Source organism: Octopus sinensis, linkage group LG26, assembly GCF_006345805.1.
Source record: "Octopus sinensis linkage group LG26, ASM634580v1, whole genome shotgun sequence".
Taxonomy (NCBI): Eukaryota; Metazoa; Mollusca; class Cephalopoda; order Octopoda; family Octopodidae; genus Octopus; species Octopus sinensis.
This window is the reverse complement of record NC_043022.1, coordinates 21098533-21170621: the sequence shown is the minus strand read 5'-3', so window position 1 is coordinate 21170621 and position 72089 is coordinate 21098533. Positions and strand designations below refer to the sequence as shown.

At 39.5% G+C, this 72089-nt stretch overlaps 1 protein-coding gene across 1 annotated transcript; it reads left to right on the top strand.

The window, feature by feature from the left end:
• Positions 1-17834: 17834 nt before the first annotated feature.
• Positions 17835-70364, top strand: LOC115224743 (ribosomal protein S6 kinase-related protein). The gene is made up of 15 exons (XM_029795634.2): positions 17835-17979; positions 34665-34865; positions 37462-37545; positions 39360-39428; positions 41115-41187; positions 44054-44161; positions 45619-45659; positions 47230-47257; positions 48532-48621; positions 50590-50678; positions 52221-52331; positions 55713-55814; positions 58203-58301; positions 60691-60765; positions 69560-70364. The coding sequence occupies exons 1-14, from the start codon at positions 17920-17922 to the stop codon at positions 60745-60747; spliced, it is 1212 nt and encodes a 403-aa protein (XP_029651494.1). The 5' UTR covers positions 17835-17919; the 3' UTR covers positions 60748-60765; positions 69560-70364.
• The last annotated feature ends 1725 nt before the right edge of the window (positions 70365-72089 follow it).

Sequence of the window (72089 nt, the reverse complement as noted above, 5' to 3'; positions counted from 1 at the left end):
ACAGGTCTTCACAAGTAGAGTTTTGTGTACCTGCAAGACAAAAATTCTCTGAGAGGGGAGGGGGCATTAGAGGAGAGGATCTCGTGTCAGATGATGAAAGGTTGTAGTGGTATGTGTGTATACATGCATATGAACATGATAAAGGGAGATGAACAGATAGTTGTTAGTTCAGTTCATGCTTTATATTTCAATAGCATGGCAATTTCTTTGAAGAGGAGCGGGCGTGACAGTCCTTATCAGGAAGAGCTTGGACTTACAGGAGCTAGAAGGTAGGCTGGTCGTCCTGGATGTGACCCACGTGAGTAAACAGTCCTTTAAGTTGGTAGCTGTCTATGCTCCTAACGAGCGTGGTCAATCAGGTTTTTTTCGAGACCTGGAGCACTTTCTAGTGACGTCAAAAACGGTAGTTCTTGTAGGGGGACTTTAACACTATCCTCGATGCGCGAGTAGATATGTTGGCTCAACTGATAGGAAGGGGAATCCTAGCCTCAAGAGTCTACTAGCCAGCTTTAATCTAGTTGACCGTTACAGACTGGATGAGCCGAGCGTTCCACAGTGGACGGGGAGTAACAACGACAGCTCACGCAGATCATACATAGATAGGTTATTCGTTAGGGAAAGTGATATAAAAATAATTTTAGTCGTCCACAGTTTTGTATTGCGCCTTACACGGATCACAAACGTGTGACGTGTGAGGTATATTTAGATAAATGTCATAGACAGGGACCTGGGTACTGGAAAATGAACAAGTCCATTTTGACGTGTGAAGCCTTTCGGACACGGATTAAGGAGTTAGTACAGAGGGCATTATGTGGCACCATCATTAATAATAGATGGTGACACGCCCTCAAAAGCTGTTCGGGGAGAGCGGTTCGCTTGAGCGTGGGGAGGCCTTAAAGGACTTCCTAGCGGGTGAGCCACGACTCTCGGCAGAGTGCTGTGAAGGACCAATCACTCCCATGGAGGTAAATGAGGTGTTGGCTGGATGGTCTGCCCTATGAGTTTTATCGTTGTACGCCGGACTTGTTTGGGGATATACTGACCTGCATGTATACAAACTGGCAACAGAATGGGAGAATTCCCAGTTCTGTGAGCCGGGGAGTGGTGACGCTGAGCCGAGCAAAGGGGATAGTATTATCAATTACAGGCCCATAACTCTACTTAATGTAGAGTTAAAGATTTTGGCCAAGGTGTTAGCGTAAAGGTTGATGGCTGTCGTGGAGAAACTTGTAGGGAAGGCACAGACATGCGCCATCCCAGGTAGGTCGATCCAGGATAATCACCTTAGGCTCAGGAAATTATCTGGCAAAGGTGGGGCCATGGTCCATTTAGACCAAAGTAAAGCGCTTGATAAGGTAGACCATCGGTACCTGGCGGCGGTCCTCGAAGTGGCTGGTCTTGGCCCAGGCTTTCATGGGTGGATCTCTGCTATGTACAGCAGACATCAACTCCACAGTCCAGATAAACGGTTACCTGTCTGAGGCGTTTTCAAACAAGTGCTCAGTTCATCAAGGGTGTCTCTTGTCTCTGCTTCTGTACGTGTTGGCTCTTGAGCCATTGCTGCGGAAGTAGGAGAAGTTGGGAGGCAACCCTAATGAAATCGGATGCGGTAAGTCTGTTTCTGCTTATGTGGTTGACGTCACCTTCATCATGTCCAACGAAGCACAGCAACCTTGTTAGTAACCTTCAAATTTGGTAAAAGCTATGGCTGAAAATAGATTTTTACTCCTATGCGCGGATGCCTCGGGAAAAAAAATAAGTTGACAAAACCCAGGTGGGGTGTTGATGAATGTCCTCCTAAAATTGGAATGACATGTGTGCTAATTTGTGGACTTGTATAAGTTACAATCACGTACACACACACACACACATCATGCCTTTTATAGCTACAGATATTTATCATATACTAGCAGTATCGCTCGGGTTTGTTTCGACCCTTTAGAATTGGAATTTTTGAAAAGTAAAAATGTTGCATTATGTAGTTTGTTATTCTCTTTAAGTTAACATTTTTCTGGTTGAAATACACCGAAAAATGGTGACACAGCAGTCAAAAAATCGTAAAAATAGGGATTTTCATAGAAAAAAGCACCTTTTTGATGTAAATAATTTTTGGTGTTAACATGGTCCGATTTGAATTTTTTCTTCTACGGAAGGAAGAGCAAGCCTTCTTCTATCATACTCTCAATTTTGGTCAAGTTGCGCTGCAGGGTCTCGGAGGAGATAGTGTTAGTTGAAGGCTACCAAACCTGCCATACACAGACAACTTCGGCTTTATATATATATATACATATATAAATATAAATGGGCAACACACATACACACACGTACGTACGTACACCTAATGCATGTTTTGTGCAAGCATACATGTTCATAAACAGAAATAAATGGAAAAAAAATTTTGGTAAATTTGTAGATCAACACTCGCACGATTTTCACTAAGAAAAAAAAATCGTTTTTTTTCGTGGAATCAACTACTCTGGCCTCCTAATATGCTACAAAACCCTCTTTGTGGTCCGTGAAACGGAGTGGGGTGTGGTGGAAGCCTCGGAAATTGTACCCATTTATATTGTGTAATTCACTGACAAACTGTTACCTCCCTCTTTGTTGTTAAATAAATGGATTGTCAACAAAACGCTTTTTTACTCGGCGTAAAATAAAAACAAAACTCTTTCGCACCCAAAGTAATGTGTGAGGGAGAGAGGCGGGGAGAAAGATGAACGATTTAAAATAAATATATTGTAATTGTTGTGTGAGAAAGTATATATACTCTGATTATAAAATATAGTGTCTTTCAAACACATCCTAAATTTGAAGACTATATCTCGTATTTAAGAAAAAACAAAACATTTTACATTTTATTTTTTATGAACGCTGTGACTTACTCTCACCCCCTCTCTCTCTCTCTCTCACTTTGTCTTTACCTTTTTTTTTTTTGTTAGACGCTCTCAAACCATCTCCCACACTTCCTTACACATACTTTTTCTTTACTATTTTTGTTAGACGTTGCGAAACGCTCTCTCTCCCTCACACACACATACATCAACACACAACTTCTCTCTCTCTCCCTCACACACACACTTTCGCTTGGCTATGGCTAGAAGGGACTTAACTCATGTTAGCAAACTTCAAAATAGATAAAAGCTATGGCCGAAAATAGATTTTCACCGCTATCCGCGGGTGCCTCGGGAAAAACATAAGTTGACAAAACCCAGGTAGGATGTTGACGAACGTCCTCCTAAAATTGGAGCGACATGCGTGCTAATTTGTGGATGTGCATAAATTATAATCACGTACACACACACACACATCATGCCTTTTATAGATACAGATATATATATATATATAATATATATATATATATATATAATTTTTAAATAGATCATTGGGCGCTGTCGATTGCAGACACTCGTTAGCTGATGTCGCTGTCAGGCAGAACTGCATCTGTGACGTCACCGACACGTGCGCTGTGTGTGCACATCTTTCTACATTGGCTTAGAGAAGTGATGCTACCGATGCTGGTAACTGGGAGTTATAACAATTTGTCTGAGTGCTAAAGTTGCAGCAGGAGGTGGTGGTGGTGGTGGTGGTGGTGGGGAGAAGGTATGGGGGTGGGGGTGGATGAAGAAGAAGAAGGAGAAAGAGAAGTTGGCAAAGTATAAGAGATGACGGTGGTGGCGGCGGCGACGATGCAAACGATGAAAGAGCAAGAACAAAGATGCAGTTGGTGGTGGGGATGATAATGTAGTGGTGGTAGTGGTGGTGGTTGATGTGGGTGTGGGGGTTATGGTGGTAGTGGTAATAGCAGTGGTAGTAGTATTAGTAGTAGCAGCAGCAGTGGTAATGGTGGTAGTTGTGTTGGTGGTTGTGGTGGTGGTGGTGGTAATAATAATAGTAGTAGGGTGGATGATAGCAGTAGTAGTGGTGGTGGTTGTTGATGTGGGTGTGATGGTGGTGGTAGTAGTCATCATCGTCGTATTATTATTATTATCATTATTATTATTAGTAGTAGTAGTAGTAGTAGTAGTAGTATAAGCAGCAGCAGCAGCAGTAGAAGTTAGTAATAATTACGTGTAGAAGGGGAGAACCAAACAGAATAAATATTCTTGTTTTTTTTTTATTATATATATATATTTTTATTCTTTTGGTCGTTTCAGTTATAGTACCACGGCCATACTGGGGCACCGCTTTCACGTGTTTTAATTCAATCACGTCAACCCGTGTCCGGTATCCATTATATCGGTATCTACTTATCGGAAAGCTAAGTCGCCTTTTGACGTGAAGCACACACTCTCTCACACATACACGCACGCACACACACACACACACACACACACACACACAGATACACACAAATTTCACTGAAAAGGATTAGGTTAGCCTCACAAGGTGCCATGGCGTAGGATCGAACCAGGAAACGCGCATATGCGAAGAAAACTTTTTCGCTTACCGCATTTTAATGGCACAAGAGACGAATCCTGCGGGCGTACTGGAGCACCTTCTTACATCTTTTTACTGGTTTTAGGTATTAGTCTGCGGCCATACTGGAGCACCTTCTTAAAGAATTTTTAGTCGAATGAATTGACCCTAATACCTTTTTTCTTTTTATTTTTTTTTCAAACGGTACTTATTCTGTTGGTATCTTTTGCCGAACTGCTAATGTTATGGGGACGTAAACACACCAACACCGATTGTCAAACGGTGATGGAAAACAAACACAAAAACACAAGCACACACACCTATGAAGTGGAATTGAACCAGAAAACACACACACACAAACACGCATATATACACACACAAACGAAGGGCTTCTTTCAGTTTCCATCTACCAAATCCACTGACAGGGTTTTGCCTTAAAGGGTTTTGGTCGAAAAAATTGTCCCCGGGACTTATTCTTTGAAAGCTTAGTACTTATTCTATCGATCTCTTTTGCCAAACCGCTAGTTGACGGGGATGTAAACACACCAAGATCAGTTGTCAGGCGATGGTGGGGTGGACAAACACATACACAAAAACACACACACATATGACGGGCTTCTTTCAGTTTCTGTCTACCAAATCCACTCACAACGCTTTGGTCAGCCCAAGGCTATAGTAGAAGATATTTGGCCAAGGTGCCATGCAGTGGGACTGAACCTGCAAACATGTGGTTGGGAAGCAAGCCGCTTGTCTTCACAGGCAACTCGCCTTGCAGAGGTAACTGCTGGGGCTCATGAGGGCGCTTGGCTGTTCCAGCGCATCAGCCTCGCCATCACCCGTGCAACGCTGCAAGCGTACTGGCGTGTCTCAATAGCCAGCTGAAGGCGTCGAGCTGGCAGAAACGTTAGCACGCCGGGCGAAATGCTTAGCGGTATTTCGACTGCCGTTACGTTCTGGGTTCAAATTCCGCCGAGGTCGACTTTGCCTTTCATCTTTTCGGGGTCGATAAATTAACTACCAGTTACGCACTGGGGTCAATCTAATCGACTTGATCGGTTTGTCTGTCCTTGTTTGTCCCCTCTATGTTTAGCCCCTTGTGGGTAGTAAAGAAATGGGTATTTCACCTGTCGCAACGCTGTGAGTTCAAATTCCGCCGAGGTCGACTTTGCCTTTCATCCTTTCTGGGTCGATTAAATAAGTACCAGTTACGCACTGGGGTCGATATAATCGACTTAATCCGTTTGTCTGTCCTTGTTTGTCCCCTCTGTGTTTAGCCCCTTGCGGTCGATAAAGAATTAGATATAGCCATCGGTGAGGTTTCCCGGCGCCGCCAACTTTTCAACCCAAGGTGCTGAATGTTTTTTTTTTTTTGTTACTCTCTTTTACTTGTTTCAGTCATTTGACTGCGGCCATGCTGGAGTACCGCCTTTAGTCGAGCAAATCGACCCCGGAACTTATTCTTTGTAAGCCCAGTACTTATTCTATCGGTCTCTTTTGCCGATCCGCTAAGTAACAGGGACGTAAACACACCAGCATCGGTTGTCAAGCAATGCTAGGGAGACAAACACAGACACACAAACACACACACATACACACATAAATATCTATATACATATATACGACGGGCTTCTTTCAGTTTCCGTCTACCAAATCCACTCACAAGGCTTTGGTCGGCCCAAGGCTATAGTAGAAGACACTTGCCCAAGATTCCACGCAGTGGGACTGAACCCGGAACCATGTGGTTGGTTAGCAAGCTACTTACCACACAGCCACTGTTGTCTCTTTTTTTCTTATTTTTTCTTTTTAATATTTTTAATTGTGTTCCCTGTTTTGTCCAGTTTTCTAGCTTGATTTTAGAAAACGGTAAACACTGTGAAGGCAATAAAAGTGTTTACTACGCCTGTGCATATTCAGGAAAATAAAACTTTTAGTCCGTTAAAGCATACTAGCACTATGACCCGGCAACGCCTGGTCATAGTGCTAGTGCATGCATACATCATCATCATCATCATTGTTCGACCGTGGTCGAGACAATAGAATTTACCATGCTACGCCAGACTTCACGGTCCATCATAGCATTACGGAGGTCCTGCTGTTGGATGCCTGTATCCCTGGAGATTACATCAGGGTAGGAGAGTGTGCGCCATCTGGTATCGCGAGCAGATGGCTTCCAGAGGAGAAGAGTAGAAATTGCCTCGTTTTCAGCTCTACAACAATGTCCAGCAAACTGGACTCTCCTACCTTTCACAAGAGATGACACAGGTGGTAGTTCCCATATATTTGCATTTTGGTTGGATGGCGCTTCCACGAGAGTATTGTCCAAATCTCCGACCTATCACATACAGCTAGCTGGCATTCAATTGGCGTATCAAGTTTCGGGCATTTTGATCGGGTTTTGGATAGAAAATTCACAAAAAAGTCACTTCTATTGATTTTTTAATGATTTTGCAGGGTGACTGGGGAAATGTAAAGATGTGCATGACCACCTTTGGACGGTTTTGAATGACCATAGAAAGTGCGAGCTCTCTAACTGAAAAATTGTGGATTTGTATAAAGGACACACACGCAGACATTTTGCCATTTATATATAGAGAGATAATATAGGCCCCACTTGGCATGTAGGACCGAGGGCGACATTTCGAGACATTTTTTGTTCTTGGTTTTGAAAAAAACCAAGCGCCTTGTATCGATTTAAGTTTTTGGCACAACTTTGCCTTTCATCCTTTAGAGATCGATAAAATAAGTACCAGCTGAACATTGTGATCGATGTAAACGACTTAATAACTTTTAGGAAAATGTATATCTTTCAATGAAATTTTACAGAAACACCTTTCAAACCGCATAGATTACGATTATAAAGAAATTTGTGGAAAAAATTAATTGTTATCGCCATATTAATATGGCAATCTTATAGACATAAGACTAAAGCTGTCGTTGATTAGCTCCATGAGGCCATCGCCTTAAGCTAGCTATTTGATACACAAACTGTATCCATTATAACCTTCGAACAAGGGAGGTCAGCCGCTTCACACTGCCAGTCAGACAGCTACAGACGCGTTTCAGGGTATTTGTGTATCAAATAGCTAGCTTAAGGCGATGGCCTCATGGAGCTAATCAACGACAGCTTTAGTCTTATGTCTATAAGATTGCCATATTAATATGGCGATAACAATTAATTTCCAGTAACGCTGCCGTAATCTCTTTTAGAGAGACTTAGTAATTTTAATATTTCTATTATTGTGGAAAAAATGTTTTCCTGAAAGTTATGAGGGAAAAAATCAGATCGTGTGAATTTTCCGAAAGTCCTCTCACCCCCACCCCGTTCGTTTGCGCAAATTTTTGTTTCCATATCCATTTTCTACAAGTTTTTGTAAGCCTATTAGACTGTTTTATTTCTTTCGTTTTGGTGACCGAGCGTTAAATTAGATCCTGAAAGTTATGAGGGGCAAAAATGGATTGTGTGAAATATCCGAGAGTCTTCCCCCACTTCGGAAAACATTTCCCCCACATATTTCTTTATAATCGTAATGTATGCTGTCTGAAAGATATTTCTGTAAAATTTCGAGTAAAGACATCCATTTTCATGAAAGTTATGACAGCAAATAGAGACTCGGACATTGCTCAGAAAATAATTTTCGTTTTTCATCTCGTATATAGAACGCACTTGGGATTTTGACCTTTAAATTTGGGGGGGGGGGAATGCGGATTATACTCGAGGATTTACGGTATCTGGTTTTCTTCAGCTGATGCGAAATGTCAAGTCCTATCCCCACCAGAACAACCACAATAATTAAAGTTTAATCACAATAATTAAACAATAAAATCAAAAACGGCCGTTTGACACGAGTTATTTCCCTTAGACCGTAACAAGATTTGATTTCTCGCTTCAAATGTCAGAGTTTTTGACTCTTTTACTTGTTTCAGTCATTTGACTGTGGCCATGCTGGAGCAACGCCTTTAGTCGAGCAAATCGACCTCAGGACTTATTCTTTGTAAGCCTAGTACTTACTCTATCGGTCTTCTTTTGCCGATTTGTTTTAATTCTTTCCATCCGTTATTTAAATTAATTCGACGAATATTTTAATTATAATGTTTTATGAGGGAGAGGGGGTAATTTGTGAGCTTATTCTTCTTCTACAACTTTTTGTTTATCGTTTTTGAAATTTGAATAAGTTTTACCCCTTTTCAGATATAATAATAATAGAGTAAATGGGGGGGGGGGAATAAAACGAACGAATTTATCTGACAACCTACGACTGCAAAAAATTTTGGTGAATTTTATACGAGTTATTTCCCTTTAACTATAAACTTATTCGGTTGGCTTCGTAAATTATTGCGCGCGCAAACACACATACACACACTAAGCTCTGTATACAATAATTTCTTTCGTAATTTTTCATATATGTATATACGTATGCTCACGCAAATATATTTGTAGAAACACACACACACATACATATATATATTTGTACATAAATACACACACACACACGCACATATATACCTGCACTTGTGAAAGGTAGGGGAGTCCACTTTGCTGGACATTGTTGTAGAGCTGAAAAAGAGGTAATTTCTACTCTTCTCCTCTGGAAGCCATCTACTCGCAATACCAGAGGGCGCACACCCTCCTACCCTGATGTAATCTCCAGGGATACAGGCATCCAGCAACAGGACCTCCGTAATGCCATGATGGACCGTGAAGTCTGGCATAGCATGGTAAATTCCATTGTCTCAACCACGGTCGAACAATGATGATAATGATACCTGGACTTACACACACTCACACACACACACACACGCACGCACGCATATATACACATACACATACAATGGCGGCGAGCTGGCAGAATCGTTAGCACGCCGGGCGAAATGCTTAGCGGTATTTCGTCTGCGTTACGTTGTGAGTTCAAATTCCGCCGAGGTCGACTTTGCCTTTCATCCTTTCGGGGTCGATAAATTAAGTACCAGTTACGCACTGGGGTCGATGTAATCGACTTAATCCCTTTGTCTGTCCTTGTTTGTCCCCTCTATGTTTAGCCCCTTGTGGGTAATAAAGAAATAGGTATTTCGTCTGCGTTACGTTGTGAGTTCAAATTCCGCCGAGGTCGACTTTGCCTTTCATCCTTTCGGGGTCGATAAATTAAGTACCAGTTACGCACTGGGGTCGATGTAATCGACATAATACCTATGTCTGTCCTTGTTTGTCCCCTCTATGTTTAGCCCCTTGTGGGTAATAAAGAAATAGGTATTTCGTCTGCGTTACGTTGTGAGTTCAAATTCCGCCGAGGTCGACTTTGCCTTTCATCCTTTCGGGGTCGATAAATTAAGTACCAGTTACGCACTGGGGTCGATGTAATCGACATAATACCTATGTCTGTCCTTGTTTGTCCCCTCTATGTTTAGCCCCTTGTGGGTAATAAAGAAATAGGTATTTCGTCTGCGTTACGTTGTGAGTTCAAATTCCGCCGAGGTCGACTTTGCCTTTCATCCTTTCGGGGTCGATAAATTAAGTACCAGTTACGCACTGGGGTCGATGTAATCGACTTAATCCCTTTGTCTGTCCTTGTTTGTCCCCTCTATGTTTAGCCCCTTGTGGGTAATAAAGAAATAGGTATTTCGTCTGCGTTACGTTGTGAGTTCAAATTCCGCCGAGGTCGACTTTGCCTTTCATCCTTTCGGGGTCGATAAATTAAGTACCAGTTACGCACTGGGGTCGATGTAATCGACTTAATCCCTTTGTCTGTCCTTGTTTGTCCCCTTCATGTTTAGCCCCTTGTGGGTAATAAAGATATATATATACACATACACGCTTACATCCAAACACATCCACTCACACTTAGTTTCTCACACACATATTCACTCAGATACTCTGACGTTTCTTACGATAAACAGTAATATATATAATCTACACACATAACGTAAACACATCACCATCGGTTATCAAGCGATGTTCGGGGGGACAAATACAGACACACACACACATATATATATATATATTACTCTTTACTCTTAACTCTTTTACTTGTTTCAGTCATTTGACTGCGGCCATGCTGGAGCACCGCCTTTAATCGAGAAACTCGACCCCGGGACTTATTCTTTGTAAGCCCAGTACTTATTCTATCGGTCTTTTTTGCCGAACCGCTAAATGACGGGGACGTAAACACACCAGCATCGGTTGTCAAGCAATGTTAGAGGGACAAACACAGACACACACACGCATATATATACATATATACGACGGGCTTCTTTCAGTTTCCGTCTACCAAATCTACTCAAAAGGATTTTGTCGGCCCGAGGCTATAGTAGAAGACACTTGCCCAAGGTGGCACGCAGTGGGAATGAACCTGGAACCATGTGGTTCATAAGCAAGCTACTTACCACACAGCCAGCTCACCGCCTTTAATATTGCTGTGAAGTTTTGGCACAAGGCCAGCACTTTCCGGGAAAGGGGCGGGTGGTGGATTGCGACGACCCCAGTTTTGCAACTGCTACTTATTTTATCGATTCCGAAAAGAGATGAAAGGCAAAGTCGACCTCGGCGGAATTTGAACTCAGAACATAAAGACGGGCGATAAATAAATTTAATCGAGAAAGCTAAAACCTCAATATCCAAAGACTGTAGTCTTTCGGTATTGGTACACATCATTCATGCACACAACCGTCGCTCCTGGCATAGATAAAAAAAGGTCTAGGCTGGAAAAGAGGGTGAACGACGAAGTCTCCTCACACCGACGTTGTGCAAACCAGTGATTTCCAAAGTGGGCGGCATTGACCCCTGGGGGCAGTGGAAAGTTCTAAGGGGGTTCGAAGAAAAGGTGGGCGATAATGAGGAAGCAATTCATATAAAAATTGGGGCGATAATGGGGTAGTGATTCATGTAAACAACAAAATAATGGGTTCGTTAGGTTAAGTTCTATTTGTAAAATAGGGTTGCTTTGAATTTGCTTCATAAAGAAGTCTGGGATCTTTTCGGTTTGACCGGCAGTTTTTTCTAGCGGTGTCATGTGAAATCGTCACCCATAATTATGACCCTAGTATCGATCTATTGCATTTCAATCTGTTTTAGGGTTAGGGTTAGGGTTATCTTTTTTTCTTCAGAAATGTAAATAAATCCAATCTGTTTCTTAAACGAGGGACATATTCATACGGCACAGAATGTTTTTTTTACCTCAATGGACGTAATTGATTAGTTGAAATTGCAGAAGTTGAAGAAAAAAACAACAAATATCTTACAAACTATAGAATTTTCTCAATAAAGCCAAGAGAAAAAGATGTTTTATAAAAACATTCTACCAGTATACGAAGTTTAAAATTTTTTAGTTACGTAGAAATTATGTTAAAAACTGCCGTTCAAACCGAAAAGATCCGAGGTCTGTGTTTGTGAAGGTTAGTTGGGATGGGGGCGTTAGGAATGGGGCCCGGATGTCACAGGGGCGACAGCCTGAAAAGGTTTACCCCAAAGATTTGTACCATGAAAGAAACATGTACCCAGGTATTAGTATATAGTGAGAGGCGGTATGAATGAATTCAAAGCTGACTATCACGATGCGTGAAGGAGGCGTAACTTCGGTATAAGTACCGGTGTAAGTACCAGATACATTTCAAGAAAGTGTTTTGTTTTTTTATATATATATGGGGGGTTAGGGTTAGGAGTGGGAGAAAAGGGTTTCTGTTATCTTCAGAAATGTAAACAAAGTCACGTGTATACTTATACCGAAGGATCGCCGTGAAGGAAATAAGAAGGGAAAGAAAAGTCAAAGAGAGAAGGGGGGGGGGAAATGGAAAGGAGTCAAGGTCAGTACAGCGTCTGAAGGTTAAGGCCAAGTCGTACCGTAAATTCAGCAGAGGGGAGGAGAAAGAAAAGGAGGAAAGAAATGAATCAAGACAGAGAGAGAGAGATAAAGAGGAGGGAAAGAGGTAAATAAACAAGTAAAGAAATGAAATGAAAAATAAAGAAAGAAAAAGGTAGAAAGAGAGAGAGAGAGAGAGAGAGAGAGAAATGAAGAAAGAAAACAAAGAGAAAAAAAGCAAAGAAGCAAACGTAAAGAGACGAGAGAAATAAGGAATGAAAAACAACAAAAACAAAAACAGAAATGAATAAAGACAGAAAGAAAGAAAGAAGTAAATGAACAATGCGGGAAAGAGAAAGAGAAAGAGGCGAAGATGTAAATAAAGAGAGAAGAGAGAGAGAGAGAGAAATGAAAAGGAGGAGAAAAGCGAATGAAAACAGGAAAGAAAAAGATAAGTGAATAAAAGCAAAAAGAAGAGAGTGAGAAAAAAAGTTTAAAAAGAAGAGAAAAAAGAAGGGCGTAACTTCGGTATAGGTACCGGAAGTAGCGGAACATTGCAAGAAAGTGTTTTTTTTTTATATATATATGGGGGGTTAGGGTTAGGGTTTGTGTTAGGGCTAGGTTTGTGTTAGGGTTAGGGGTGGGAGAAAAGGGTTTCTGTTATCTTCAGAAATGTAAACAAAGTCACGTGTGTACTTATACCGAAGGATCGCCCAGAAACCCTTTTCTCCCACCCCTAACCCTAACCCTACCACAAACCCTAGCCCTAACACAAACCCTAACCCAAACCCTAGCCCTAACACAAACCCTAATCCAAACCCTAACCCAAACCCCATATATATAAAAAAAAACAACACTTTCTTGAAATGTATCCGCTACTTCCGGTACCTATACCGAAGTTACGCCGGTGTTATCTTCAGAAATGTAAACAAAGCCACTTACGGTACCTATACCGAAGGATCGCCACAATGAATAAATAACTAAAAAGACGGCGAGATGACGAAGTAAACAAGAAGAGGAGGAAGAAAGGGATAAAAGAATGAAAGAAAAAAGAGAGTAGAAAGAAACCCGAAGCCTGTAAGAACTTATGTCTGAAGCTGACTCAGTAGAATGCTCGTTTCGGTGAGTTTGTCGTAGGTTTTGTGTGACGAAGGCTTTAAATACTTCCAGAAATAAATGGTGAGTGTTCTCTTTTTATTTAGAATGACTAAGATAGGTAATGATGTAAAAGAGGAATGCTTTAAACGTCTTTGACCTTATGACTAAGATAGGTAATGATCTCTTGTGAAAGGTAGGAGAGTCCAATTTGCTGGACATTGTTGTAGAGCTGAAAAAGAGGTAATTTCTACTCTTCTCCTCTGGAAGCCATCTGCTCGCAATACCAGAGGGCGCACACTCTCCTACCCTGATGTAATCTCCAGGGATACAAGCATCCAGCAACAGGACCTCCGTAATGCTATGATGGACCGTGAAGTCTGGCGTAGCATGGTAAATTCCATTGTCTCGACCACGGTCAAACGATGATGATGAATGATGTCGAAGAGGAATGCTTTAAACGTCCTTGACCTTCAGTACGAATCAGAGACGTCTTTGAGACGATCCTTCGGCAATATACTCTTTTACTTGTTTCAGTCATTTGACTGCGGCCATGCTGGAGCACCGCCTTTTAGTCGAGCAAGTCGACCCCAGGACTTATTCTTTGTAAGCCTTAAACTTATTGTATCGGTCTTCTTTTGCCGAACCGCTAATGTTACGGTGATGTAAACACACCAGCATCAACCAAATATGAGCCATTTTGTTGCACAATGCATCTCCATCTTTCCTTTAACTTGAAAATACCCTCTTCCCCAGAATTGAGGTGGTTTCATGGCAAAGAATTCATCAAGCTATCTTTTTACGTCATCCAAGGAATTGAAATCTTTACCATTAAGACTATTCTGCAGAGACCTGAATAAGTGGAAATCCGGGGGGTGGCATACATACGTAGGTATGCCTGTAAAAACAATTACTCTTTCACTTGTGGCCGTGTTGGAGCACCACCTTTAGTCGAGCAAATCGTCCCCAGGACTTATTCTTTGTGAGACTAGTACTTATTCTATCGGTCTCTTTTGCCGAACCACTAGGTTATGGGGACATAAACACACCAGCATCGATTGTCAAGCGATGTTGGGGGACAAACAAACACACACGCACATATACATACATACTACATACATACATACATACATACATACATACATACATACATACATACATACATACATACATACATACATACGACGGGCTTCTTTCAGTTTCCGTCAACCAAATCCCCTCACAAGACTTTGGTCAGCCCGAGGCTATAATTAGTAGAAGTCACTTGCCCAAGGTGCCACGCAGTGGGACTGAACCCGGAACCATGTGGTTGGTAAGGAAGCTACTTACCACAATTAATAAATTAATCTATATCTATTGAATCTCTCCATTTTCAAACTATATATATATATATATATATATATATATATATATATATATATATTATATATACATACAAGATAAGAAAATGGAGACATACATCTAAATCAAATATCAATTATCAGATAATACTCAATCACATACTTATTAAACCACCACATAAGAGACTGTAGGGTTAAACATAAAAAAGCAGAACAAATCAGTGTACATAGGGAATGTACATAAAAAAGTGTACATAAAAGAGTAATGTTGTATATATATATATATATATATATATATATATACGTTATTTAAAAGCAGCAGAAATTCAACAAAACTCGTTCGTCGGACAGTTTTGTCAAAATTTTAAACTTCTGTTGATTTTTTGCTGCTTTTAAATAAAGCATATTACTCTACCCCTGGTATTTGAGTACTCTTTATTTCCACCTTGTTTCACATTTATGTGTTGGAGAATGTTACGAGTCTCTTACAAGGACCATCGTAATGGGTGTTACAAGTAGGTAGAAAATGACTGCGACAAAGCATAGTGCAAAACAAAAGTTCGTCTATCATGGCCATATTCGAAGAAGCAGAGGAAAGCATTATCATGGAAGTAAGAGTAGAAAACAATTGCAGCGTGGAAGGTGTTTGTAAGCCATTTAAGAAACACACAAAAGCCGTTCGATTCACTTCAACATTTAAGTTTAATTTGTCAAAATATTTTCGTCGCTTTAAGACAAGGCAAACAAATAATACAGTGAACGGACAATATCCAGCGCTGTTTGGACAAGAGGTAGTCGGAGAACTTGTAATTAATCGAGAAGACTTTTCGCTCTTATATCATTAATTTCATTAATTGTTAATACCCTAATGTACTATCACCAATACACTTGCAAACATAATATACATCACAAAGCTTAACGGTCAAAGGGAAAGAACTTTGTAGATACTTTATAAGAGTTATTTCCCTTGCATCGCTATCTAATAGATTGACTCTATGTCTGTTTCTGTCTGTCTTTCTCTCTCTCTCTCAGCTTTTAGATTAAAAAAATTAATATCACCAAATTAAATATATTAACGACAATAATCCTTTCTATACTATAGGAGAAAGATTTTAAATTTTGGAGGAAGGGGCAAGTCGATTACATCGACCCCAGTACTCAAAAGATAATAATAATAATAATAATAATAATAATAATGTGCCTGGTGTACCCTTATCAGACGGGTAGTCATGATGGGTATACTGGGCTTCGTATATTTTACCCCAGTGTCACTTTGATGGCATGCACTGTTCTCTCATTTAATAATAATAATAATAATAATAGGCGCAGGAGTGGCTGTGTGGTAAGTAGCTTGTTTACCAACCACATGGTTCCGGGTTCAGTCCCACTGTGTGTCATCTTGGGCAAGTGTTTTCTGCTATAGCCCCGGACCGACCAATGCCTTGTAAGTGAATTTGGTAGACGGAAACTGAAAGAAGCCTGTCGTATATAAGTATATATATATATATATATATATATATATATATATATATATATATATGTGTGTGTGTGTGTGTGTGTGTGTGTGTATTTGTGTCTGTGTTTGTCCCCCTAGCATTGCTTGACAACCGATGCTGGTGTGTTTACTTCCCCGTCACTTAGCGGTTTTGCAAAAAGACCGATAGAATAAGTACTGGGCTTACAAAAAGAATAAGTCCCGGGGTCGATTTGCTCGACTAAAAGGTGGTGCTCCAGCATGGCCGCAGTCAAATGACTGAAACAAGTAAAAGAGTAAAAAAGAGTAATAATAATAATAATAATGATAATAATAATAATATATTATATGTGTGTGTCTGTGTGTGTGTGGAAGGCTCAATGGCCCAGTGGTTAGGGCAGCGGACTCGCGGTCGTAGGAGCGCGGTTTCGATTCCCGGACAGGGCGTTGTTAGTGTTTATTGAGCGAAAACACCTAAAAGCTCCGCGAGGCTCCGGCAGGGGATGGTGGTGATCCCTGCTGTAATCCTTCACCACTCTTTCTTCTGTTGGCCTGCTCGCTTAGCGATAAGACCAGCGATAAGATTAATTAATTGCATAGGAACACGCAGAAAAATCGCATAGGAGACGTGGACATGTTCCTCCTCCTTCGGTTTTCGTCTACAGATCGTAACAATTTCGCGCGCGCGCGTATGTGTGTGTGTGTATGTGGTGGTGGTGGGGTTACAGTATAGAAATTTAGAAACTTCGAAAGACGTGGACTAATTCGTTTTAACGTTGGCACTCGAAGTAGATATGGATAATAGCGTGTAAGTATTAAATTTTTAAAAATGCCCCTTTGTATAGAAAAAAAGGCGAAGACTGCTTATGAGTTTCGAACCCACTTGTTGTGGGATTGTGTATTTTTTTGTGTGTAGATATTTGTAAATGTATATATATATACACTTTTAAGCGCTGTGGTTTTACTGGGATCTCCCTTTTAAGTAGAAAGAATAGCCATAACTCTTTGACTGCTATTTCTAAATTCGGTGTGTGGTGAGGCAAATCGTTGCTAAACCCTTAATTACTTAGTATTACTATATATATATCTGTGAGTGTGCATCTGTATATTTATATATCTGTATATATATATGAATTAATTATTTTATCAATATTCTTAAATTTATATGGCAGGTATGACTATCTTCTTTTTTTAAAAAATTTCTCTAATGTTTCATTTAAAAATGTTTGGGTCTTTTGATTGGTTAAAATTGCCGAAATGCTCGAAATTAAAGGCGAAATATGTTACAACATATAGAATTTTCTCAATAAAGCTAAGAAAAAATAATGTTTTATAAACACATTCTACCAGTATACGAAGTTTATAGAATTTTCTCAATAAAGCCAAGAAAAAATAATGTTTTATAAACACACTCTACCAGTATACGAAGTTTATAGAATTTTCTCAATAAAGCCAAGAAAAAATAATGTTTTATAAACACATTCTACCAGTATACGAAGTTTATAGAATTTTCTCAATAAAGCCAAGAAAAAATAATGTTTTATAAACACATTCTAGCAATATACGAAGTTTAAAAGTGTTTAGTTAACTAGAAACTGTGTTGAAAACTGCCTAATGCTTATCTCCATTTAAACTCTTATAATTTTACATCAACAAAGCGACATGTATTTCGTTTCGTTAATTCGTTTCGCTATTCCTATTTTTTGACTGCACCTTCAGCTCATTGTGATGGTTTGCTTTACCTTTGACGATGAGAAACTTTCATAATGGCGTGGCGCCTTGTTTATTTGAATTCCAATAGAAAATGGGAAATAACCAGAACAAACCAAAATTGAGAAAATCTCAATCAGTACCAGACACACAGGTAAAAAAAATTACCACGTTTATAATTGCTATTTTGCTTTTCTTTTTTCACAATGAAACGAAGTCAGTATCATCTCCCCCCCATCCTTCCACAGCAATTAACCTACCTGTTGGTTGTTAATTACCTGGACGTATAACAAACTTAATATATTACTTAACGGATATATAAACTGTTATTATTAATACAAAAACGTTAATTACAATCACTAGTACCTTTTAAAGTGAAATAATGGGGAGAATTTCCTGAATTAAGACTTATGACTGAAGGATTTGCCTTCTTAATTGCCTTACCCAAAGTAATTCAGAACTTACAAACAACAATTAGCAATTGTTATTTCTCTTCTTTTTATGCTCTTTCTATTTCTCTTCCGTACATTCTTTCCTCTTCTATCTTTCTCTCCTATACACAAACAGGTATGTTATTTAATGACATGAAACACACATGTATTACACAGGTATTTATCATCTGAATATCTATATCTATCTATCTATCTATATATATATATATATATATATATATATATATATATATATATATATATAATACACACACTCATAGGAATATATATATATAGTTACGAAAACTTATTCAGAACATAAACATTTGCTTTAATATTGGTAAAAGTATTTGAGAAAGGTTTACAAAACTATATTTAAGTACTAAAATAATAATAATAATGAAATTATTGTATACAGTGCTCAGGTGCACCACCAACCACTTGGCTCGATTTATCATCGTGCACTTATTTTCTTTTTAAAATGTTTGTTTCTTTGTGTATATTATCCACAAACACATTCACACACAAATATACAAATCAAGGTAGAGTTTGAGGTTGTTTTTTTTTTTAAATGCGGTCCCTCGATATGCTGGAAATAGCAGCTTGCTCTCTCTAATCGCACCTTATTGATTATGTGGCGGGCTCGGGGAAGCAGGTGGGAATAGGTGCTGGGGAAATATGCATGAGGTAACGTTTATGTTGGATATAAAAATAAAATAAGACGACTGGAACCGCTTCAATCTTCAGTTTGATCGATCGGGGGTTCTTAAGCTAAACAACAACACATCCAGATGCTTTTGTGTGTTTATGTATGTACACACACACATATAAGAATATATATATATATATATATATATATATATATATATATAATATATATATATATATATATATAGATAGATACAAAAACTTATTTAGAAGATAAACACCTGTACAAGCGTATAGATATTTCAAAATGTATATTGATAAATTTACTTTTACATGGAGTATAAAAAGTATATCGTTGTACATGTGTATTTATCCTCTGAATATATATATATATATATATATATATATGATACACACACACACATATAGGGATATATATATATATATATAGTTACGAAAACTTATTCAGAACATAAACACTTGTACAAGCATATAAATTTACTTTTACACGGTGTATAAAAAGGATATCGTTGTACACATGTATTTATCTTCTGTATGTATGTATAATATATATAATACACATACACATATCGGGATATATATATATGTATATATATATATTATATATATATATATATATATAGTTACAAAAACTTATTTAGAAGATAGACACCTGTACAAGCATATAGATATTTCAAAATGTATATTGATAAATTTACTTTTACATGGGGCATAAAAAGTATATCGTTGTACATATATATATATATATATATATATATATATATATATATACATATAATACACACACACATATAGGGATATATGTAGTTACAAAAACTTATTCAGAAGATAACACCTGTACAAGCATATAGATACGGTGTATAAAAAGTATAAAATGGAGGGGATCAATAGGTGGTTCATCAACTTTTAGACATTATATTATGTTAACTTATTTATTTATTTACTAAACTGACAATTACAATAATATACATACATGTATAACATATTATGCTTTACATATAAGATATAAAATATATTAATATATTAGAATAACCAGTAACTATTACAAAATAACATACATGAATATAAATTGACAGAGAGTGCGTGTATGTAGGTATAGGACAATCCTCAAATACAACAATATATATCGTTTACGACATAGGAATTTTAAAATTTCGTATAAACGTGAAATAATTCGTTGCAAAAAGTGTAGAACTCGAAGTACATAAACTTTTTCTATTTAAAAGGATTTTAAAACTAGTATTTACATATTACTTAAAGCATTCTACCTGTGGTGCACCTGAGCACTGTATACAATAATTTCATTCTTATTTTTATTACAGTTTAAAACGATGATAAATGCTTCTTTGTTTATCTCCGAGTATGAGTAACACTGGCGGTTTCCTCGTATTATTTACATTTTCTTACTACTAGTCACTCGCACCATGACCGCAGTCTAACGACAGAAACCAATTGAATTATATTAATTAATTAAAAATAATAAGCCGCTAACCTTTATGAACTTTGTATATTTATTAAAAAGAAAAGATACCTGTATTTCTAACACTATGAATGGGTGAGGGTATCTTAGGGGAGCAGGGTCACACATGTAATATATAGTGAGTTTTTAAAATATAACCCTTAATTGGGGTTACCCTTATAACTCGACAAAAACATCCTCAGGGTTGTTTAAGGATAAAAAAATAGACTCTCTCTCTCTCTCTCTATATATATATATATATATATATATTTATATTAAGGGCATTACTATACATAAATGCCTGACGCTAGGAGGGACTCTTAAAGTCAAAACTACCATGATAAAAGCATTGTACATGAGGCATTTATGTATAGTAATGCCTTTAATATAAATAAATTTAAAGGGAATAATTCATAAATTTTCCCTTATGAGGTTTTTCATGCTAACAACTTGATAAATTCTTATAAAGACTTTATTCTATTTTTAAATTATATATATATATATTTGTGTGTGTGTGGAGGTAAATAATATACACACCACCCGTTTTTTGGCGTAACTCTAATCCCTAATTCTAATCCTAAACCTAACCCTAAACACCGGGTGTGCGTATTCTTTACCTTCACCATGGCGACTGAAGAAGGGTTTTTTTCCTTGTGTTATTTGTCCTGTACTCTATTTTTTTGTTGTTTAAGAAAAATGTCCAGTTCCTTGGGTTTGTGTCTATGTTTTCGTTTCTCATTGTGTTCGACGTCCCTTTGGTGTCCTGTACTCATATATGCGTGTATATATACATGTAGAGGTAGGTACGTACATATATGTATATATATATGCATATGTTTTATTTATTAATATATTATATATATATATATATATATATATATATCATGTCTTCTTAGCCCCAACGCTGTATTTTGTTCAACCGTTCATCCTCGTCCATTGCCCTAAGTCACCCTCTGTGTCGTTTTGTTTCCTTTTGTTTGCACTCGTCCCTAATTCTACACAAGAAAACTTTTCTACGGGCATTGCCAATTGGGAAGCACTTAGTCTTATTGTTAAAGGTGCAAAACTGAACAGTACCAATTAGTCGATAACTGACAAAGAATTTTGGACATTCCGTATACGCTACGTCACTTGTTTATACATTTTTCATTTATCAAGTAATGGAATGCAACACACAAAATTTATATATATATATATATACATATTATACTATATAAAATATATGATAAATATATATATATATATATATTTCTTATCCCTACACCTTGATAGTATGCCCTGGCACATTGCCACTATTTCTCTCATTGTCTTTCACTCTTGTTTTCTGTTATTCTTGATCTCTCCCTCCCTCCCAACTCTCTCCTCTACAGCAAGACACCTGTTTTTTGTCCTTCTGTCATACTCTAATCTCTCGTCATCATCACCTGGCACGAAGCCACTGCCTCCAGTACTCCACCCTCTCAAAAGATCTTTGTCTTGCAAGTTACATGGTGACCTCACTGGTGCTGTTGCCACATAAAAAGCAACCAGCCCCACTCTGTAAAGTGGTTGGCATTTGGGAGGGCATCCAGCTGTAAAGCAGTATGCCAAAGCAGACTTTACCAGTACTGCTGACCATGTAAAAAGCACCCACCCAACTCTTTGAAAGTGGTTAGTGTTAGGTGGGGCATCCAGCCATAAACACCACGTCAAAACAACCAGGCACTTATTCTATCAGTATCTTTTGCTGAACTGCTAAGTTACAGGAATGTAAACAAACCAACACTGGTTGTCAAGCAGTGGTGAGGAACAAACACAAAGACACACATTTGTCTCTCTCTCTCTTGCTATATATTTATATATACATACATACATATATAGACTAGCCTTTTGGCTCGCCAGTCCTCAGTCAAACCGTCCAACCCATGCCAGCATGGAAAGCAGACGTTAAACGACGATGATGATGATGACACACACACAATGGACCTCTTTCAGTTTCAATTTATCGAATTTTCTCAATAAGGTGCAGGAGTGGCTGTGTGGTAAGTAGCTTGTTTACCAACCACATGGTTCTGGGTTCAGTCCCACTGCGTGGCACCTTGGGCAAGTGTCTTATACTATAGCCTTGGGCTGACCAAAGACTTGTGAGTGGATTTGGTAGATGGAAACTGAAAGAAGCCCGTCATATATATGTATATATATATGTATGCATGTGTGCATGTATGTTTGTGTGTCTGTGTTTGTCCCATCCAACATCACTTGACAACCGATGCTGGTGTGTTTACGTCCCCGTCACTTAGTGGTTCAGCAAAAAGAGTCCGATAGAATAAGTACTGGGCTTACAAAGAATAAGTCCCTGAGTTGAGTTGCTCGATTAAAGGCTTTGCTCCAGCCTGGCCGCAGTCAAATGACTGAAACAAGTAAAAGAGTAAAGAGAAAGGTTTTGGTTGGCCCTTGCCTATAGTAGAAGACATTTGCCCACGGTACTGCACAGTGGGACTGAACCCAAAACCTCATGGTTAGAAAGCAAGCTTCTTAACCTCACAGCCATCCATGCCTGCACCTACTAAAGTTCTTTTCTAACATCAGGAGGTAAAGCCGTGAATCATCGGATCGTCACTAACAATAGTAGGTGAAGAACAGATCGTGAAAATATCCTTGACTTCAAGGTTGATGCAGAGAGGGAGAGAGAGAGAGACTATGCATAGGAAGAGTTAATTGCATCAGTAATTGGTTGGTATGTAGAGCGACAATGTCTTTGAAGGAGAACAGATTGGCATATCTCCATTAGAAAATATTTTGAGGTCTCTGTTGTGGGAGCATACTTGTCTGATGTGAAATGTTGCACATGGATGATAACTGTCGAAATGTAGAGTAGATGAAACCATGGCGACTGAAGAAGGGTTTTTTTCCTTGTGTTATTTGTCCTGTACTCTATTTTTGTTGTTGTTTAAGAAAAATGTCCAGTTCCTTGGGTTTGTGTCTATGTTTTCGTTTCTCATTATGTTCGATGTTTTTTTGGTGTCCTGTACTCATATATGCGTGTATATATACATGTAGAGGTAGGTACGTACATATATGTATATATATATGCATATGTTTTATTTATTAATATATATATATATGGAGGCGCGATGGCCCAGTGGTTAGGGCAGCGGGATCGCGGTTTCGATTCCCAGACCGGGCGTTGTAAGTGTTTATTGAGCGAAAACACCTAAAGCCCCACGAAGCTCCAGCAGGGGGTGGTGACAATCCCTGCTGTACTCTTTCGCTGCAACTTTCTCTCCCTCTTTCTTCTGTTGGCCTGCTCGCTTAGCCAGTGGGGTGGCGTCATTTGAAGGCTAAAACAATGCGAAGTGCATTGTGACCAGCGATGTGTAGCAACATCTGATAGCCTGGTCGGTCACAGTGATATATATATATATACATATATATATATAGATTGACCCTTTAGCGTTTAAACAGGCCGTAGCTGGCAAAAATAGTCTACCTGTTTTGTTTTTGTATTTGGTTTTCAAGATTCTCTATATGAATTCTTGTCTCGGACAGGCAGACATGGCCTCCCTCTGTAACAAAATGGGCAAGAAGTCATAGTAAAGATTGCAAATGGCCAAAGAATAACTTTGATGAACAAAAAAGAAAAACAACAAGAAACAAACGATTGGCTGTTTAACCAACAAGTTAAACCCACATTTGATTAATTTAACCAACTGACCAATAATAAAAAAGTGGAATTGAACCGGTGTGTGTGTGTGTTCTCTTTTGCTTGTTTCAGTCATTTGACTGCGGCCATGCTGGAGCACCGCCTTTAGTCGAGCAGATCGACCCCCCGGGACTTATTCTTTGTAAGCCCAGTACTTATTCTATCGGTCTCTTTTGCTGAGCCGCAAAGTAACGGGGACATAAACACAACAGCATCGGTTGTCAAGCAATGCTAGGGGGACAAACACACACACACACACACATACATATATATATATGCATATATACGACAGGCTTCTTTCAGTTTCCGTCTACCAAATCCACTCACAAGGCATTGGTCGGCCCGGGGCTATAGCAGAAGACACTTGCCCAAGATGCCACGCATTGGGACTGAACCCTGAACCATGTGTTTGGTAAGCAAGCTACTTACCACACAGCCACTCCTGCGCATTGTTAATATTGGCATAATGACTGTTCCTATTGAGACCCCCTTTGGTCATGAATGACCATAAGATTGCACCTAGAAAGTTACCCTCCCAGGCACAAGTCCGGGCAAGGTTGTTTATGGAAGACCAGCAGTCGCCCTTGCATACCGCTCTCCACGCCACCGGTGTCATCCAAGGGAAAGACAAAGGAGCCGATACAGCTTGGCATCTGTGACGTCGCGACTCATTTCTACACCTGAGTGAACTGGAGCAATGTGAAATAAGGTGTCTTTCTGAAGAACACAACACACAGCCTGGTCCGGGATTCGAGCTCACAACCTCACGATCATAAGCTCAACGCTCTAACCACTGAGCCATTCACCTTCCTAGACGCAACAGTATTCTAAATGTTTCATTTTTGTATTTGGTTTTCGAGATTTTCCGCGTGAATTCTTGTGTCTCGGACAGGCAGACACGGCCTCTGTTATAAAACAAGAGAAAAGTCACTGAAAAGGTTTGTGAATGACAAGGAAATAACTTTGATGAACAAAAAAAGGAAACAAACAATTAACTGTTTAGCCGACAAGTTAAATAAACGATTGATTAGGTAATTAAAAGCGCATGGCTCAGTGGGAAGAGCTTTGAGCTTACGATCGTGAGGTTGTGAGTTCGAACCCCGGACTAGGCTGCGTGTTGTGTTCTTGAGCAAGACACTTTATTTCACGTTGCTCCAGTTAACCCAGCTGTAGAAATGAGTTGCGACATCACGGGTGCTAAGCTGTATCGGCCCCTTTGTCTTTCCCTTGGATAACATTGGTGGGGTGGAAACGGGAGGCTGGTATGCATGGGTGACTGCTGGTATTCCATAAAACAACCTTGCCCCGACTTGTGCCTGGGAGGGTAATTTTCTAGGTGCAATCCCATGGTCAGTCATGACCGAAGGGGCTCTCAGCTCAGGTAATTGAATAAATATTTAACCAGGTAACTAATAATAGAAGAGTGGAATTGAATAAGTGTGTGTGTGTTATTAATATTAGTGTAATGACTTCCTCAAGACACTACACTACAATATTCTACCTGTTTTATGCTTAAACCGGTCAGATGTGGCCTCTTACACCAACCTTACATGTGGAGGCACATGGCCTAGTAGTTAGAGCAGCGGACACGCTGTCAAGGGATCGCGGGTTCGAATCTCAGACCGGGCGATGTGTGTGTTTATGAGCGAAACACCTAAGCTCCATGCAGCTCCGGCAGAAGGTAATGGCGAAACTTCTGCTGACTCTTTCACTATCCTCCTGTCGCCATGATAGATCGTTAGCCACTACACACATTTTTTTTCTCTCCTTGTTTTTTCTGTGTCCCTTTCTGTAGAAGAGCGTAGGCTCGAAACGTAAAAGAATTTTTCTATTCCTGAGCGTTATACTAATACATCTATTTGTTTTGTACACCACCTGTCTTTGTCTTTTGTTTTTTTCGTAAACTCTCCCTATATGTGTATATATATATATATATATATATATATATATATATATAAAACAAATCAAAATAGATGAACATCAATGGAATTTGTATCTTTCTGGTACCAGTGCCGGTGGCACACAAGAAAATCATCCGAACGTGGCCGTAGCCAGTACCGCATAGACTGGCCTCCGTGCTTTGGGGACGTAACAAACACCATCCGATCGTGGCCGTCCGCCAGCCTCATCTGGCACCTGTGTCGGTGGCACATAAAAACACCATCCGAGCGTGGCCGTCTGCCAGCCTCGTCTGGCACCTGTGTCGGTGGCACATAAAAACACCATCCGAGCGTGGCCGTTCGCCAGCCTCGTCTGGCACCTGTGTCGGTGGCACATAAAATCACCCACTACACTCTCGGAGTGGTTGGCGTTAGGAAGGGCATCCAGCTGTAGAAACACTGCCAGATCTGACTGGCCTGGTGCAGCCTTCGGGCTCCCCAGACCCCAGTTGAACCGTCCAACCCATGCTAGCATGGAAAACGGACGCTAAATGATGATGATGATGATGATGATATATATATATATACTAGCAGTATCGCCCGGCATTGCTCAGGTTTGTTTCGACCCTTTAGAATTTGAAAAGTAAAAATTTTGCATTATGTAGCTTGTTATTCTCATTAAGTGAACATTTTTCTGGTTGAAATACACCGAAAAATGGCAACACAGCAGTCAAAAAATCATAAAAAATAGGGATTTTCATAGAAAGAAAGCACCTTTTTTATGTAAATAATTTTTGGTGTTAACATGGTCCGATTTGAATATTTTCTTCTACGGAAGGGAGAGCAAGCCTTCTTCTATCATACTCTCAATTTTGGTCAACTTGCGCTGCAGGGTCTCCGAGGAGATAGTGTTAGTTGAAGGTTACCAAACCTGCCATACACAGACAACTTCAGCTTATATATATATATATATATATGATCATCAGCATCATATATCGGTTCTCCATGCTGGTGAGTTCCCTGGACTCCGTTTGTCTGTTTTGACCTGATTTCTACAGCTGGATGCCCTTTCTGACCCTAACCACTTTACACAGTGTACGGGGAGCTTTTACATGACACCAGAGTGGGTACTTTTATGTGGGATGGCATAAATGGATTTACATGGCACCGTCAGAGACACTTTTATGTGACACCATTACTGGTGCTTTTATGTGGCACTAACATGGGCCCTTTTATGTGGCACCGTCATGGTTGCTTTTTCATTGCACCATCGCAGGCACTTTTAAGCGGCACTAACACAGGTGCTTTTACATGCCACCAGCATGGATACTTACACAGGCTTCTTTCAGTTTCTTTCTATGAAATCTACTCACAAAGCTTTAGACAGCTTGAAGCTATATTTAAATACACCTACCCAATGTGCCAAGTAGTGGGACTGAACCCCAAACCGTGTGGTTGGGAGGCAAAATTCCATCAGCACAGCAAACCCTGTGCCTATTCTCTCTTTTACTTGTTTCAGTCATTTGACTGTGGCCATGCTGGAGCACCGTCTTTAGTCAAGCAAATCGACCCCAGGACTCATTCTTTGTAAGCCTAGTACTTATTCTATCGGTCTCTTTTGCCAAACCACTAAGTTACAGGAGCGTAAGCCCACCAGCTTCAGTTGTCAAGCAATGTTGGTGGTGGGGGACAGACACATACACACACACACACACACACACACGTACATGTATATATATATATACACACATATATACGACAGGCTTCTTTCAACTCCGTCTACCAAATCCACTCACAAGGCTTTGCTCGGCACGAGGCTATAGTAGAAGACACTTGCCCAAGGTGCCACGCAGTGGGACTGAACCTGGAACCATGTGGTTGGTAAGCGAGCTACTTACCACTCAGCCACTCCTACGCCTATATTCAAATATGGTTTGCGGAGTGGTTGGCGTTAGGAAGGGCATCCAGCTGTAGAAACACTGCCAGATCAGACTGGAGCCTGGTGCAGCCCCTGGCTTCCCAGACCCCGGTCGAACCGTCCAACCCGTGCCAGCGCGGAAAACGGACGTTAAACAATGATGATGATGATTTGTTATGAACTCAAAGCTAAACAAGAGTATAGCAGATAAAGGTTTTCCTTATCCTCTCTCTGTCATGCAATGATTTCCATTCAGACTTGTCATAATACAGGTATTGCTTTGTTTATATATAGATTCCCTGCTGGCAAAAGCGTTTTGTAATCAATGCATTTCTACTTAAAGATTTCTTGATTTTTTTTATGTGGTCTTTTTAATTGCTCAGTTAACCGACAGTTCTTTGTTACACCAGATTGTCCCCATTCCTTACTTCTCTGACAACTTTTAAAGAGTTTTGATATCAGGGATTTAAATATTGTTGGCAAATAAGTTATTTCCGTTGGTATTTAGCAGAAGATTATTGTTTTTCCTGCTGGTTAGCAACCAGTTACCTGCTGATTCTGGTCTGTTTAAAGCAATTAATTAACCCTTTTTATCCCAAACCACCTGAGATTGCCCCTGGCAGTTCAATTTTAACTCTTTCACCTTCAGATTACTCTGTTAACCCTTTTGATACCAACCTACATGAGTCCCCCTGATTATATCTTTTATTTTTTACTTGTTTCAATCGTTAGACTGCGGCCATGCTGGGGCACCATCTTGCAGAAGTTATAGTCAAATGTATTGATCCCAGGACTTTTAAAAGATTTTTTTTTAAAGCTTGATACTTATTCTATCAATCATTTTTGCCGAACTGCTATGTCCCGGGGACATAAACACACCAATACCAGTTGTCACGCAGTAGTGGGGGAACAAACACAAAGTCACACATACATAGATATAAACATATATATATATATATATGTTGTGTGTGTGTGTGTGTGTGTATACGATGGGCTTCTTTCAGTTTCTGCCTACCAAATCCACTCACAAGGCTTTGGTCAGCTCAAGTCTATAGTAGAAGACACTTGCCCAATGTGCCATGCAGTGTGACTGAACCTGGAACCATCTGGTTGGAAAGCAAGCTTCTTACCACACTGCCACTCCTCTGTGTGTGTGTGTGTGTGTGTGTGTATATATATAACCCGTGCTAGTGCGGCAAACGGACGTTAAACGATGATGATAATAATATATATATATATACACACACACTTTATAAAATTCTGAGTAACAATTTTTGTGGTATTTTTATTGCTTTTTAATAAAGCATATTACTCAACCTCTGCTATTCAAGTACTATTTTTTCCCACCTTGTTTTGCCTTTATGGGCTTACTCTTTCATATATATATATATATATATATATACACACAAAGGGCTTCTTTCAGATTCCGTCTGTGTCTGTGTCTATGATATAAACTTCTTTTACAGTGATCTAAATCAAAACCTTCAAGCAAAATCTCGTTTCAATTTATGTTCCAAGCATCAGCTTGATAGCGACAAAGTTATTTTTACCAAGTTCTTCTTTGTTATCAGAATTAATTGAAACAAAAGCAGTGTGTTTCAACAGGAATATGGTAACAAAAGGCTTAAGTGTAATGTATATTTATTCACAGTTTTGAATTAGTGTAAAGATTATTTGCCAACATAACATGGCAGTCCTGGTTTAGGACAAACGTTGCTGTAATATAACCCCAGGAGGCATCATCTCAAGCTGGCTATACGACACTATCTTTCCTTTCAGAATGTTTCTGGAATGAGTTAAGCAAGTCTTTCTTTTGAATAAAGTCTGACAGTTTCTCCCACATTCCCAACATTTCCTTTATCACACCTGTAGAGATAACCTCCTCCGCATCACCTATTTTCTGAAAAACTTCCATGTGCTGCTGCGTCTGTAGCTCCTTTAACTCCTCCAGTGTCAGTTTCTCAGAGTGCTCCTTGATGAGCTCAATGTCACCTTCATCCATGTCTAAGCCCATGGACTTGCCGAGGGATACAATCTCCACCACTGCCACTTCAGGTTCGAGTCTTTCAAAGTCTGTTTCAGACACAACCTCAGGCCACAGCTTCTTCCCCACCAGAGGTCAAGGTCCTTTTTGTAACACCTTGCCAAGCGTTATCAATAATTCTGAGGCAAATGATGATGTTGTAGTCGTCCTTCCAGAACTCTTGAAGGGTGGGGTTTGTGCTCTGCCTCACCTCAAAGCAGTGGTGGGACAGGTGCTCAGTGAAGAGCTTCTTGAAATTAGAAATCATATTTCTGTTGAGATGCTCTGTGTTTCTTTCAATTAATTTTAAATATAACAAAGAATTTAGTAAAATAACTTGGTTATCATTCAACTTCTGTTAGGAACATAAAATGTGACTAAGGTTTGGTGGAAGATTTTAATTCAAAACTTATGAAAACAAGACATTTGTACTCAGAGCCAGAGCCGGTCTCAGCCGGGTTGGTAACAAAAGGGTTAATGGAACCTGTCATTTCCCAAACTGTTTTTCTTTGCGCCTGAAATATAAAGGTTTCTTTTGGACTTTCTGCATTGCCAGAACCTTTCTTATTTTCTCTTCTTCTCTTCTATAGAAATTTTATTCTTTGGGTAAAATGCCCGATTCTCTCTAAATATTTACATCGCTAATTCTGGCAGTCGGTTATCGATAAAGCCCTTTCTGTTTCTCCATTTTTGTCTTATCTTTGTGTATACATTCAATCACAGATGCAAACAAAAACACGTTGACACACATATATACATACATACTTTTTCTCCTATCTCCCCCCCATAACATCCCTTTCTACTTCTACCTGTTAGCAACAATCCTGTTGTATCACGTTGCACTTATAGATTAGGCTGTTTTCTGCAGCAATACATCTTAATCTTCTTCCACCTGTAAGTCTTGTGATTTCGTTTATTTTTACTTACCTGTGGCCTTCACTTGAGAAATTTGATAGTTTGGAAATGTTAAAATACATTTTTGCTATTTTCGCTACCTTGCTAGCAAACTGTTTTGTTCAGCACGTACCCGGCAGTCTTAAGAAAATCATAATTTCAGCAGGTATGGTTTTAGACCTGAGAACTCAATTTTGTGTTTGTAGTAGATAGCAAACCTATGCTCTGAGACACTCCAGCTGTGATCATCCTGTCTTTTGAGGATGGTTTAGTTGCTGTTTTCAGCAGGTTGAAGGACCATATAGAGGTTCATCTGTTGGCTCATAATTAGGTTTTATTTATATAACTATTTATATATATATATATATATATATATATATATATATATATCAACAAAACCTGTTACTCTGAGTTTCCCGTTGCCGTTCATCGGACGTCTGATGAACGGCAACGGGAAACTCAGAGTAACAGGTTTTGTTGAATTTTCTGCTGCTTTAAATAAAGCATATTACTCTACCACTGGTATTTGAGTACTCTTTTTTCCACCTTGTTTCACATTTATGTGTTTACTCCGGTGTATATATATATATATGTAAGTATGTATGTAGGTGCAGGAATGGCTAAGTGGTAAGAAGCTGGCATCCCAACTGAATGACTCCAGGTTCAGTTCCACTGTGTGGCACCTTGGGCAAGTGTCTTCTACTGTAGCCTCGGGCTGACCGAAGCCTCGTGAGTGGATTTGGTCAATGGAAACTGAAAGAAGACCATTGCATATGTGTATGTGTTTGTCCCCACCACCACTGCTTGACAGCCAGAGTCAGTGTGTTTACATTCATGCAACTTAGCAGTTTGGCAAAAAGTTATCAATAAAATAAGTACCAGGGGTTAATTCATTTGACTAAACGTTCTTAAAAGCAGTGCCCCAGCATGACTGAAACAGATCAAAAATACAAGAAGAAATATATAAAACACACACATACACATCCATATATTTAAATACACACACACACACACATTTTTTTTTTAATCGAGGCATCATCCAGTTAGGTTGATTGCCTGGGCCAGCCTGATTACCTCTCTCCATCCCTCCCAATCTTCCATTAATGTTTTTAGGTCTTCAACTTGGCATCCAACATCTTCTTCAACTTTTATGTATATATGTCTGTTTTGACCTGATTTCTACAGCTGGATGCCCTTTCCGACCCTAACCACTTTACACAGTGTACGGGGAGCTTTTACATGACACCAGAGTGGGTACTTTTATGTGGGATGGCATAAATGGATTTACATGGCACCGTCAGAGACACTTTTATGTAACACCATTACTGGTGGTTTTATGTGGCACTAACATGGGCCCTTTTATGTGGCACCGTCATGGTTGCTTTTTCATTGCACCATCGCAGGCGCTTTTATGCGGCACTAACACAGGTGCTTTTACATGCCACCAGCATGGATACTCACACCTGGTCTTCCATGGTACCATGATTTGGTGTCCACAGCAACACATTACTTGCAAATTCTTCTTTACTTCTCCAGCAGTGGCCAGCAAACCTCAATCTCAACTCTTGGATGGTTGATGAGAAAGTCGGTACAATCTCAGCTCTTGGATGGTTGATGAGAAAGTCGGTACAATCTCAGCTCTTGGATGGTTGATGAGAAAGTCGGTACAATCTCAGCTCTTGGATGGTTGATGAGAAAGTCGGTACATTCCCATTTATAAGCGCTGTTTTGTTGGGTGCTCCCTCCAAGATATGTTGAGCGCTGCACGTTACAGTAAATGAAATGATTGGTTGGAAGAAAGAAATCCTTCAAAGCAAAGTTGAAGGCTCGGGAGAGACTGAGCAAATGGAAAGACCATTTTCAAAACCTTCTTGGGAAGTCACCAAGTACTCCAAACCAGCAAATCCATCGTATCATTGAGGAAGTCCTAGATATCAAGCTGGGACACTTCTCGATAGAAGAGCTTGAAGTCGTACTGAGGAAGACCGAAAACCCGAAAGGCTGTAGAATTGGATGACATCCCTCCTGAAGTCTGAAAAACAGGAAATTTCAATGACATATCATCATCATCATCATCATTTAGCGTCCGCTTTCCATGCTAGCATGGGTTGGATGGTTCAACTGTGGTCTGTGAAGCCAGAAGGCTGCATCAGGCCCAGTCTGATCTGGCAGTGTTTCTATGGCTAGATGCCCTTCCTAATGCCAACCACTCCGTGAGTGTAGTGGGTGCTTTTTACGTGGCACCCGTACAGGTGCCAGACGGAGCTGGCAAACGGCCATGGACGGATGGTCTTTTTACATGCCACCGGCACGGGGGCCAGGCGAGGCTGGCAACGGCCACGAACGGATGGTGCTTCCGTTCGTGGCCGGAAGCACCATATATGTGTATGTCTGCAAGTATGTTTATGTGTATGTATGCAAGTATGTTTGTGTGTACACATGTATATGTATGTTAAAGTGCAGGCATGGGCATGTGGTAGTTTGTTTCCGACATGGTTTCAAGTTCACTGCATGGTACCATAACAATACCTTCTACTACAACCCTTGGATCAGTGGATTTTGGTCGGCAGAAACTGAAAGAAGTCCTCCCTATCTTACATATATAGCCAATATATATAGGCATGGTTGTATGGTAAGAAGCTTGATTCCCAACTGCGTGGTTTAAGGTTCAGTCCCACTGCATGACACCTTGGGCAAGTGTCTTCTACTATAGCCTTGGACTGATCAAAGCCTTGTGAGTGGATTTGGTAGACGGAAACTGAACGAAGCCCATCATATGTATATGTGTGTGTGTGTGTAATTTCCACCATCTTGCCAGTCAGAGGCCTTGGAAGGACAATCAAATATAACTGATTCCTGATCAGCAAGGTTCACAACTAAAACAACCACTGACGGATACCATACCCTCATTCTTAGAAGAATAAAGGCTGTTTACATCCAATCATTTCCAATCTTCCGTATTCAACAATCTCACCTGTCCAATCGCCAGAATTACAGCAGTAAGTTCAGGTGAAGTCTTCCATGATGGTAGATTTTTAGTTCATGTTTTACAAAGTTTCCTTTATTAAAACAATTCTAAATTCAATTGCAGCGTGGAAGGTGTTTGTAAGCCATTTAAGAAACACATAAAAAGCCGTTCGATTCACTTCAACATTTAAGTTTAATTTGTCAAAATATTTTCGTCGCTTTAAGACCGCGACCTGTTCACTGACAAAAATCCGTCTTAAAGCAACGAAAATATTTTGACAAATTAAACTTAAATGTTGAAGTGAATCGAACGGCTTTTGTGTGTTTCTTAAATGGCTTACAAACACCTTCCACGCTGCAATTGTTTTCGTTTCAGCACACGATCTCAGATCAAATCACTTGCTATGCAAGTACATCTCCGTAATTCTAAATTCAAAACTGATTATTTTCTTTCTTTTTTCCCACCCCCTCTGCAGTCTTTCTTGGTTGATTCTTGCAGCCTTTCTTGCTAAATTTTTAGTTGATATTTTAAAAAGTTTATCTTATTAACCCTTTCATTACTGTATTTATTTTGAGGTGCTCTGTGTTTCTTTCAATTATTTTAAATATAACAAAGAATTTTGTAAAATAACTTAGTTGTCATTAAACCAGTGTTCAGAACAAATTGTGACTAAGGTTTGGTGGAAGATTTTAATTCAAAACTTATGAAAACAAGACATTTTACCACAGAGCCAGAGCCGGTTTCAGCCGGGTTAGTATCAAAAGGGTTAAAGGAATTTTAAATTCAAAGCTGATCATTTTCCATCTTCTTTTTTCCACCCCTCTGCAGCCTTTCTTGCCAAATTTTTAGTTGATATTTTAAAAAGTTTATCTTATTAAAGGATCATTTTCTAACTTCTTTTTTCCCCCTCTGCAGTCTTTCTTGGTCGATTCTTTACTTGTGCGAAGTAAATCGCGAAGTTCAGCACGACTGGCGAGACTAGCTTCAATTAATGATGTTCGCGATGGAAGCTTCAACTCTAAGAAGGAGGCAACTCAGAAACCCATTCCTCTATCCGAGACTCTATTCTTTCCAGAATTCTCTGTCCGTGGAGAATTGGAAGACCAAAACTTTGAGGTAAGAAGTCACTTTAACCCATTAAGTCCCACTGTCCCGTAAATAGGACACTAAATGAGGACATTAAATAAGCTATATCACATTGTCTCAGTGTCCTATTTATAGGACACTAAATGAGAACATTAAATAAGCTATATCACATTGTCAGTGTCTCAGTGTCCTATAAATAGGACGCTAAATGAGAACATTAAATAAGCTATATTACATTGTCAGTGTCTCAGTGTCCTATAAATAGGACACTAAATGAGAACATTAAATAAGCTATATCACATTGTCAGTGCCTCAGTGTCCTATTTATAGGACACTAAATGAGAACATTAAATAAGCTATATCACATTGTCAGTGTCTCGGTGTCCTATAAATAGGACACTAAATGAGAACATTAAATAAGCTATATCACATTGTCAGTGTCTCAGTGTCCTATAAATAGGACACTAAATGAGAACATTAAATAAGCTATATCACATTGTCAGTGTCTCAGTGTCCTATAAATAGGACACTAAATGAGAACATTAAATAAGCTATATCACATTGTCTCAGTGTCCTATAAATAAGACACTAAATAAGAACATTAAATAAGCTATATCACATTGTCAGTGTTTCAGTGTCCTATTTATAGGACACTAAATGAGAACATTAAATAAGCTATATCACATTGTCAGTGTCTCAGTGTCCTATTTATAGGACACTAAATGAGAACATTAAATAAGCTATATCACATTGTTTCAGTGTCCTATTTATAGGACACCAAGTATTTCCATTTCTACTTGAAGTAAAGGAGTTTTAATAAGTATTTTTTCATTTTAACTTATTTTCAATCATCTCTTTTACTCTTTTACTTGTTTCAGTCAATTGGTTGGATGATTTGACTGGGGGCTGGCGAACCAGATGGCTGCATCAGGCTCCAATCTTGATCTGGCAGAGTTTCTACAGCTGGATGCCCTTCTTAACGCCAACCACTCCAAGAGTGTAGTGGGTGCTTTATATATGTATATATACAAAGGGGTGCTTAAAAGTTTCTGGCTTCAAGGTTATCATGAAAGATCTGGTTGGAGGCCCAACCTTCCAAGTTCTTCTACAGGGCTTAGAAAAACTGAAGGACTGCTGCAATATGTGTGTGAATCTGAGAGGGGAATATGTTGAATAAATTTAACAGCGCGGGAGTGGCTTTGTGGTAAGTAGCTTGCTTACCAACCACATGCATCCGGGTTCAGTCCCACTGTGTGGCACTTTGGGCAAGTGTCTTCTACTATAGCCCTGGGCCGACCAAAGCCTTGTGAGTGGATTTGGTAGATGGAAACTGAAGGAAGCCTGTCGTGTATATGTATATATATGTGTGTGTGTGTCTGTGTTTGTCCCCCCAAAATCGCTTGACAACCGATGCTGGTTTGTTCATGTCCCCGTAACTTAGCGGTTCAGCAAAAGAGACCGATAGAATAAGTACTAGGCTTACAAAGAATAAGTCCCGTGGTCGATTTGCTCGACTAAAGGCGGTGCTCCAGCATGGCCGCAGTCAAATGACTGAAACAAGTAAAAAAAAAGTAAAAGAATTAACTGATCCTCCTTTATTTTTTTTTTAATTAAGGCCAACAACCTTTCAGCACCCTCTCGCAATTAAATAGGTTTTGGAACATAAAGTTTCAAAGAAAGGTTTTAATTTAGAACACCTTAATAAAGGAAGAGTTTGTATAATAGAACCAAAGGCGGTCTGCGCCGGGTTGGTATCAGAATGGTTAAAGTATTAATATTTAATGATCTGCAGAGGTTTACTAAAGAAATAAAACGTTTTATGTGCACACTAACCCAGTTTGTGCAACTAGGATTATGATGTTTGATTATCAAGTTGGACAATGGTTCTGCTGCCTCCTTCACAAAATTATAAAACCCCATACTGTCTACAGTAATATTTAACATTGCTACAAGTCCATACATTCCCCAGGAAAATAATTAGTTATATCGACCACCCCAAAACAAAAAACATGTCTATCCAGAGGTGGCCCAAAAGTAGGTTTATAGTTATCGCGTAGGCACTTTAAATTCCTTTTAAAACATTTTATTACATTTGAATTTCAATCTTACAATAAACTAAATTAGCATATAGGCGCAGGAGTGGCTGTGTGGTAAGTAGCTTGCTTACCAACCTGATGGTTCCGGGTTCAGTCCCACTGCGTGGCACCTTGGGCAAGTGTCTTCTACTTATAGCCTCGGGCCGACCAAAGCCTTGTGAGTGGATTTGGTAGACGGAAACTGAAAGAAGCCCGTCATATATATGTATATATATATATATATATGCGTGTGTGTGTTTGTGTGTTTGTCCCCCTAGCATTGCTTGACAACCGATGCTGGTGTGTTTATGTCCCTGTTACTTAGCAGTTCGGCAAAAGAGACCGATAGAATAAGTACTGGGCTTACAAAAGAATAAGTCCCGGGGTCGAGTTGCTCGATTAAAGGCGGTGCTCCAGCATGGCCGCAGTCAAATGACTGAAACAAGTCAAAGAGTATAAAAAAAGTGATGCTAAAGGCAGAGTATTGGTAATTTTATTTTAAAATCTATTTCCGATATAACCATTCAGTTTTGTTTGTTTTCTCACTTCAGCTAATGTCCGTTATTGCTAAAGGAGCTTATGGGAATGTCTTGAAAGTCCACAGAGATGATGAAAAACAGTTCTATGCTGTTAAGGTCAGTATTTGCTATGCTCTTTATGGATTTTTCTGTTTCACTTGATGTGAAGTGACCACCACATATTAAAGTGAACTTTAGTGTTTGTGCTCCCTCACTCTGACTATTCCTATCGTTCTCTCTTCTCTCCTACCGCCCTCTACTTCCTTCTCCCTATTGGGGGTCATTAAGCGTCACCTCTGTAGTAGGACAGCGAGCTGGCAGAAACGTTAGCACACCGGGCGAAATGCTTAGCAGTATTTCGTCTGCTGCTATGTTCTGAGTTCAAATTCTGCTGAGGTCGACTTTGCCTTTCATCTTTTCAGGGTCGATTAAATATGTACCAGTTCGCACTGGAGTCGATGTAATTGACTTAATCCCTTTGTCTGTCCTTGTTTGTCCCCTCTATGTTTAGCCCCTTGTGGGCAATAAAGAAATAAGAAACGTTAGCACTCTGGGTGATGCTTAGCGGTATTTCGTCTGCTGCTACGTTCTGAATTCAAATTCCGCCAAGGTGGACTTTGCCTTTCATCCTTTCAGGGTCGATTAAATAAGTACCAGTTACGCACTGGGGTCGATATAATCAACTTAATCCATTTGTCAGTCCTTGTTTGTCCCCTCTGTGTGTAGCCCCTTGTGGGCAGTAAAGAAATAAGATAGCTATCCCTGAACCTCTATCATTCCCCAACCTCTCACCTGACACACAGCCACTTCTCTCATTTCCCCTTCTCTTTCTCTCTCACACAGCTGAGATATTCTGGTCTTGCAGGCCACTTGGCTACTCTGAGGGGACTGGCTCCACATAAAGAGCGCTCATGCCAATGATATGTAAAAAGTACTCATACCAGCACCACATAAAAACACCGGTGCTGCCGCCACATAAAAAAGCACCTGTACCAGTCCCAAATAAAAGCACCCAGTACAATGTATAAGGTCATCCAGCTGTAGAAACCATACCAAAAGAGACGACTTGGGCCTGGTGCAGTCCTCCAACTTGCCAGCTCTTGTCAAACCGTCTAACCCATGCCAGCATTGAAAACAGGCATTAAATGATGATAATGAAACTTAATGTCTAAGCATTTAAGTTGTGGCATTATTTTGGCCCATGTCATTTGTTTATTTGGTTGAATGTTTGCTCTCTGTCTGAGAAATTTCTGATGCTAGGAAGTTCAATTAAATTATTTTTTCTCACTTGCCCAAGAAGCTACACTGTGGGACTGAACCCAAAACTGCGTAGTTACAAAGCAAGCATCATAACCACACAGCCATGCTGTAGAGAAAATTCCATTTTCTTTTCAGACATTAACTTTTCAATTGATGTTTCTTTTTTGGATTTGGTTTGCAAGATTCTTTAGATGAGTTCGAAGGTGCTGGAGCATATGCTGTTGTGTTTGGGGAGAGTCATTTTCTTTTTGTGCCTTATAATTTAACACACTCACTGGTAAAATTTCCACTTATATCTTATTTTTATTTTCCTAAAATTTTCATTGCGTCTTGCAACCTTTTCAATAGTCTTGATGTTGAGTCAAAAATGTTTTCTAATAATGTGTTGCCAGCCCCGTCTGGCACCTGTGCCGGTGGCACATAAAAAGCACCCACTACACTCACGGAGTGGTTGGCGTTAGGAAGGGCATCCAGCTGTAGAAACACTACCAGATCAGACTGGGCCTGGTGCAGCCATCTGGCTTCCCAGACCCCAGTTGAACCGTCCAACCCATGCTAGCATGGAAAGCGGACGTTAAACGATGATGATGATGATATGTGCATGTCCGTGTGTGTGTGTGTGTGTGTTTTTAGCCAATATAGTCCTACATTGTCATTGTGTTATTTTGCAGGTGCTGGAAAAGCGACAGATTATTCTTGAAAATGCTGTTCAACAGTGTAAAGATGAAGCCTGCATTCAGGTACAAACATCCGTTTTTAAGTGTTTAGTCAGACATCATTTGCATCCACTCTTCCATGCTTACATCTCCAACACAGCATCTTACTACTTGTTGTATTCTGTTATCTCCTTTATGAGGGTCAGCATCCTGAGATCTGCATACCTCACCAATCTTTTTCTCGGTCTTTCTTTTCCATAGTTCCCTTCCATTTCAATCTCCTGACACTTCTTTACCCAACTTTTACCATCAACACACATTACATATCCATATAAATGCAGTTGTTTCCTTAGTACACTACATCTGATTCCTGTTACTGTATTCTCCGGCATATACCGTATTTTAACGTGTACGAGAAACCCCTTATTTTTGGGGCTTAAAATTTGGAAAAAGGTTTTGCAAGGGATTATAATACTATCCATGTATAAAAAACTCCCATATTTTTTTAACCTAATTTTTGACAAAACAGGGTTCTTTATACACGTTAAAATACAGTAAATTGAAATTTTCAGACAAAAATTTATTGCAAAAAAATCAAGTGGATCAGAAATTCCATGTGAAATGCTGCAGGATTTGGAAAAATAACGACAATGTTTGTATGTTTATTCTATATACTATACCAATGTGTATGCCAGAAAATATAATTTTTTTTTTCAAAGCTCATCTGTATCTCATTACTTAAGCGCACTAACATTACACATCCAACAGAGCATGTTTACTTCATTTCTCTCCAGTCCTCTTGCATCCTCTTCATATAAAGCCCACGTTTTCTCTACCATGCAACATTGTACTTCATAAACACAAGATTGATAAAAGATGTCCCTGTCAAAGGTGGCGACGTGGCAGAAACGTTAGCACGCCGGGCGAAATGCTTTGTGGTATTTCGTCCGCCGCTGTGTTCTGAGTTCAAATTCCGCCGAGGTCGACTTTGCCTTTCATCTTTTCGGGATCGATAAATTAAGTACCAGTTACGCACTGGGGTTGATGTAATCGACTTAATCCATTTGTCTGTCCTTGTTTGTCTCCTCTATATTTAGCCCCTTGTGGGTAATAAAGAAATATGGGATCTTTTCAGATTGAACGGCAGTTTTTTCTAGTGGTGTCATGAAATTGTCACCCATAATTATGACCCTAGAATCGATCTATTGCATTTCAATCTCTTTTAGAGTTAGGGGTGGGGGAAGGGTATCTTTTTTTTCTTCACAAATGTAAATAAACCCAATCTGTTTCTTAAACAAGCGACATATTCATACGGCACAGAATGTTTTCACCTCAATAGACGTCATTGATTGGTTGAAATTGCAGAAATTGAAGAAAAAAAACAACAAATATCATACAAGCTATAGAATTTTCTCAATAAAGCCTAGAGAAAAAGATGTTTTATAAACACATTCTACCAGTATACGAAGTTTAAAATTTTTGAGTTACCTAGAAATTATGTTAAAAACTGCCGTTCAAACCAAAAAAGTCCGAATAATGATAAAAGATGTCCCTGTAAAATACTGGGATTAATAACAACTGCATTCCTCTCTAAAAATATGTGGCTTTCTGCCTGTTAGAAAGCAGTATTGTAAAGACCCTGATCTGAAATTTTCATTATCTCTGTATCCTTTTAAAGTCAATTACTGCTTTTCTAAAGCTAAGAAAGTCTTGTTTCTCCTGTTAATCAAACTTCAAGTGTTCTAGTAATCTAAAAACGTTCTTTTGTAGTCGATGCTGGGTCACCATCCGTTTCTTGTGAAAGTCTTAGAGTTTTGGCAATCTCGAAGCTATCTTTATATAGGTAAGTTCCATTTTCTGCAAAATGAGACCTTAGATCAGTGGTTTTCAACCAGGGTTCCGCCAGTACAGTCCAGGGGTTCCGCAAGAAGTTACAAAACTGCTAAAATCGGCAGTAAATTTTAATTCTCCTGTGCAGATATGTGTGCATAAGACTATTAAATTATTGCACAGGGGTTCCTCAAGCCAGTGGAATGTTTCCTTGGGGTTCCACTCCAGCAAAAAGTTTGAAAAGCACTGCCTTAGATTATCAGCCAAGTGTCTTCTACATCTCATATGATGCACTATACATGTGTGTGCTACATGTGCGTGTGTGTGTGTATGTGTGTGCTACATGTATGTGCGTGTGTGCTACATGTGTGTGTGGTTTACTGTTACATTATAGACAGGAGAAACAAAAAAAGTACTCCATCCAGCAAGTGATAAATATCATTCTAATATACATAGTATCAAAATATGAGCTGCTAATAGTTTCATGCTCTGAAAACACCATCATAAAAGTTCTTATTTAAATAATTTGTATATTAAATGATACATGTCAGTACATATATATATATATATATATATATATATATATTATATATATATATATATATATATATATATATGGTGGCTGCCCCCTCGTTTTCGAGTATGGCCATTGTATGAAGCTTAATCAATGTTGTTATCGTGCAATGCCTGTGCAAGAAGATTTTTTTTTAAAGTAAGGAAAGGCTGTGCATAGAGTCAATCCCACTCACTAAGCAACAGAAGAACAAGTCAACATCATCGGTAACCACTGAGCCGCAGGTTTTATGTTGGAGTTATTCCAGTTACCTGAGTTACCTTCTCCTAGAAGGATGCCCTAACAAAGGCTAGGAGTCCTTCACTCCCAATGGTTTAACCGCACGATCGGGTATTCAGTCCGATTATTTCTATGTTCCCGTGCATGATACAGCCTTAAGACATTTATTGGATGGCTGTTGACTCTCAAGAGTTCCTCTGCCCTTTGACGGGTTTTGTTTTTCATCCCGCAGGGTGTCCAATAAACACCCTTCTCACCAAGCAAGCTTGTTGGGGTTGCCTACGACCCGACCATGCAACAGGTTGTACTGGGTTACATGTTACCAGTAGCACTCGAAAGTGACCTGCCGGGTCATAGTGCTAGTATATAATACACAAGACAGGCATATTGATAAAGTAATTTTACTAAATTCTAGATAATTTAAACCTTTAGCATTTAAATCTGCCATATCTGGCCCAAATATTTTACCTGTTTTATTCAAACTAATCAGATGTAGCTGCTCACACATCATCATTTAACGTCCGCTTTCGGTGCTAGCATGGGTTGGACGGTTTGACTGTGGGCTGGCGAACCAGATGGCTGCACCAGGCTCCAGTCTTGATCTGGCAGAGTTTCTACAGTTTAATGCCCTTCATAATGCCAACCACTCTGAGAGTGTAGTGGGTGCTTTTATGTGGCACCGGCACAGGGGCCAGTCAGGCGGTACTGGCAACGACCTCACTCGAATTTTTTACACATGCCAACAGCACAGGTGCCAGTAAGGTGATGCTGGTAATGATCCCGCTCGAATGGTGCCTCCTACATGCCACCGGCACGGAAGCCGGTTAGCCGCTCTGTCAACGATCATGCTCGTATGGTGCTTGTGCCCATCATCGAATTTCACTTTGATTTTGATTTTGGTTTCAATTTCACTTGCCTCAACAGGATATTCTAAAAATTAAAGAGTTACCTCCTCAAAATCTCAAAGCTATGAGATAATGCATGATTAATTCAAAACAATAAATAAGCAATGTTTTTGACAGAATAATGTAAAAACTAAAGGATAAACCCTTTGGTATTCAATCTGGTTATATCTAGCCCAAATATTCTACCTGTTTTATGTTCAAAATGAAGATAGGCGCAGGAGTGGCTGTGTGGTAAGTAGCTTGCTAACCAACCACATGGTTCCAGGTTCAGTCCCACTGCGTGGCATCTTGGGTGAGTGTCTTCTGCTATAGCCCCGGCCGACCAATGCCTTGTGAGTGGATTTGGTAGACAGAAACTGAAAGAAGCCTGTCGTATATATGTATATATATATGTGTGTGTTTGTGTGTCTGTGTTTGTCCCCCTTGCATTGTGTTTATGTCCCCGTCACTTAGCAGTTCGGCAAAAGAGACCGATAGAATAAGTACTGGGCTTACAAAGAATAAGTCCCGGGGTCGAGTTGCTCGACTAAAGGCGGTGCTGCAGCATGGCCACAGTCAAATGACTGAAACAAGTAAAAGAGTAAAAAGAGTATATCTGGCCTCTCACATCAACCCTACATTATCAATCTAAAAATTAACTGTTACCTCATATAAACTCATTTAAATGCCGTGGTGATCTCATTCTCGCTCACAACATCATAAGCGGAAAGTGTAACCTCTCGAAAGAGCTGTTCTTCACTCCTGCTCCAGAGCGTGGGCTGCTGGGTCACTCCGGAAAGCTCTACCTATGACGATTTTATCTCAATCGAAGGAGAGGGGCTTTCTCCGTCCGGGTTGCGGATCCGTGGAATAAGCTGCCGGACGAGATAGTGAACATGCTGACGACCGCTCGGTCCAAAGTCTCTCTTGACCAGAAATAGCCTGAACTCTTTGTATGACCACCCTCCCTGTACATAACTCCCTGTCCCCCTACATGATAATTGAATTGAATTGAAAAGAAACTCCCAGGATTGCAAAACAATGCATGATTAATTCAAAACAATGTGAATAAATAAGCATTGCTTTTGGCAAAATAATATAAAATAATATAAAAGCAGAAATATGATTGCTAAAGAGTTAATGTGATCATTTACCATGTTTTTCTTTAATTAAATTTTCTTCTTCCTCTTTTCATTTTTCAGTTCTTACGTATGTTCCGTATGGTGATATGTTCACGCTGTGGAGCTATCATGGATATTTCCCCGAGGAACTTGTTCGCTATCATATAGCTGAATTAGCCGTAGTCCTGAGTAAGTATAAATTGTTTCAGAACTCTTGTAGTCATTATATCATCATCATCATCATTTAACTACTCTCATTTTAAAAATTGTAATAAAACTATTTTTAAGACTGTTTTTCATATTGTCATCATTATCATCATCATCATCATCGTTTAACGTCCGTTCTCGATGCTAGCATGGGTTGGATGGTTCGACCGGGGATCTGGGAAGCCAGAAGGCTGCACCAGGCTCCAGTCTTATCTGGCAATGTTTCTACAGCTGGATGCCCTTCCTAACGCCAACCACTCCGTGAGTGTAGTGGGTGCTTTTTACGTGCCACCTGCACTGGTGCCAGGCGAGGCTGGCAACAGCCACGGTCGGATTGGTGCATTTTACGTGCCAACGGCACGGAAGCAAGTCGAGGCGGCGCTGGCATAGGCCACGATTCGGATGGTGCTTTTTTCGTACCACCAGTCCAGGGGTCCTGGCATCTGCTGGGTGCCAGTCATAGGATTGGTTCAATTTCGATTCCGATTACAATATTTCAAAATTCGATGTTGTAAGTATTCTGGCTTTCAAGCTTTTAGTCTTCTGATCTTTAGGTCATTTGAAATTCTGCCTTTCCCATTTGGCCCTTATAAATATAGTCAGATGATCCATCCCAAACTAAAGATTCTCTTTACCCTGGATCATTTCTAATACACAATCACTTCTCTCTCAGATGTTGATGATGATAAAAAAAAAAAAATTGAACTTTAACCCTTTTGTTACCAACCCAGCTAAAACTGGTCTGGCTCTGAGTATAAATATCTTGTTTTCATAAGATTTGAATTAAAATCTTCTACCAAACCTTAGACACAATTTATGTTCCTAACGCTAGCTTAATGATAACTAAATTATTTTACTAAATTCTTTGTTATATTTAAAATTAATTGAAAGAAACACAGGGAATCTCAAAATAAATACAGTAACACAGAATAGGCGCAGGAGTGGCTGTGTGGTAAGTAGCTTGTTTACCAACCACATGGTTCCGGGTTCAGTCCCACTGCGTGGCACCTTGGGCAAGTGTCTTCTACTCTAGCCTCGGGCCGACCAAAGCCTTGTGAGTGGATTTGGTAGACGGAAACTGAAAGAAGCCCGTCATATATATATATATATATATATATGCGTGTGTGTGTTTGTGTGTCTGTGTTTGTCCTCCTACCATTGCTTGACAACCGATGCTGGTGTGTTTATGTCCCCGTTACTTAGCGGTTCGGCAAAAGAGACCGATAGAATAAGTACTGGGCTTACAAAAGAATAAGTCTTGCGGTCGAGTTGCTCGATTAAAGGTGGTGCTCCAGCATGGTCGCAGTCAAATGACTGAAACAAGTAAAAGAGAGAGTAACGAAAGGGTTATGTTTTAAATTAGTACTCCATAAAATTTCAAAAAGTCAAAAATCTTTATTATATAAACATATTTCTTTTCCATATTTTTTAAATTCTAGGTTATCTTCATAAATCTGGAGTTATTTATAGAGATATGAAAGTAAGTAATTGAAAATCTTTAAATCCATCCCCACTTTTTTTTTTCACCAACAAAAACAAAAACATTAGGATTTCTGTCACTGAATCTTCAGAGCAAGTTTCTTTCTTGTAATTTATCTTTCTGTAGCATAATGGAAGCACTCTGTCGGTTACGACGACAAGGGTTCCGGTTGATCCAATCAACGGAACAGCCTGCTCGTAAAATTAATGTGTAAGTGGCTGAGCACTCCACAGACACGTGTACCCTTAACGTAGTTCTCGGGGATATTCAGTGTGACACAGAGAGTGACAAGGCCAGCCCTTTGAAATACAGGTGCAACAGAAACAGGAAGTAAGAGTGAGAGAAAGTTGTGGTGAAAGAGTACAGCAGGGATCACCACCATCCCTGCCGGAGCCTCGTGGAGTTATAGGTGTTTTCGCTCAATAAACACTCACAACGCTCGGTCTGGGAATCGAAACCGCGATCCTACGACCGCGAGTCCGCTGCCCTAACCACTGGGCCATTGCGCCTCCACCTGTAGCATAAAGGTACATCTTGAAACATCTTCACTGCCATCTTTCTTCTTTTCCAACTGGGTAACTATATATTGCCTTGCAGCAAGACACCTGTTCCTGTCTCTGGCCTCTTGTCACCTCGCACAAACCCACCTCCTTCAATAATACTCCCCCACTTAATTGAAGCTGGAGGTGCATGGCTTAGTGATTAGGGTGTTGAATTTGTAGCGAGGCATGTCAGCACTATTTTATTGTGGTAGTATAGCATAGTCGTACTATGCCGCGGAAGGATACACATGACCCAGCAGTGAAGCACGAGTTTTGAAAGGCCACAATCAGTTCCTGAGAAGACACTGAAATGTAAACACATCATGCTGGTAACGATCAAATGTAGGAGGCACCATTCGAGCGGGATCATTACCAGCATCGCCTTACTGGCACCTGTGCCGTTGGCATGTGTAAAAAAAATTTGAGTGAGGTTGTTGCCAGTACCGCCTGGCTGGCCCCCGTGCCGGTGGCACGTAAAAGCACCCACTACACTCTTGGAGTGGTTGGCGTTAGGAAGGGCATCAAGCTGTAGAAACTCTGCCAGATCAAGACTGGAGACTGGTGCAGCCATCTGGTTCGCCAGCCCACAGTCAAACCGTCCAACCCATGCTAGCATGAAAAGCAGACGCCAACCACTCCGAGTGTGTAGTGGGTGCTTTTACGGGCCACCGGCATGAGGGCCAGTCATGTGGTACTGACAACAGCCACACTCAAATGATATTTTTTACGTGCCACCTGCACAGGAGCCAGTCCGGCGACACTGGCAACAACATCGCTCGAATGTTTTTTCACATGCCACTGGCACAAGTGCCAGTAAGGTAATGCTAGTAACGATCACACTCTATTAAATGAAAATGGTGATAATGATGTAATTAAAAGGAAATATTGATCTCATAATAATTAGAACTCAGAACAGTGGTGCAATGAGCTGCCTTCTTCTAAAAGTGCTGTACTGTTTCTTAACATGAATTATGTAAACCTTCTCCTAATAAATATCCATTTTTAATATATTTCTCTCTTATTTGTAGATGGAGAATATACTTTTTGATTATGATGGTAAGTACCACAAGATATATATCTCTGAATTATTATATACATGTGTAGGAGTGGCTGTGTGGTAAGTAGCTTGCTTATGAACCACATAGTTCTGGGTTCAGTCCCACTGCGTGGCACCTTGGGCAAGAGTCTTCTACTATAGCCTCAGGCCGACCAAAGCCTGGTGAGTGGATTTGATAGACGGAAACTAAAAGAAGCCTGTCGTGTATATGTATATATATATGTATATGTTTGTGTGTCTGTGTTTGTCCCGCCAACATCACTTGACAACCGATGCTGGAGTGTTTACATCCCCGTACGTAAAATACACCAATCTGACCGTACGACAGGCACCCATGCCAACCCCCTTGCTTGCGAAGACATGTTGGGGCAAGTGAAATCGAATTGAACCAGCCAGGTTCCCTGGTCTGGTGGTACGTAAAAAGCACTATCCGACTTGTGGCCGATGCCAGTGCCGCCTCCACTGGCTTCCGTGCCGGCGGCACGTAAAATACACCAATCTGACCGTACAACAGGCACCCATGCCAACCCCCTTGCTTGCGAAGACATGTTGGGGCAAGTGAAATCGAAATCGAATTGAACCAGCCAGGATCCCTGGTTTGGTGGTACGTAAAAAGCACCATCCGACTCGTGGCCGATGCCAGCACCGCCTCGTCTGGCTTCCGTGCCGGTGGCACATAAAATTCACCAATCCGACCGTGGCCGTTGCCAGCCTCGCCTGGCACCTGTGCAGGTGGCACGTAAAAAGCACCCACTACACTCACGGAGTGGTTGGCGTTAGGAAGGGCATCCAGCTGTAGAAACACTGCCAGATAAGACTGGAGCCTGGTGCAGCCTTCTGGCTTCCCAGATCCCCGGTCGAACCGTCCAACCCATGCTAGCATGGAGAACGGACGTTAAACGATGATGATGATGATATATATATGTGTGTGTGAGTGTATGTATATGTGTGTATATGTATATATATGTATATGTATGTATATATATATATATATGTGTGTGTGTGTGTGTTTATATTTTGTGTTTGTCCTCCCACCATTGCTTGACAACTGATGCTGGTGTGTTTACGTCCCTGTAACCTAGCAGTTCGGCAAAAGAGACTGATAGAGTAAGTGCTAGACTTACAAAGAATAAGTCCTGGGGTCAATTTGTTCGACTCGAGGCGGTGCTCCAGCATGGCCGCAGTCACGTGACTGAAACAAGTAAAAAGAATAAAAGAACGCTTACAATGTTAACACTTTTCAATCTAAAATATTTTGCTTTTAACATTTCAGGTCATATCCAGGTCACTGACTTCGGCTTAGCTAAATGGCTGCACATTGGAGAGAAGACTCGGACAGTATGTGGGACTTTACAGTATATGGGTAAGTCGTAACATTATATTAATTAATAAATAAGGTAGCAGACTGGCAGAATCGTTAGTCATTAATAAAAATATATTTAGTATTTCTGTTTTGCATAGAAGAGGTGCCTGAGGACTCTACTCTGACAACCCTCCTAGGAAGAATGGGCAGAGAAGGAGGACCTAACGCCAACCACTCCGTGAGTGTATAGTGGGTGCTTTTTACGTGCCACCCGCACAGGTGCCAGACGGGGCTGGCAACGGCCACAATCGGATGGTGCTTTTTACGTGCCACCGGCACAGAGGCTGGCAACGGCCGAGGCTGAAAACACAAGTCAGGATAGAAAATGCTAAAATAATTTTATAAAGAACATTTCAGTACCGGTTTCAGTCATTGAGACCTTTTCAACTGTAACAATTAAATAATTAAATTTAGAAAAATTAAAAGAAAAGTTTTTTTTTAAAGAATATTTGTATAGTGTTCATATGTATATAAAGAGTTATTTCCCTTGCAATTTTTTTAATATCTTTAGTTGAAATTGCTGGAGTGAGTCACGTCCCTTGTATTACCTGAAACATAAGGGGTCGGTTTACTCTTTTACTTGTTTCAGTCGTTTGACTGCGGCCATGCTGGAGCACCGCCTTTAATCGAGCAACTCGACCCCGGGACTTATTCTATCAGTCTCTTTTGCCGAACCGCTAAGTAATGGGGACGTAAACACACCAGCATCGGTTGTCAAGCAATGCTAGGGGGACAAACACATACACGCACACACATATATATGTACATATATACGACAGGCTTCTTTCAGTTTCCGTCTACCAAATCCACTCACAAGGCTTTGGTCGGCCCGAGGCTATAGTAGAAGACACTTGCCCAAGGTGCCACACAGTGGGACTGAACCCGGAACCATGTGGTTGGTAAGCAAGCTACTTACCACAGCCACTCCTGCGCCTATCGATTTTTTTTTTTTAATGGCTTTGCTGGGTGACTGGGGAAATGTAAAGAAGTGCACGACCACCCTTGGACGGTTTTGAATGACCATAGAAAGTGCGAGCCCTATAGAGATTTTGAGCTTTATCATTAGGCATCTGCCCCAACAGAGTTCAGCTACAAAATTAGCAGTCATCTTCAAACGCACGGAGATCAGTGGCTTGGTGGATAGGGTAATGGACTCGTGATCATGAGATAGTGGTTTCGAGGTCCAACCCATGCCAGCATGGAAGATGGACGTTAAATGATGATGACAGTGAGTCCTGGACCAGGCAATATATTGTGTACGAGAGAGCAAAACACTTCATTTCATATTGCTCTGCTTCACTCAGCTGGCAAAAATGTACATTCTTGCAACAGACCAGTGGCCCAGTAGGTATAGATGCCAGAAAATCCATGGTTACATGACTCAAGAAGGAGCTATTTTTTTTTATATTCAACTTAATAGGCGCAGGAGTGGCTGTGTGGTAAGTAGCTTGCTTACCAACCACATGGTTCCAGGTTCAATCCCACTGCGTGGCATCTTGGGCAAGCTTCTTCAATTATAGCCTCAGGCCGACCAAAGCCTTGTGAGTGGATTTGGTAGACGGAAACTGAAAGAAGCCCATCATGTATATATGTATATGTATATATGTGTGTGTGTGTCTGTGTTTATCCCCCCCAAAATCGCTTGACAGCCGATGCTGACGTGTTCAAGTCCCCGTAACTTAGTGGTTCGGCAAAAGAGACAGATAAGAATATGTACCAGGGTTACAAAGAATAAGTGCTGGGGCTGATTTGTTCGACTAAAGATGGTGCTCCAGCATGGCCACAGTCAAATGACTGAAACAAGTAAAAGAATGAAAGAATAGAACTGCATAATTAGCATTCATATTCATCTGCAAAATTAACAGTTACATTCATTGATTGATTGATACTAGTTTCAGCTCACGAGCTGTGGCCATGCTGGGGCACTGCCATTTTCATTCATTATCTTCATTTTTTTTTTTTTTTTAGCTCCTGAAGTGTTGTCAGTTATGCCGTATGGCCATACAGCAGATTGGTGGTCACTTGGAGTTCTAATGTACACAATGCTTATTGGGGAGGTAAGTTATGAAATTGCATGTTTTTGGTGGGTTTTTGTGTTTTGTTTTCTCACTTTTCCTGTAAAAACAAATACAAAAAAAGCAAAAAAAAGAACCAAAACAAACTCCTACAAACAGTTTATTTACCTGAGACATGTCAGCTGTGATTAGAGGTTAAAATTTCTTAATTATTCTGAAGGCCCTTTATGAGTTTTTAACTCTTTAGTATTTAAACTGGCGATATCCGGTCAAAATATTTTTGATATGTAAAATATTCTTCAGCTTGACTGTCCTTCAAAGAATCTTCTGTCAGACTCTAATTTCTTGCCTAACACTTCTCTCAGTTCCTTTCCCTCTCTCAGGTGAGACATCCTTGTCTTCCAAGTCACTTGGCCACCCCATGGGTACTGGTGCCATGTAAAAAGCCCGTGTTGGTATCATGTGAGAAGCACCCATGCTGGTGCCACGTGAAAGGCACCCGTGCCAATGCTGTATAATCAGCACCTATGCCGGCCCCACTCAGAAAACACCCATGTCAGCGCCATGTAAAAAAAAGTTACCCGTGCTGGCTCCACATGAAAAGTACCCAGTATACTCTGTAAAGTGGTTGGCATTTGGAAGGGCATCCAACTGTAGAAACCACGCCACAACAGACAATTGGAATCTGGTGCAGCCCTCCAGCTTGCCATCTCCTGTCAAACCCATGCCCCACACAGAAAACAGAAGTTAAATGATGGTGTGTGTGTGTGTGTATACACATGCATACATACATACATTGACAGAAGCTCCTTTTGTATGCAAGTGCTATTGAAAATACCACTATACTTAATTTCTCTATATATAAAACTGAAGTTGTCTGTGTATGGCAGGTTTGGTAGCCTTCAACTAGCACTATCTCCTCCGAGACCCTTCAACTAGCACTATCTCCTCCGAGACCCTTCGGCGCTACTTGACCAAAATTGAGAGTATGATAGAAGAAGGCTTGCTCAAATCGGACCATGTTAACACCAAAAATTATTTACATCAAAAAGGTGCTTTTTTTCTATGAAAATCCCTATTTTTTTTTACTGCTGTGTCGCCATTTTTCGGTGTATTTCAACCAGAAAAATGTTCACTTAACCCTTTATCATTCAGATTATTCTGTCAAATGTAAAGCTTATGTATTCACACCATGTAAAATTAATCTTGCATCATTTCATGGCTTTGAGATTTCAATGATGTGATTGTTTATTTTTAAAATGACACCATAAGGTAGCTATGAATGACCATATCTGACTAGTTTGAACATAAAATAGGTAGAATATTTTGGCCGGATATGGCCGGTTTAAACAATAAAGGGTTAAAGAGAATAACAAGCTACATAATGCAAAATTTTAACTTTTCAAAAATTCCAATTCTAAAGGGTCGACACAAACCCGAGCAACGCCGGGCGATATTGCTAGTCTTTTATATTTTTCCTTCATATTTTTCAAACGTTTGCATTTTACTTTTGCTAATACAGTACCATGAAATGCTGGTGTGGGTGACATGGAATATTCATCTCTTATCTTTGTTTCATTTCAGTATCCCATTGATGGAGCAGTAAATCATTTTGATATGGCACAGCATGTATTTGAATGTGAATATGAACTCCCAGAATACATCACTGAAAAATGTGCCCATGTTGTTAGTCGGGTATGTTAAAAATATTTCAACTGATACAAGTTCGAATATTAAGTATTCACTAAACCAAACTTAAATATGTTTGATTATAGAAGCACTTTTAGACCTACATGTGGGATTTTTTCGTATTGTAGTGTGTGTGTGTGTGTGTGTGTGTATATGTATATATATATATATATTTATATATAGGCGCAGGAGTGGCTGTGTGGTAAGTAGCTTGCTTACCAACCACATGGTTCCGGGTTCAGTCCCACTGCGTGACACCTTGGGCAAGTGCCTTCTACTATAGCCTCCGGCCGAGCAAATTCTTGTGAGTGGATTTGGTAGACAGAAACTAAAAGAAGCCCGAAGTATATATGTGTATATATATATGTATGTATGTGTGTGTATATGTTTGTGTGTCTGTGTTTCTCCTCCCAACATCGCTTGACAACCGATGCTGGTGTGTTTATGTCCCTGTAACTTAGTGGTTCAGCAAAAGAAACTGATAGAATAAGTACTAGGCTTACAAAGAATAAGTCCTAGGGTCGATTTGCTCTACTAAAGGCGGTGCTCCAGCATGGCCACAGTCAAATGACTGAAACAAGTAAAAGAGTGTATATATATATATATATATTCAACATACAATGAAAATAAACAAAGTTTGTATCAGAAGTATTGAGATGTGTTGAAAGATACAGAAATAAATCTTTTATTCTCAAACGCGTGATAATGCTAATAAAATAGCGTGAACAGGATAAATTATCCATACATTGCAGAAGGATATGTTACCAGCCAGCCATGAGATACAAACTCACATCCCTGTGATTATGCGTCATATATATATATAGACTGGAGCCTGGGGCAGTCCCTGCTCCCCAGACCCCGGTCAAACCGTCCAACCCGTGCTAGCGCGGAAAACGGACGTTAAACGATGATGATGATGATGATGATGATACTAGCAGTATCGCCCGGCGTTGCTTGGGTTTGTAAGGGAAATAACTATATAAGCATTTTTAGAGATGTGAAGTATAATAGCCATCTCAATATGGCTAACCACAAAGTGGGGTGTTACTGTTGCTTTTTACGTTCTGAGATTTAATAATACATTTTTAGTGAGTTACTTCCCTTATATATGCCAAAAATGCATTTAAAATTGGAAAAAATGATGGTAAATTTTTTTTTTTTAATTCGTAGACTCATCGTAGACGCGCGCTAATACCCAGAAGGGCTCGATATGAATCACGACTATAAGATACCCAGTTTTGGTTAAACTGCACCGCAAAATGTGGGAGTAAGGAATCTAAATCGTATGAGACAGACACCACACAACCTCACTTTTATATATATATATATATATATATATATATAATATATATATATATATCATCATCATCATCATCATCATCATCATTTAGCGTCCGTTTTCCGTGCTAGCATGGGTTGGACGGTTTGACTGGGGTCTGGGAAGCCAGAAGGCTGCACCAGGCCCAGTCTGATCTGGCAGTGTTTCTACAGCTGGATACCCTTCCTAACACCAAAGATATATATATATATATATATGTTGACAGGCTTTGGTCAACCTGGGGCTATAACAGAAGGCACTTGCTCAAGCTGCCACACAGTGGGACCAAACCCAGAACCATGTGGTTGTGACGCAGGCTTCTTACCACAGTAACGCCTGCACCTATATATAATTTGCATATAAAATGTTAGAATAGTGATTTATTAATAAATTATTTATGCACAACACAATATGTATCTCAAGTGTCTTCTGCTATAACCTCCGGCTAACCAAAGACTTATGAGTGGATTTGGTAGATGGAAACTGGAAGAAGCCTGTAGTGTATATGTGCGACCGTTGCCAGAGCCGCCCTGACTGGCCTCGTGCCGGTGGCACGTAAAAAGCACCATCCATTTGTGTCCGTTGCCAGCCTCGTCTGGCCCTCGTGCCGGTGGCACATGAAAAGCACCATCCGTTCGTCAGCTCTGTCTGGCACCTGTGTGGGTGGCACGTAAAAAGCACCCACTACACTCACGGAGTGGTTGGCGTTAGGAAGGGCATCCAGCCGTAGAAACACTGCCAGATTTGACTGGGCCTGATGAAGCCTTCTGGCTTCACAGACCCCAGTAGAACCGTCCAACCCATGCTAGTATGGAAAACAGACGCTATACGATGATGATGATGATGATGATGATGATATAAGTTCATCAAAATTTAGATTCAAATGAATATGGTACTTAAGCTAGATGCACCAGAATTTTGTATGGTGTTATCCATATAAATCCATGGGGTGATTATAATCGAAATAAGCAACAAGAATAACTTCGGTAATTTGGTACGATCGTTTCACACTACATCATTTTGTTAAACATTATAAGTATTACAACATTATAATACTTACAATGTTTAATAAAATGATGAAGTGTGAAACGATCGTACCAAATTACCGAAGATATTCTTGTTGCTTATTTTTATTAAATATATATATATATTATTATCATGATTTAGCATCCGCTTTCCATGCTAGCATGGGTTGGACGGTTCAACTGGGGTTCGGGAAGCCAGGAGGCTGCACCAGGCCCAGTCTGATCTGGCAGTGTTTCTACAGCTGGATGCCCTTCCTAACGCCAACCACTCAGTGAGTGTAGTGGGTGCTTTTTACATGCCACCCGTACAGGTGCCAGACGGGGCTGGCAAACGGACACGGACAGATGGTGCTTTTTATGTGCCACCGGCACGGAGGCCAGTCGGGGCGGCACTAGCAATGGACATGGTCGGATGATGCTTTTTACGTGCCATCGGCATGGGGACCCGTCGAGGCTGGCAACGGCCACGATCAGATGGTGCCTTTTACGTGCCACCGGCACGGAGGCCAGTCAGGGCGGCGCTGGCAACGGACACGGTCGGGTGGTGCTTTTTACGTTCACCGGCATGGAGGCCAGTCAGGGCGACGCTGGCAACGGACATGGTCGGGTGGTGCTTTTTACATGACACCGGCATGGGGGCCAGGCGAGGCTGGCAACAGCCACGATCGGATGGTGCTTTTTACGTGCCACTGGCATGGAAGATATAATATATATATATATGTGTGTGTGTGTGTGTGTGTAATATATTGATGTGCATGTCTTTGTGTCTGTGTTTGTACCCAGCCACCACTTGACAGCCAGTGTTGGTATATTCACATCCTCATAACTTAGCAGCTTAGCAAAAGAGACTGATAGAATAAATACCAAGCTTAACAAAAAAAGGACTGGAGTTGATTCATTCAACTAGAATCCTTCAAGGTGGTGCCCCAGCTGGAACTGAAACAAGATAAAAAAGATAAAACTCTAAATATAATTTGTTAATCCTTCCGAACCCAGACAAATTAAAGATATTGAACTTTATTATTGTAAATTTTTGTTTTGTAGTTGCTGACCAAATGCCACAACCGACGACTTACAGATTTATTTTCTCTTCAGAATTTACCCTTCTTTAAGGGCATCAACTTTAATGCTTTAATTGAAAAACAGGTGTGTTGCTAACAATTCTCCCATTCTTACTCGAAATTCTTCGTGATGTTATAATCTATTTCCTGTATCCTTTCTCTTCTTAAATTTCTTTAGCTTCAAGAGATTTACTTCATTGTGTACAACTACTTTCACTTTCTCTTTCTCTAATTTCTTTATACTGCGTTCTCCCGCCCCTTTTGACGCACGCGTTTGCCCGCCTTCATCGCCTTTCAGACGCTACTGCGTTCTCCCGCCCCTTTTGACGCACGCGTTTGCCTGCCTTCGTCCGCCACACAACCGTTCTTTATGTAGGGTCGTGGCCGAACGGCATAGGTGACCGCCTGGAAGGGATGTTGTCGCTCCTTTCTGCCAACGGTTAGCTCCCCTATTGCCGGTGCAAGGTCGACTCTACACGGCTGGCGCGTCCTCGAATCTCTGCCGCCGCTGCCACACCGTCCGTCTTTCAGACACAGCAGCGTTCCCTCGACGCCCGCGTCTGCCCGCCTTTCAACGCTCGTAGGTTCGTCCTCTCGCAATCGAACCCCTTTTCGTTTCCACATTTTCTCGCCTCCGACCCCCGGCCTCGTCTTCGCAGCCGAGGACCCGGTCAGGTTACGCCGCTGACCTCGCGTCGCCGCCTGTGCGGCGGATGGGCTAGTCGTCGCTTCCCGTTCCGCCACAGGCGACGCGGCGTCACCGAAAGAGAGCGGTGCCGTGTCTATTTTCACTTTCTCTTTCTCTAATTTCTTTATACTCTTTCATTCCCTTTTATTTCTTTCCTCTCTCTCATCATTATCATCATCATTTTAATAGCCTCTTTTCTGTGCTGGTGCCACATAAAAACCATCCAGCGCACTCTATTAAGTGGCTGGCATTAGGAATGGCCTCCAGCCATAGAAACCAAACCAAAACAGACAGGTGGAGCTTGGTGCTGTTCTCCAGCTTGCTAGCTCCAGTCAAACCATCTCACCCATGCCAGCATGAAAGACAGACATTAAATGACGATGATGATGACAGTTCTATATAAATAATTCCTCATCTCTTAAATATAGAACTGTCATCATCATCATCTGGATATTTGTTTGTTGTTAACACAACATTTCACCTGATATACCCTCCAGCCTTCTTCAGGTGTCTTGGGGAAATTTCAAACCTGGGTTCTCATTCATAAGGTATTTTTCACCACTGGAAAATACGAAAACTAAAAGAAGCAGCACATATGCTAGGACACAACAACCTCCTAAGCAGACAACAACAATAATAATAATAATAACATTGAAAAATACCTTAGGAATGAGAACCCAGGTTCAAAATTTCCCCCAAGATACCTGGAGAAGGCTGGAAGGTATATCAACTGAAATGTTGTGTTAACAACAAACAAGATGAGGACAAATATTCGTCAAATGTAAATAATAATATAATATAATGAAATTATTGTATACAGTGCTCAGGTGCACCACAACTTGTCAGAAAGTGCATATAAAGTACATGCAGTAATGTAGAAATGTCTGGAAAGCGAACAATGTATGAGTCAGATACATACTTGTGTGTGTATGGAGGGGAGAAAATCAAGTGTAGTGTTGGCGAATCTCAGGAAGCATGGAAGTTTTGAAGGATGCAGTGCTCCGACAACTAACAACTGATTCTGGCAGTTTGTTCCATGCTTCAGCAACTCTCAGCGTGAAAAAATGTTTCCTGAAGTCATGGGAGCTGTGCTGTTTTCTTACTTTGTAAACATGTCCACGATGATGATAACTTTAAGAACATCAATTTTAATATCAATCACAATGCACATTCAATGGATCACCTTTGGTTACATCTTTAAAGATGTGTCCTGGGCTTTGAAATTGATACATAAAACATTTCATTCTAATTTTGATGATGAGTGATTGTAAGGTTTGTTCCATGGTAGTGGAATGGAAGCACTCCGTCAGTTACGACGACGAGGGTTCCGGTTGATCCGAATCAACGGAACAGCCTGCTTGTGAAATTAACGTGTAAGTGGCTGAGCACTCCACAGACACGTGCACCCTTAACGTAGTTCTCGGGGATATTCAGTGTGACACAGAGAGTGACAAGGCCGACCCTTTGAAATACAGGTACAACAGAAACAGGAAGTAAGAGTGAGAGAAAGTTGTGGCGAAAGAGTACAGCAGGGATCACCACCATACCCTGCCGGAGCCTCGTGGAGCTTTAGGTGTTTTCGCTCAATAAACACTCACAACGCCCGGTCTGGGAATCGAAACCACGATCCTATGACCGCGAGTCCGCTGCCCTAACCACTGGGCCATTGCGCCTCCTCCATGATAGCAGACCATTTTAAATGTTGCTATCACTTCATTTTTATAGAGTTAACTTTTTATTCAGTTTTTTTTTTAAACATCCATTTTGAATTTTTATCTGTTGCAGATCTCTCTTCGGACTTTAGTAGTAGAGAACTTCTTTGATGTCCCTGCTGAAAGCGAAGAAAGCTACACCTACAATGAATCAACAAATGAATTCTCTGAAGTAAGTTGTTGTTGTTGTTGTGTGTGTGTGTGTGGCATCCAATCAGCCTCTTGCATCCCACTACTGTTGAATATGGCACCCCAAGATACTTAAACTTCTCTACATGTTTCAGTGATGTTCACCAAAAATGCAGAGTGTACTGGGAAGACTTTCTTGAAAGGACCAATGTCTCAGTCTTTGCAAAACTAGTTCTCATTCTTGCCTGGTGGCACTTGGCAGTGAACCCATTCAGTGCATGCTGGAAATCGCTTTCTAATAAGCCAAGCTGACCAATCCTACATCCACTAATTGTGATACTACTTCCACAACAGCTGTACATGTCAATCCAGTTCATAAAAATTATGAAAAGGAGAGGTGACAATACATAACCCTGCTGAAGTCCAATACCCATGTCAAAAGATTTCAACTTTGCATCATTTTCCTGAATTCAAACACCTGAGCATTTGTGTAGGGACTTCACAGGTACTAGAAGTTGGCCATTAATCTCAAACTCCTGCAAAACCCTCCAAGACATGTCCAATGTCCCCCAGTTAAATGCTTTTTCAAGATCTACAAAGCAAGCGTACACTTCTTTGCAATATTCCCATTTTTTAAAGACCTGTTGTAGAGTGAACTAGCAGCATAGCCCAGCGTTGCCCAGGTATGTAATAGCCCCTAGTAGGCAACGACTAATCCCAATCTAGTTCTTTCCCTCTAGGGAACGAAGGCGCATGTGTAGGTTGCAATGTCTTCTCTTCACTCGAATACTTCTATGTATACGATATTCCTAGCTGTCTCCCGATTGCAAGTTGCGAAAACTACAACAGAAAATGTGTTGCATATAAAAAGCTTAGATTCTCAACCCCATGTCGAATTTATCGATTTTTTTCAGAACTGGGGGAACTTTTCAAAATTTTTGCTGCCTTAGTTTTGAATTATGACATTGGGCTATGTGTGTGTCAAGTTTCATCAGAATCAGTTGAAAGCCGTGGTCAGGGTGAGGGTACAACCTGACAGACACACAAACTGCCGTTTATATATAGAGAGATATGTGGTTAGTTGTGTTGCATCCAGGACGGAAGCCACACTATTCTTTAACTAGTTTTGAACTCAACAATTTTCATATATTTCCTTTCCAAACACTTAACACGGACTTTCTGAGGAAGCTCTACAAGGAGATTCATCTATAATTATAGCAATCACTCTTGTCTCCTTTTTCAAAATTGGGATTATCACTCTGGTTTGCCATTACTTTGGTGTCTTAACTCTTTAGTGTTTAAACCGGCCATATCAGGCCAAAATTGTCTTCCTGTTTTATTCTCAAACCAGCCAGCTCTGACCTCTCACACCTACCCTACAAAGTCATTCTAAAAGTAAACAGGACATCATTAATATCCCAGAGTTACAAGATGCTGCACAATTAATTTAAAATAATATAATTAAACAGGCTTTACATTTGACAAAGTAATTAGAATGTTAAAGGGTTAACAGAGGTCCAAACCACTTGGCAGATGCTGTCAGCCAGAGAATACCATCTCTTTTTAAGTCTTTTAACATCTAAAGCCAAATTCCAGCCTCCTCAGTGGCCTTGTTACACTTAAGTGCATTAACCAGCCCCTGTGAGGGTTAGTCTTTGCTATCTTACTCTTGTGTCCACCAGAAAATTTTATTGTGACTGGATTTAGGGAATCAGCAAAGTATTCTCTCTTCTTCCCAAGGATGCCCTTCTCTGTAGAGAGAAGAATCTCAGATTCACAGTACCTTGTAGAGGAGACAGACTGCATCTGGGCAATAACATTTGAATGGGTATGCCCATAACTTATGGGCATAAAGGGTCGGTTTATCATTTTTTTAATGGCTTTCTGGGGTGACTGGGGAAATGACCACCCTCAGACAGTTTTGAAAGCCCATAGAAAATGTGAGCCTTTTACATGAAAAACTGTGGATTTGTATAAAGGACACACAGATACACAGATATTTTGCCGTTTATAGATATAGATATGTATATACAGTAGTAATCCCTTGACTATTGCAGGTGTTATGTTCAAAAAACCCCTACTATAGGTGAAAATCTGCAAAGTAGAAACAGTACTGTACTATATATTTCTTTTATTATTTTTATAATTTATATATATATTTATTTTATTATAAATGCAAAACAACACCTCAGAGGAATCGACATGTGCTTAAATAATAAACTGCAATAGGTGAACCACAATATGGTGAGGGATTACTATATGTATGTCAACAGCACAGCTAATAGAGCAAAGGGAACAACCATTTTGACAACTCCTTAGTTATCTCTATCAGTAAATGTAAACTTCATACATAATGACATTTTTTCATAAACCTTTGTGACCAATTAAGAAAATATTATTATTATTATCATTCTCATTTTTCTATATTTCAGTTTGATGATGATTATATTTGGCACCTTCCACCTGATGTAGTTCCTATTTTTGTCTGATACTGAAAACATTGTCAGGTATAGCTACGAATATTTACACTCTGTTTTAACTCTGTAATGCCCAGACATGGATGAACATCTCCTCATGCGCATTACTGTTAAGCTCTAAACCAAACAGCTCAGGGATTGTTTTAATGTTTCAATATTAACTCAAACTAGGAAAGATTTAAAAAAAATTTTTTATTCAACCTAATAGACACAGGCATGGCTGTTTGGCAGGATGTTTTTGCCTCCCAAGCACATGGTTTCAGGTTCAGCCCTACTGCATGGCACCTTAGGCAAGTGTCTTTTCCTACAGCCTCAGGCCAACCAAAGCTTTGTGAGTAGATTTGGCTAACATAAGCTGAAAGAAGCCCATCATATATATATATATATATATATATATATATATATATATATATTTGTGTGTGTGTGTGTATATATATATATATATATATATATATTTGTGTGTGTGTGTGTATATATATATAAATATATATATATATATATATATATATATACACACACACACACACACACACACACACACTGATGAATATATACACACACACACATACAAAACAATATATATTTTATTAATGTTTAGCTGAGGCAACAGAGTGGCTCAGGAGCTGAGGGTTTCCTGCATTAGCACTTATCAAATCGTGAAACTCTTGGACCTTGAGTCAATCTTTTGCTTTTGCTAAATATTAATTGAAAGTATATATGTATACTCATATTTATATATATATATATATATATATATATATATATATAAGTCATAAATGACGGAAATATTTTGATGAAATTTTATTTAACAACATGAAAATTCAAATATCACAACAAGTTGTTTCGTAACTTAAAAATATGTAAATAATTTATATTATTATGTTTAATAATAAATTATGTACATGTCTGCATTAGGGCAAAATATCTTTTCAAATAATGCAGAATTTAAGCTTACATACTACCATATTTCTTGAATCCGTATATTGTGACTTTATATATATATAAATATATACATACACACACACACACACACACGTATGTACACCGCTAATTTTCCAGTGTCCTAGAATCCAAAGCCTTGAAGAATTAACCATTTTGCCAGATTGTCCATGGTCACTTCAGTATTTTGTCCCATTGCTTCTTAATATCATAAACAGTACATGAACCAGTGTAGATATGAAAAAAGATTTATAACAAATGATAAATTTAGATTTGTCTATTATGGTTCATACGAGCCCTCAATCTGCGTCCAGCTTTTATAACTTTTACAATTTTTATGCTGGATGAATTATGGATTTGTGTTATATTTGACACTACCACTGGTAGTCTTATAATAATGAAATTATTGTATACAGTGCTCAGGTGCACCACAACTTGTCAAAAAGTGCGTATAAAGTATATGCAGTAATGTACAGATGTCTGGAAAACGAACAGTGCATGAGTCAGATACATGCTTGCGTGTGTATGGAGGGGAGAAGATCAGGTGTAGTGTTGGCGAATCTCAGGAAACATGGAAGTTTTGAAGGATGCAGTGCTCCAACAACTAACAACTGATGCTGGCAGTTTGTTCCATGCTTTAGCAACTCTCAGCATGAAAAAATGTTTCCTAAAGTCATGGGAGCTGTGCTGTTTTCTGACTTTGTAAACATGTCCACGGGTGTTAGACAGGCGGAGTTTGAAAAGGTGCACAGAGTTATTGTTTGTAAGATGGTTAATAATTTTATGGGTGTCTGCCAAGTCAGCTGCCAGACGTCGGAGTTTCAATGTGTCCATGCCCAGGAAAGTAAGGCATTCAAAATATGGCAGATGCCTGATGGAGGGTATTCTCTTGGTTGCACATCGCTGAACGGCTTCCAGACGATTAATCTTAGTTCTCTTACCTGAAGTAGTCATAGCTAAGAATAAGTTTAATCTAAATAAGCTGAGGAACCCTGAAGATTTTGGCATCACCACTAACAACTGCAGTGTAAATAATGTTCCTCCTTGTAATTTGTATGAGTAATTCAAAGTTCTAGACCAGTGGTTTTCAACCAGGGTTCCGCCAGTACAGTCCAGGTGTTCCGCAAGAAGTTACAAAACTGCTAAAATTGGCAGTAATTTTTAATTTTCCTGTGCAGATATGTGTGCATAAGACTATTAAATTATTGCACAGGGGTTCCTCGAGCCAGTGGAATGTTTCTTTGGGGTTCCGCTCCAGCAAAAAGTTTGAAAAGCACTGTTCTAGACCAACCCCATCAGTTGCTGGTAAGTCAGTGGTGTGTGTGTGTGTATATAGATACACATACATAAACACAACACATATGTACACACACAGATACACATATATAAACACGACACACATACACATATATATACACACAGATACACATACATAAAGACATGACACATACACACATATTCGTTTATATGCAAATTATTTATGGAGTTTTAAAATGTGTGAAATTTTATCACATTTTAAGAATTTTGTATGAAACTCGTACAAAAAAAAAACCTTGTACATACAACACCCCAACACGATCTGTCATTTTTATTTTACTCACATAAACTGCCTTCAGTCATCTCTTGGTGACGAGTCAAGTCTTCTCAATTCTGACAATTAATCAACGTGTTTCTTTACCTGATGTATCACAGTGCACAAATGAGCTGTCTTAATTTGGTGCCTCCAAAAATTGTAATTAATTCATTTGTAATTGTACCCATTAATCATTCCAGATCTGACAACATGAACCATTAACCCTCACAAGCTATTATGTGTTTTTAACCCTTTCATTACCAACCCGGCCAAAACCGCCTCTGGCTCTGTAGTACAAATGTCTTGTTTTCTTAAGTTTTGAATTAAAATCTTCCTCCAAACCTAAGTCACAATTGATGTTCCTAACACTAGCTTAATGATAACTAAGTTATTTTACTAAATTCTTTGTTATATTTAAAATAACTGAAAGAAACACAGAACATCTCAAAATAAATAGGGTAATGAAAGGGTTAATTATTCAGGAGTATGTTTGAGACATCACTGATAAAAATAAAAACAAAAAAAACTGTAGTTGTTTGTATAAACTGGGTAATACCATGTCATTGTCTACACATTTTGTAAATAACATATTTCACCTAACCTTTGTCAAACAATTCAAGTTGCCTTTTCTTTTAGGTTTTAAAAGAATACCATATTTGCTGGTGTATAAGATGCACTCACCTGTATGACAACCCCCTACTTTTTTTTGTGTAAAAGAACAAATTTAACCCTTTAGTGTTCAGATTATTCAAACATAATGCTTATTGATTCCCATTGATTTGAATTAATCATGCATTATCTCAAATCTTCAAGATCTTGATGGTGTAATTAATGTAGAATAACATTGTAGGGTAGGTGTGAGAGCCTGGATCTGGTCAGTTTGAACATAAAGCTATTTTGGCTGGATATGGCCAGTTTAAATACTAAAGGGTTTATATGCTTACCCTACAAGTCATACACTTGGGATCCCATCCATAATGTGGTTGCATTAGGCATATGGCAATTTTTTGTAACATTTAAGGAAAAAAAAAGCACATCTTAAACAAGAGCATCCACAGCAATTGTGAAAACCAAATAATAAATATACATTTTTCTCACACTTTTGTTTTGTTTTTTTGTTGTTTTTTTTTTTTTGTTAATTACAAACATGCTTTTCACCAATCTGTCTTTGAAATTTCTTCAGAATCGTTTCACCTCAACTCCACGTTACCCTTCATTCCTTATTGCTTATCGTCATCATTTATCAAAAATTCTGAAGATAGTGAATATTTAATTCTACATTAAATAATTCATATTTCAACATTGAAATATGCTAATGTTGCTAACCTCAAGCCAAAATGTTTTCAGCTTTCTTTGACCATTGTAATATTTAGTATTATTATTATTTTTTTTATTAGTCTCTCAAGTTTAAGAAAGACATTTCTGCGATTTCTTGATGAACAACCTACACAAATGATGTTTATGGTGATCAAATGTTTGTGTGTATATATATATATATATATATATCTTTATATATAAAACTGAAGTTGTGTGTGTGTCTGTCTCCTCCGATTTAGATTCCTAACTACTCCCACATTTTGCGGTGCAGTTTAACCAAAAGCGGGTATCTTATAGTCGTGATTCATGTCGAGCCCGTCTGGGTATTAGCGCGCGTCTACGAAGAGTCTACGATTTAAAAAAAAATTTACCATCATTTTCCGCATTTTGCATTTTTTGCTCGGTTTATATAAGGGAAGTAACTCTCTAAAAATGCTTATATAGTTATTTCCCTTACAAACCCGAGCAACACCGGGCGATACTGCTAGTATATATATATATATATATATATATATATATATATATCACAGGATTATGTGACTGACTAGGCTATCCGATGTTGTTACACGTCGCTGGTCACAATGCACTTTTTTGCATTGTTTTAGCCTTCAAATGACGCCACCCTGCTGGCTAGGTGATCAGGCCAGCAATCTCCCCTGATCGAAAGGAGCAATGTGAGACAAAGTATTTCACTCAAGAACACAGTGCACCACCCAATCATGGAATCAAACCCACCATCTAATGATCATGAGTGCAACAGCCTAACCACTAGGCTTCACACACATATATATTTGGTTGGTGCATAATTATTATGTGTATATATTATATATATGTGTGTGTGTGTGTATATATATATATAGGGTGTATGTATATATGTGTGTGTATATATATATGTATATATAGTATATATATGTATATGTATATATATATATGTATATATAGTATATATATGTATATTATATGTATATATATGTATTATATATGTATATATATATATATATATATAGTATATATGTATATATATATATATGTATATATATATATATGTATATATGTATATATATATATGATATATATGTATATATATATGTATATATATATGTATATTATAGTATGTATATATATGTATATATATATGTATGTATATATGTATATGTATATATATATATATATATATATATATGTATATATATATATGTATATATATATATGTATATATATGTATGTATATATATATATGTATATATGTATATATATATGTATATATATATGTGTATATGGATATATATGTATATATGATATATATATATATATATATGTATATATATGTATAGTATATATATATCATCATCATCATCATCGTCGTTTAACGTCCGTTCTCCATGCTAGCATGGGTTGGACGGTTCGACCGGGGTTCTGGGAAGCCAGAAGGCTGCACCAGGCTACAGTCTAATTTGGCAATGTTTCTACAGCTGGATGCCCTTCCTAACGCCAACCACTCCGTGAGTGTAGTGGGTGCTTTTTACGTGCCACCTGCACAGGGCAGGCGGGGCGGGCTGGCAACGGCCACGGTCAGTCAGATTGGTGTGTATTTTATGTGCCACCGGCACGGAAGCCAGTCGAGGCGGTGCTGGCATCGGCCACGAGTCGGATAGTGCTTTTTACGTACCACCAGACCAGGGATCCTGGCTGGTTCAATTCGATTTCGATTTCGCTTGCCCCAACATGTCTTCACAAGCAAAGGGGTTGGCAAGGGTGCCTGTCGTACGGTCGCATTGGAGTATTTTACGTGCCACGGCCACGAGTCGGATAGTGCTTTTTACGTACCACCAGACCAGGGATCCTGGCTGGTTCAATTCGATTTCGATTTCGCTTGCCCCAACATGTCTTCACAAGCAAAGGGGGTTGGCATGGGTGCCTGTCGTACGGTCGCATTGGAGTATTTTACGTGCCACGGCCACGAGTCGGATAGTGCTTTTTACGTACCACCAGGCCAGGGATCCTGGGTTTCAATTCGGTTTCGATTCGATTTCGATTTCGCTTGCCCCAACATGTCTTCGCAAGCATGGGGGGTTGGCATGGGTGTCTGTCGTCGGATGAGGTTCTATATCGACTTCGCTTGCCTCAACCGGTCTTTGTGTCCAAGGGAGGAAAGGCATTCATAGTGGGCTGGGCTCACTTGTCCTGCCTGGTCTTCTCACGTACAGAATATTTCCAAAGGTCTCGGTCTCTGGTCATTTCCTCAGTGAGGCCTAAAGTTCGAAGGTCGTGCTTCACCACCTCGTCCCAGGTTTTCCTGGGTCTACCTCTTCCACGGGTTCCCTCAACTGCTAGGGATTGGCACTTTCTCACACACCTATCTTCATCCATTCTCGCCACATGACCATACCAGCGCAATCGTCTCTCTTGCACACCACAACTGATGCTTCTTAGGTACAATTTCTCTCAAGGTGCTAACGCTCTGTCGAGTATGTACACTGACATTACACATCCATCGGAGCATACTGGCTTCATTCCTCACGAGCTTACGCATGTCCTCAGCAGTCACGGCCATGTTTCGCTGCCATGTAGCATGGCTGTTCGTACACACGCATCATACAGTCTGCCTTTTACTCTGAGCGAGAGGCCTTTAGTCACCAGCAGAGGTAAGAGCTCCCTAAACTTTGCCCAGGCTATCTTATTCTAGCAGTTACACTGTCAGCGCACCCACCCCCACTACTGACTTGGTCACCTAGATAACAGAAGCTATCAACTACTTCTAGTTTTCCCCTGGAAAGTGACGGAAGTTGTTTTCTGCAGATTTTCGGAGGTCAATGCTCCAGAGCATCTGCCACATACAAAAACTATCTTCCCAGTTAGCCTACCTTTGACATTGCTGCACCTCTTATGTGTCCATAGCTTACACTGGGTACATCTTATAGAGTTTCTACCTACACCTTTTCTACAGATCGAGCAGGGCCATCTTCCTGAAGATATTTGTGGATTGTCTACCTTTCTACTTATTAGTACTTTGGTTTTAGCTAGGTTGACTCTAAGGCCCCTTGATTCTAAACCCTCCTTCCACACCTGGAACTTCTCCTCCAGTTCTGATAGTGACTCAGCAATAAGAGCAAGGTCGTCAGGGGTCGATTAAATGAGTACCAGTCACGCACTGGGGTCAATGTAATCGACTTAATCCTCTTGTGTGTCCTTGTTTAGCCCCCTGTGGGCAATAAAGAAATAGATATGATTAAATATACTTACCTGGATAACCTAAAAGACAAGGAGTCAATATATGTATACATATATACATATATACATATATGTATATGTGTATATGTATGTATATGTGTATATGTATGTATATGTGTATATGTATATATATGTGTATATGTATATATGTGTATGTATGTATATGTGTATATGTATGTATATGTGTATATGTATATATGTATATATATATGTGTATATGTATATATATATGTATATTTTTTTTAAAGTGAGGAAAGGCTGTGCACTGAGTCAATCCCACTCACTAAGCAACAGCAGCCATAATCCGAAAAGAAGAACAAGTCAACATTATCAGTAACCACTGAGCCGCAGGTTTTATGTTGGAGTTATCCCAGTTACCTGAGTTACCTTCTCCTAGAAGGATGCCCTAACATCGTCATCGTTGAACGTCCGCTTTCCATGCTAGCATGGGTTGGACGGTTCGACTGGGGTCTGGGAAGCCAGGAGGCTGCACCAGGCCCAGTCTGATCTGGCAGTGTTTCTACAGCTGGATGCCCTTCCTAATGCCAACCACTCCGTGAGTGTAGTGAGTGCTTTTTACATGCCACCGGCACAGGTGCCAGGCGAGGCTGGCAATGGCCACAATCGGTTGGTGCTTTTTATGTGCCACCGGCATGGAGGCCAGTCGGGGTGGCACTGGCAACAGCCACGTTCGGATGGTTCTTTTACAAGCCACTGGCACTGATATCACAACTACTATTTCCAATGATTTTTGAGCGATTTCGATTTTGATTCCGATTTCACTTGACGGAGCACACAAAAATCTTAAAACAATATTTCACTTAACAAAGTTGACACCATATGGTGTGAAGGCAGCTAACTAAACCACCTGTTAGCAGCCTTACTTGCCTGGCCAGTTCAACCATAAGAGAATTACACACTGATATAATAAAATAAAAGGCAGCGCGCTGGGAGAAACGTTAGCACACCGGGTGAAATGCCTAGTGGTATTTGGAGTTCAAATTCCGCCGAAGTCGACTTTACCTTTCATCCTTTCGGTGTCGATTAAATAAGTACCAGTTACGCACTGGGGGTCAATATAATCGACTTAATCCGCTTGTCTGTTCTTGTTTGTCCTCTCTGTGTTTAGCCCCTTGTGGGTAGTAAAAAACAGGTATTTTGTCTGTCGCTACGTTCTGAGTTGAAATTCCGCTGAGGTCGACTTTGCCTTTCATCCTTTCGGGGTCGATTAAATGAGTACCAGTCACGCACTGGGGTCAATGTAATCGACTTAATCCTCTTGTGTGTCCTTGTTTAGCCCCCTGTGGGCAATAAAGAAATAGATATGATTAAATATACTTACCTGGATAACCTAAAAGACAAGGAGTCAAACATTTGTGTATGAGATTCAGTGGCAGTGGGGCCAGCAACTTTGATGTTGTCAATAGGGAAAAAAAAAGTCTATAATTAAAAATTAGATTTTTATTCACCATAATGAGGGCTAGAAAAATCTATTAATTAATGCTAGATTTTCCTACAAAAAAAGCATGATAGCTGATGTGAAGAATGAAGCTTTTGAGTGAACGTTTTGATTCCAAATAACATTTTTCTTGGATGCATCTAGCTTAGAAGTCTTTTAATCATTTGTATTAAATACAGGAACAAAAAATAAATTACATTCATGTTTTATAATGCATATAATTAATTATAAGTTTTCACATAAAAAATAAAATGAATCTTGGGTTATTCTCCAATTTTTTCTTGCTCTTTCTGTTTTTTCGAAAGAGACCAACCAAATAGGAATTCCAATTACTGAATATCAGTTAACAGGCCATGCCAGTAATATAAGTTACTAAGAAAACCCAAACGATTCCCCCAAGATAAAGTGAATAACAAGCAAGATCTAGTTTCTGTAAATTTTACAAATAGATCTCTGCTCTGATAGACAGACAGGTAATATGAACTACAAATCAAAGTAATTCAACAGAAATAATCATAATATATATACAATGCACAACAGGTAATCATTTACAAAATAATAAAAAAAAAAAATTTTTTTAATATTAAAAAACAAAAAAATTAGGATTCCTGGATTCCTACATGTACCATATGTTCGTCTGATTTATAAAATGTTAACAGTTTATGTAGAATATTATAGAGAATGATTAAATTCTCTGACATCAAACCCAATTTTTGCGTTTGGATTCTGAAGATTGCAAGAAGAGGAAAAAAAACATGGAAACATCCATTCAATCTTGTTTAGTTAGAATTATACAGACACCCCAAAAATAAATAGACACCCCCTTCATTACACCATTTTTATATATGTAGATACTGCTTGTTAGTACAATTCCCAAACAGATTAAATGATTAAAAGTTGCACAAAGCAGGTCTGCTTAATACTTAGATTACGCATGTAGATCAGCAGTTCTCAAACCACACTTCCAGGTTGAGGCCCTCAAACACCCTTCCAGTGGTCCCCGACAGCGTTCCTTCTATAGATACAATAAATTTTTCTTTCGCTTGATTTACTTCTTTTGGCGAGTGCCCCGCTCCCCCAGATCCCAGTTTGAGATCTGGCCCAGATATTAAAAAAAAAACGTGGAGAACAACTGATTTAGATGCATCAAACGACACCATTTCATTCCTGAAGATAAAATCTTTCACACACACAAAAAGGAAACGTGTCTATTTACTTTTGAGATGTCTGCGTACATCGGAATAATTTAAGGACACTACTGACATTATTCAAATTATAAACACACAATAGTAATAATAATTTAATTTTTTTTTTTACAAACATACAGATAACATTTGCACTTGTAAATTATTTATATATGGATATATATATGTATATACTGAGTATTATCAACTTTGGTGTAAGAGATCAAAACAACAGTATGCATGAAAAATGCATAGTTAACTTGAGCTAGGTGTCAGTTGAAGAGAAGAAGAAATGCAATTTAATATGGCAGAGAGAGAAAAACTGATTTGGTGAAGATATGGAAAAACATTTATAACAATTGATAATTTTAGATTTGTCTATTATAGTTCATACGAGCCTTCAATCTGTTGTGATGCTCTTCAATGACCACAAAGTTACAAAAAGGGCCAATTTTTCTTTTTCTTTTTTTTTTTTTTTTGATGGTAAAGAATGCTGTGTATGTGTATGAAGGAGATAGTCTTCCAATAATGCTTTGTTTGGGTTGAACACTATACTAGGACTGACTAATGTTACAGACATCGGACGACAAACTACATATGATGTGAAATATACAAAATTTTAGTGTGTGTGTATATATATGCATGTATGTATGTATGCATATATATATATGTGTACATAAACACACACACATGTGTGTGTGTATATATATATAGGCATATATATTTGTAAATGTATTTATGTACATACACACAAATATATATGTATACATATAAACATACACACAGTAAGTGTGTGTGTGTGCCAAAAACATACAAAATTTCAGTATATACGCATATGTATATATAAATATATGCGATGTAAAATACACAAAATTTTCATGTGTGTGAGAGTGTATATATGTACATATATATATAGAAGAGAGAGAGATGATATGATATGATATGAAATATACAAAATTTTAGTGTGTGTGTGTGTGTGTGTATATATATATATATATATATACTCTTTACTCCTTTACTTGATTCAGTCATTTGACTGTGGCCATGATGGAGCACCACCTTTAGTCGAACAAATCGACCCCAGGACTTATTGTTTGTAAGCCTAGTACTTATTCTATTGGTCTCTTTTGCCGAACCGCTAAGTTACGGGGACGTAAACACACCAGCATCGGTTGTCAAGCGATGTTGGGGGGACAAACACAGACACACAAACGTATACACACACACACATATATACATACATGTATACAACGGGCTTCTTTCAGTTTCCATCTACCAAATCCACTCAGAAGGATTTGCTTGGCCGGAAGCTATAGTAGAAGACACTTGCCCAAGGTGCCACGCAGTGGGACTGAACCCGGAACCATGTGGTTGGTAAGCAAGCTACCTACCACACAGCCACTCCTATGCCTATACATATATATATATATATATATATATATATACACACACACACACACACACATGTATATCTTTTGAAAATCCTATGTAAGAATATATACACAATCAACAATATTGAACAGCTATTAAATATGTAGATGTGTTATGTAACAGACATGCACATTGAAATTTGGTAAACATTGAAGAGCAAAAGATATTGGAACGAAAGAAATAAAAAATGAAGCTCATGAGCATAATCTAGATTGAGGGT

Bases quoted from the DNA above. Each gene is read 5' to 3' on its own strand.
- LOC115224743 (XM_029795634.2), top strand. From the start codon at position 17,920: ATGGGAAATAACCAGAACAAACCAAAATTGAGAAAATCTCAATCAGTA. The intron at 44,162-45,618 runs GTAAGTATAAAT...TTTAAATTCTAG, and splicing joins TGAATTAGCCGTAGTCCTGA to GTTATCTTCATAAATCTGGA. The intron at 55,815-58,202 runs GTGTGTTGCTAA...TATCTGTTGCAG, and splicing joins ATGCTTTAATTGAAAAACAG to ATCTCTCTTCGGACTTTAGT.